The 67,304-nt window shown below is 42.4% G+C and overlaps 2 protein-coding genes across 3 annotated transcripts; one reads left to right on the top strand and one right to left on the bottom strand.

The window, feature by feature from the left end:
• Positions 1 to 1,874: 1,874 nt before the first annotated feature.
• On the top strand, positions 1,875 to 37,561 carry LOC111851508 (F-box-like/WD repeat-containing protein TBL1X). Its single transcript, XM_023826498.2, has 16 exons — positions 1,875 to 2,024; positions 2,766 to 3,131; positions 26,341 to 26,445; positions 27,940 to 28,085; positions 29,754 to 30,015; positions 30,122 to 30,254; positions 30,777 to 30,918; positions 31,172 to 31,235; positions 31,446 to 31,543; positions 32,830 to 32,890; positions 33,232 to 33,353; positions 33,539 to 33,613; positions 33,855 to 33,982; positions 34,541 to 34,706; positions 34,955 to 35,056; positions 35,208 to 37,561. Exons 3-16 carry the CDS (start codon positions 26,388 to 26,390, stop codon positions 35,232 to 35,234), a joined length of 1,584 nt encoding a protein of 527 aa, XP_023682266.1. The 5' UTR covers positions 1,875 to 2,024; positions 2,766 to 3,131; positions 26,341 to 26,387; the 3' UTR covers positions 35,235 to 37,561.
• A 121-nt stretch (positions 37,562 to 37,682) lies between these two features.
• LOC111851509 (G-protein coupled receptor 143-like) lies at positions 37,683 to 44,523 on the bottom strand. Of its 2 annotated transcripts, none has more exons than XM_023826501.2 (9): positions 44,195 to 44,523; positions 41,377 to 41,486; positions 40,951 to 41,045; positions 40,684 to 40,776; positions 40,374 to 40,483; positions 39,983 to 40,091; positions 39,491 to 39,608; positions 38,894 to 39,146; positions 37,683 to 38,582 (listed from the first exon to the last, which is right to left on the bottom strand). In XM_023826501.2, the coding sequence occupies exons 1-9, from the start codon at positions 44,448 to 44,450 to the stop codon at positions 38,479 to 38,481; spliced, it is 1,248 nt and encodes a 415-aa protein (XP_023682269.1). In that variant the 5' UTR covers positions 44,451 to 44,523; the 3' UTR covers positions 37,683 to 38,478. The 2 variants fall into 2 exon arrangements, with proteins under 2 accessions (XP_023682269.1, XP_072556435.1); XM_072700334.1 differs by having other exon boundaries at positions 41,377 to 43,302; positions 43,439 to 44,337.
• Between the last annotated feature and the right edge of the window lie 22,781 nt (positions 44,524 to 67,304).

The raw sequence follows: 67,304 nt of genomic DNA on the forward strand, positions 1-67,304 counted from the left end.
TCTTATCTTTGGTTCAAATCATGTGCAAGTTGATATTTAAAGAGTCCTCTTTACCCTTGACCAAAGTTAAAAACGACCACTATAAGAAAACATGACAGGTCAAAAAGTAATTTAAAAAATATCTGACAATGAACAACCTTATTAACAGAATGGTTGCTGTTGTATGATAATTGCATTTGCAAGGTGAAGAGTATTACGAAATTTTGTTTGTTGAGCATTGGGGTTTTATCATAAAAGAGACTTTCAGAGTATCTTAGAAAACATAGTCTCTAAGACACAAGGTAAGGTTTAACATACTCTTGTGAAACTTAGCAACCTGTGGGCAGTGGTGTCTTAATGGTTAGGGAAGCGCACTTGTAATTGAAAGAGTGGTGGTTCAAATCCCCGACCAGCAAGGCACCACTGAGGTACCCTGAGCAAGGTACTGCCCCCAAGCACTGCTCCCCGGGCGCTGAATTAGCTGCCCCCTGCTATGTCACATGTGGGTTAGATGCAGAAGACACATTTTGTCATGTGCTGTGGAATGTCAACAATGACCACTGATCACCAAATTCTAAAAATGTTGAATAAATGTGCACACAGAGCTCCGTCCCACACGTGTACAGTGAGCTCTCCTCAAGGCGGCACAATCTGAGATTCCCAGGCACAACAAGCAACAAGACACCATGTGACTTGCAACTGCCCCCCATAGTCATATATTACCATGCCAGTTCTTGGCTGTCTAGAAAGGTCACGTGACATCCCCCCCCCCCCCCCCCCCATCCCCCTTCAGGGGTGGGGGAGGGGAAACAGATTGAACCTGTTCTTTGTTAAGAGGTCAGATCCAGCTCACTGGCAGGAAGAGCAATAGTCACCCTCTCTCTAATAGTGGTGCCCATTGAAAATGCTGTAGACGCAGTCCATCTCAAATACAGAATTCTCTTATAAAGTGCACAGATGGACTATTTACAACAGAAGGGAGAAAGCCTGCTTATGATTTAAAATGGTGTGTTAGCAAATACATACATTTCCCATATTTCATATGTTGGTACTTAACACAGTTGCGTTGTGTGTATGTGGCATGTTCTCCCCATGTAGTTGCAGGGTTATTCCCTGCCCTGTGTCTGCTGCTTCTGGGAAACACACATACACACCAGGAAAACATGCAGGCTCCAAGCACCCAGACTGGTGGCAGGATTCAAACCCTCCAAGAGATGGGTGTCAATAGCATAATCCATTAGCCACTCTCCATCCTCTATTGAGAATACAATTATACACTAAAACATCCATATTACCTGACGTCAAGATTCCCTGGCCATAACATTCATGTCATTTGTACAAATAACATATTATTTGTACAAATACAATTTAAAAGCTAATGACAGAAAACCGTGGATTACTAGCATTAAGTTGGTTAGCATTGATCAGACAATTTTAGTCATTCATAAACCAAAAGTTGCATCTCATCATTAAAGCTATTCCAGTTAATTCAGAGAGATCAGATACTTTGAGGAAAAAAACACTCCAAACACTTGTTACTGATATAATTTTCTATGTGGAAACTGCTGCTGCACCATTAGGAAAGGTCCTTAACACCTTGATCGCTCTAGCAAAGTACCTGGGTCAACTTGAATGCCGTGGACAACGTTTTGGATCATTTCGAATCTGAGTTTTCACGTCAGTTCAACGAACAATATCAGAAATAACATTTGGGTTCTTGCATGGAAAACAGACAAAATCGACATTCGACACTTAAGTGATTGCGCTGCAAAAGCCAAACGGACATGTACCTAGTTCGGCATTTGTAGACCGTGCGAATGCGCGACTACTCGGGGGAGTACGGTAGTTGGTAAGGACGTGTCACACTAATGCAGAGCCGTAATGATGTCAACTTGTTATTTACTTTCCAAATCTGAATGACTGGGCAAGCCGAAGGGAGAATTAATCAGCCACAATGTGACCGCGCAGGCGAAAAAAAAAACACGGAGCTCTCAACGCGCAGGGGGTTCGTGGGGGAAGGGAAGTCGGCAGAGGCCAAATACAAGGTAACGTTGCATCATGCTTAGATTTAAGTTATAATGGCTTTTTATAAGCTCATGTAAATGTAAACCTGAATTAAAGGCTTGCTATGTAATGAATTATGGATAAATTATTTGAAAACCAATTAACAGTGTTGCATTTTCACGCTGGACTAGAAATGTAACTTACACGCTGTGATTATCAATTCATCGGTAAAACCTGATTTGTCATTTATTTTTGGTTATGTAATGGCTGATAATGGCATATCCAGACCAGTAAATCCCACCTCTTCAAATCGATTAAATGTCACATGTGGTTATTTGTTATCGCAGTTTGTCTGTGGGGACTATTCCTTTGAATTATGCGTCTGAACGCGTTGTTTAACGATAATATTGCGATGATATCAGCAATAGAAATCACCAGCGGCGGTGTATAGGGGTGGGATATATTTTACATAACTTCTGCAGTGTCCTCAGTAATTCTGGTTGTCAGTGGAGTTCAAGTGAGAAAGATGGGGCGCATTTCGCATTACACAAAACGTCAGCAAAGACAAAAGCCAACAGTGATCATTGTCATTAGGGAAACGCCGATTTAATTTCATTTGGTCGCTGCGACGTCTTATTCAAATGCTGTTAATGTTTAAAAGAAAACCTCACTGCCTTCTCGGGTGGAGATACATTTCAGTACAGAAATAGCAATTTTAAGGTCATTTGCTGATTTCCTTTTGTCCCCCCCTCCCCTCCCCTCCCCTCCCCTCCCAATTGTAGGTCACTGACTGTGCCTTCCGTCTCCCAAAAGTGTCAACTGCACGCTGCAATCGCCCGTAGCTCGAGCATCTGAAAGGAGAAAAAAAAACTCCAGCAATAAATAATAAAGAAACACCCTCCTATTTCCTCACTGACTGGTGTCTGCTACATCAACCGACATCAAAGCCCGGTACTTCCCTCCTTCTGTGCTCCCCCCTCCCCAGTGGATTACGGGCAGCCTGGATTACTCGGGAATCCAACACTGAGCCGCAGCAAGTGATCGGTATGGAAGGAAAGTCTGCACCGGCTTTCTGAAGTTGGGGAGCCGTTTCCTCTCGCAAGTGGAAGCAGAGGCGTTGGGAACCCGAGGCGCACTCTCTCGTTAAGGTAACTAACTTATAAACACCCACCCCCTCCTAAGTTTTCGACACCGTGTTTTTTTCCCATTTAGTCTCAAGACTTTTTGGTGTATTAAGGTTTTATATTATGCATTTTCATAAACGACAGATTTGCTTTCTCTATTCTAACTAAAATACCGTGTGTGTTTGCGCTTTGCAATATATTCAATGAGTATGTATTTTAATTATATAACCTTTAGTAAATGACTTGGCAGTTAACAAGCCAATAATTGCATGTAACTCCTTTACTTTTAATAGGCTTACAGTCTGCATTGGTTGAGTGTAAACACTGAAACGGCGGGTTTTAGTTTTAAGGTCGTAAATGTTTATTTTAGATCAGACAAGGTTTGTGCAAAGTTTCCTGACCATTTTAGATCTCTTGATGCGTTCTAGTTGCTTCCCTTCACGATTATCGTTTCTTTTTTTTTGCCAGTAGAAATATATTGACCCTACGCGTAGTTCAGAGTTTCGAGTGGGGGAGGGACTAGCTTTACTACAAGGGTCAAGCATTGGTCTGTTGGGGGGAGGGGAGGAGCAAAAAAAAAAACGCAAAAAATAACCAATACACAGGTTAACTGTCTTTGTCAGGTCGGTGTTTGGGAGATACCTGATCGTGACTTTGTTTCAATTTAGTTACCTGTTGATGAAGGGTGCGGTGGATCCCATATAATGTGGCTGGTTTAGGAGTGTCTCTGGCACATTAAGGGATCACCCTCCTTTGTAAACACCCTGCAATTAAGACATGAATGTGAAACACAAAACTGTTTATGATGGATGATCACATATTTGTTGTAGTGTTTGCCTTGACGCACATCTGCTAATTGAACGGAATTGTCACTTCACTGTCACTGGCTGCCGGATTATCTGTATGCACATGTTTTCCTCCAGAGATGAAGGTTAGGTGTCTTTCATAAGGGTCCTCTTAATGCTACCTGCATATCCTGCTTTATATCACATTTTTGTGACAGACCTGATTATGCATGTATCCTTGGGGGGTGGTGTGTGGCATGTGGCTCCTTGGGTTAGATGCAGTACCTGTGATCAGAATGTCACTGGTTCGAACCCCACGGCTGGCAGACTGATGTCACCATTGGACCCTTGAACAAGGCTCCTAAGTCCAAATTGCTCCAGTGACTGTCAAACCCTGCTTTGGATAAAGGTGTCTGCTAATTACTTGTGCTAATGTAAATGTGTTTTAAAGGAAACATTTTAAAGTTAAGTTGCATAAATGAAATGTAAGCTAAAGTATAGCTGGTTGATTATTGTGACCCGTGGTCAATTAAGCAACTGAGAAAGCCACAACCTTTCAATGACTGCTGGCTTAGTCTCCGTGGTCTGGAAGGGAAAAGGCGAAAATGGTCAGATGACACCTCTGCAGATGCCACTAAGATCACTGTCGTCTGCACCGTTCCACTGCCCACTCTTCAGATTCTTTACATAACATCACATTGAAACTATTGTACAGGTTTGGTCCATCAACCCAGAAACTCACACTGGCTTTGATACGGATACAGTAAGTGGGAGCCTGTGACCTGTGCTTCTTCAGCTTGGTCAATGAAATGCACAGCTGCTTAGATTGTTTTGTGTAAATGTAGGTATTGCTGAGTTATTACACCGATGTCACCAAACCAGAAGGGCCTGTTCAGTGACCTCAGTGACCCCGCAGCCGTCCAGCTGTGTGTTCAGTTCTCGCAGTGTCCTCCAGCTGCTGTCTTCACCCAGTTGTTTCAGATGTCTGCCTTCTGTGCCCTTTGCTTTAAGCAAAATGGCTATGAAACACTGGATGGGTTTGTTGTGTCTCTTTCATTGGTCGCCTGTTCAGTTTTGAGCTGGAAAGACTGTGAGAACCATCTACATTTTAATTATAATGACTGATTAAAAGATTAGCGACTAGCCATAACTGCATGAACGTGGCACTGATTTCTCTTTGGCTGCAATGAAATTAAGTCGACATGGTGGCTCAGTGCACAGCCCTGTCCCCTCACCGAGGCTTGTGGGCTTGAATCCCTCTTCTGCTCCATGTGTGTAGAGTCTGCATGCTTGCTCAGTGTTGATTTGGTTTTTGTGGCTCCTCTGCTTTCCTGCAGTAATCCAAAGACATGCAGTAAAGTTAAATGGCGTCAATAAATTGGCCAAATTGTATGATTCTGAGTGTCAGTGTACGTGCCCTGCAGTGGATGACCTGCCATTGAGGGTGTACTTCTGCCTCGTGCCCTTTGCACCCTGGGAAGGCTGCATGAAACCCCAAGGTGGGTCAGTGCTTCAAAGATGGATGGATGTGAAAATATTTACCAATTATTCTGGTCATATTTGTAGGAGCCATTGTTATAGAGTATAACATCAGGTACATGGATCAAGTCAGATTGAAGAAATCGATACATTCATAGCTGTTGAATGGACGTGGGTAGTTTTTATTTTATTTTTTTTAATTTTTTTTTTAGCAAGGATTGTAATACTACAGATATGTTTTTTCACTGTTAATTCTGGGTGATGCTGCCTTTTCTTGTCCTCCCTAGCCTATTTCATTTGTGGTAATTGTGGTAATTTTTATTCTTGGGGAATATCACTGCTAAAGCCTATAGAGTTATTGCACTTGTTTATTGTTTGATTTTGCTGACTTCATTAAGATTTTATATTCCCCCAGTGGAGCTGAATTTCAGGTGATTTTTTTTTAGCCTCTCTGAAGCTGAGAGGTGGGTTTGCTGCGCGGTTTCCTTTATTTAAATAATTAATGACTACATTCACCAAAGGAATTATTTTTCTGATTAAGGGATCTTGAGTGGAACAGTACCATGGTCCTGATTAATATTTCATAAGGCAAAACTCAGAAGTTTTGCTCTTGTTTCATTTGTTTTGTTGAACAGTCTGGGTGTCCAGTTGTACATTTTATTTTACCGGGAGTATCTTACTGAGATTATGGATTCCTTTTTTTCACGGAATGCCGGGTTAAGAAGGCAGGCAGATGTACATAAACGAAATGTCAGGGTTAACACCATTGACCTAAAGCATTTTACTATCTAGTAAAATATGATTTAAAACTTGAATTAACTTAAATACTGCAGCTAAAATCAGAAATTATTTGCAAATAAACCCAGTTTCTGAATATCTGACTTTCTTTGTATATTTACAGTATGTTGCAGACTAATGCAATTTACATTATATAGAACAATTCTGTATCACTACTAAACAGTAATTTACTGTACATTGGTATATTTCTACTGTATTATTATATTGTACTGTAATATCAGCCCCTTGCGGCAGGGATTCCCTCCCCAAGATGCAAAGGCAAACGAACCACATTTGTACTGTAGAACTATGAGAAAGCAAATTATATTTGATTCAGTGATTATATAGCCATAATACAGAAAGAGCAAAGGCGAGAAGGTGAAAGAAAATTGCAAAGTGGCTCAACAAAGTACAACAATAGATATCATCGTAATCATTATTTGCCATTACAGTCATTGTGCTACAGAACTGGAACTCCTGCCTCTGCTTCAAGCAAGTACGAATAAATAGCTTAAGTCAAAAGGCTAACATAAATACAATCAAACCCAACAGCCAACCTCTCTAACCTCAAATCACTCATTAACATTATAAACATGGGTTAAGGGTAAAAAATTAAAATAACTTTACATAGGGTTAAGAGCTAAGTGGAGCTAGACTACAGATCAGCCAATGAGACTACAAATTTACTTATTATTTTAGTATAAAATAATGTTAGGATTTTTTTTCACAAAAAATCTAAATTTTCAGTTGTACAACTGTACACCTTTTTAAGAGGTTAGCCACTTATATGTACACTAAATAATTAAATTTCATTTTAATTTAATTTAATTGATACTTTATTGATCCCCGTGGGGAAATTGTCTTCACGCCTCCCTCAACATGCTCTTTGTAGAGTAAGCTGTCTGTGAAGGGCAGCCACCTGTTGGGGCCCCCAGGGAGCTGGGGGTTAAGGGCCTTGCTCAAGGACCCGCAGACGTGCTGAGGCCGGGTTTGAATTGGCGACCAGGCTTAGTCCACTGAGCCGCATGCTACTAAAGTCGCAAGATTAGCTAGAAAATGACTGTATGGCAGGAGATTGCAATGCTAGCTGGCTATACGCCTGACACAATTATTACACAATCACCTGATCATGACTATATGAACCCGACTGCGATTATTTTTTGCATAATCGTTAGAATCCTCTCCATTCATCTGTATAAAAATAACTGGATGAGACAAAACTGGCATATTTCTCACTATTTCCATATCGTTTTGTACCATGTAATATTTGACTGGTGTTCAGTTAATGACATCATCTCCTTGCGCTTTTGAACTGACAAATACAACCTGCTGTATTTGTACCTCACACGTCTGTGCATGTGCAGCATTACGCTTCACGCAAATTTTACGGCGGTGCCCGATTTGTATCAGTTTCACAACACTTTCGTGACCCAGCCTGATTCCGTTAGTATTTCTTTTCACTACTTGAGGTTAATTTTACAGGCTGCTGGAGAACAATCCTCACCAGCCCAGCTGTATCTCCACTAGCCCAGAATATCAGCCAGATATTTTGATTTTGGATTCTTTGCGTTCTCTGTTTAATAAACAGCGTTTGTCATGAGAAAGAAGAAAGCCGATTCTACTAAAAATGCCAAGGCTAATGCTATCAAATCCACACAGTTTATTTTAATGCATTCCTAATGAAAATTTACTACATCAGCTACGGTCCGTCACACCACAACTCAGTACCTATGTGAACACGAGAGGCTAGAGCATACAGACTCCATGGAAGGAGTTATATGGGTCAGCAGTAAAACTTGCCAGGTCTGAGGCTGCATCGCTAATTCTGCACAGTCCTTAATGTGACAGTGCATTTTTATTATTGCTATTGAACCAGATGTTTTCTGCTAGCCAAGTTAGTTTACAGAATCCTAATGGATTTTAGTGTTGGTTGCTGGGAAAGGTGCTTTCGATAGTTTGCGAATGCTGCAGTTGTATTTCCCCTAGTGCCTGGAAGTATGTTGAGCTACACAAATGTTTCAGTACTTGGGGAACTCCTATGCATTTCCTGGGGCACTTTCCTGTGCCTTCTGTTCGCAGACAAATTCCTCTATAATTACAATGTTACAACTTAAGCGCTGGGCCTTGGAGCTGCTAACAATGCTGTGAAATGCAGAAAGGAATTCACTGGAGTGTTGTAGATCAGGAACACGCTAAATTTATTCCCTATGTTGTTAAAGAGAGTCTAGGTTAAAAATAAATGCTCTGGCACACTACAAGTTTGCTTCATTTGTGTAACTTTATCTCATATGTTGCTGGCATGGGGCTCTAGATGAATTTTATATGACCGAAATGGCACAAACTCGGCAAGCAAATAACGCTTTCATTGAGGATTTATGGAGCAGATACAAAGCCAGCATCATGTATGAGGTTTGTGCAAAGGGTTGGTTTTGCCATGGGCTGCATCATAGAGAACATACTTGAAGGGATAAATGCCTCCAATCAAACCATGATCTGCTGCTTATCAGAGGCTGAGTCATGAGGGCAGCAGTCTAAGCAGGGAGGCCCAGACCTCCCTCTCCCCAGCCACCTCCTCCAGCTCCTCCGGGGGAATACCAAGGTGTTCCCAGGCCAGCTGAGAGATACAATCTCTCCAGTGTGTCCTGGGTCTGCCCCGGGGCCTCCTCCCAGTTAGATATGTCGGAAGCACCTTCCCAGGGAGGTGTTTAGGAGACATCCTAGATAGATGCCTGAACCACCTCGACTGGCTCCATTCGATGCAGAGGAGTAGCAGCTCTGTTTTGAGCTCCTCCCAAATGTCTGTGCTCCTCACCCTGTCTCTAAGGGCTGATTTATACTTGATGCTCACAATGCATACGCACACACATCATGGCTGCCGCACTTTGCATTCATTCCACATGTCGTAGGTGCACCTATGCAAGGAGCTAAAGAGACGAGTACGTGAGATACAGTACCACCAAAGATTGGGGTGGCACTATGGTCACCCTTTATCACAGGACTATGTGTTTATATACACAGCAGTTAGTATTGGAGTAACATCTGATTTTTTTTGAGTGAATGGCTGGAAGAACTTTTCAGAGGCAAGAGAGAACATATTGCAAGCAATATTGTGTCCCTCTGTGTTCAGCATCTTCAAAATTTAATGGCAGTTTAAGTTTCTAAGAAAGCAGTATCATGTGTATGAAATACAGTGAAATTCCAACTTGAAATTCTGACTTGCCAACTTTCATAAGCAACTTTATTTTTCAATACAGGTCTGATATTTACAAATCTTGGTTATAAAATTCGCAGAGAGAGAATTTAAATCACTCATAAATAGGCGTGTTTGTGGGACATTTATTTATTTTGAAGTATTTTGCATACCAGAAATTTATATTTATTTTTGCAGAAATGTATACATACCATGCCAAATTCCACATGGGGTAGTAAAGTGATATGTGGCAGAGCGAAGTACAAAGATGGTTTTCTGACATTGCCCCCTGGTGGACATGACCTTTAACCCTCCATATAGATGTAAACTACATGTGCAAGTACAGTCTGTACGCCGCTTGAGTTGCCTACGCGTCACATTGTGTATGTATTACTTTACGTAAAGTAAATCGCAGCTGAGCCCAGACACGCTGCAAAGGAAACTCATTTCTGCTGCTTGTATCCACTCATTCTTTCAGTCGCTACCCATATCTCATGACCATAGGTGACGGTTGGAACTTAGATCAACAGTATTACTGCCAATGCTGGACTGATCCATCTGTCAGTCTCCTGCTCCCTTCTTCTCTCACTCAAGAACAAGACCCCAAGATACTTACTTAAACTTCTCCACTTGAGGCAGTAAATCATCAATGACCACGAGAGGGCGATCCACCGTTTTCCGGTTAAGAGCCATGGCCCCAGACTTGGAGGTGCTGATCCTCATTCCCACTGCATCACACTTGGCTACAAACTACCTCAGTTAAAGCTACAGGTCACAGCCCGATGACGCCAACAGCACCACATCATCTGCAAAATGCAGAGATCCAGAGGCCCTCAAACTGAACTCCCTCTGCTCCTTGGCTACGCCTAGAAATTCTGTCTGTGAAGGTTATGAACAGAATCGGTGACAAAGGGCAGCCTAGTGGAGTCCAACACCCAGTGGGAATGAGTCTGACTTACTGCTGGCAATGTGAACCAAACTCTTGCTCTGGTTATACAGGGACTCGATGGCCCACAGCAGTGGACCCCGTACCCCATATACCTGAAGCACCCCCAACAGGGCCCCCTGAAGGAAATGGTAGTATGCCTGTTACAAGTCCACAAAACACATGTAGACTGGTTGGGCAAACTCTTAGGACCCCTCCAGTATCCTTATGAGGGTGCAGAGCTGGTCCAGTGCTGTACAACCAGGATGGAATCTGCATTGTTCCCCTTGTATTTGAGGTTCTGAAGTCCACCAAGCCACCGTATGGTGCTGGAGGGTTTTCTGTGCCTCTGTGATCCTAGAAGCTATGTTCTTGGGGGCAATTGCCTTTGGTAGGGTCTCCCAAGGCAAAATGGTCCTAGGTGAGTGGCTGGACTAAGTGTGATTCAGAACACCTCCACAAGGATTACCATAAAGGAGATTTGATCCCGCCTGGATTGGGGAGACTGGGGTCCCACCCTGGAGCCAGGCCAGAGGGGTGGGAGCTTGCAGGTGAGTGCCTGGTGGCCGGGTGTCTTCTCACGGGTTCCGGCCAAGCGGGTGCCCTCCTGTTGCCCATCACCTGCAGGAGGAGCAGTGGGGGTTGGGTGCAGTGTAGATCAGGTAGCAGTTGAAGGCAGGGGCCTAGGAAAACCAATCATTGGCTACCAAATCTGGGATAAATCTCATTAAGAGATTTGTTGAAGAATTGATGTAATTATTGTATTTGAATTGCAGGCATTGAGGTTTGGGCATACAAAGAAATGAATGGCTAGACCAGGGTTCTTCAACTCTGGACCTCGATTCCAAATCCAGGCCGTGTTTTCAGTTCTCCCAGGTAGTTGTTTAATAATTACTGATTCTGATTGGTCAGAGGCTTCACACCTGACTGACAGGTAAAGGAAGGCTGGAAAACCAGCAGTGCTCAGACCTCGAGGACCGTGAGTTGAATAACCCTGGGCTAGACAATACCTCTGACAATGTTAAGGAGGGTCAGAGTCATGGCATCGTGTCCTGAACCCATTCTTAGTGTCACTTTTCCTGTGTCCTAATTTCAGTTTTCTCTGGTACAGATAAGACATACATGACAACTAAGGTCTTGGTTGAGACTTAGGGTCAGACAGTCTGGGGCAGTCTCAGCACACCGATGCAGAGGGTTTTGTAGATTCTGTCTGTTAAATGCAAATTTGTATCTGGCCTTTTAAAATGTATAAAACTTTAACTAGTCACCAAATTAATGTAGCCAATATCCTCTTCAGCGCTGTAATCCAAAATAAACTATTATAGTACCTTCCGGAATTGCTGTCACATTGACCGGCTGTGCAGTTACCTGTATTTTGGCCTTTAGAAAAGGGACTGTTGGAATGTTTATCTCTGACACCCTGCATTTTGAATGGACAACTGCTAAGTGAGACTTATCTCATACTTTTGTGGCAATGCATAGAATATCAAGATTGAACTTTACGCTTATTGACATGCAGTTCTGAATCTTCCTGGATGTCTGGTGCACTAATGATTGTGGAGGTGCTGCTAGGGTGGGCAATACGGTAAAAATATCACATCACAATTATTTTCAGGCAGGATCACAATCCACAATCTTATCGTGTGTGTTTGTTTGTGTGTGTGTGTGTGTGTGTGTATATATGTATGTGTGTATGTGTTTAAACTTTATATTACTATCTTTAAACTAGTAAATACAAATGAAAAAAACGTATGCCAAAAAAATCTAAGTAGGCTAGTAGAGAGATATAGAACGTACTGTTCACCTTGCTTGTACATCTTGTTTAAAGCATTTTTGGGGCCTCTGCAATGCTTAGCTGTAAACAACTTTGCGATAGCAGCCCCTCCTGTATCACAAGCTGCAGCGAGTGCACAAAACAGCCCAAGCTAGCGACTCCCAAATCATACATTGCTGGCTGAGCCCAGACTCCCTGCGAAGGAAACTCATTTCTGCTGCTTGTATTCTTACGGTCGCTACCCAAGACTTGTGACCATAGGTGAGAGTCAGAACACAGATCAACCGGTAAATCGAGAGCTTTGCCTTCTGGCTCAGCTCCCTCTTAACCACAACGGAACAGTACAGTGTCATCATTACTGCCGATGCTGCGTTGTCTCGCACAATTGTGTGCGCTTTGTTTAGTGGGATTTTCCACTAAAATGCTATTTCCACCTCTCAGAACTTTTTTACAGAGTGCAAATCGCCTTGATACCTGATAAATGCGTAAAATACTCCCAGATCTTCAACCTCTTTTCTGATGTTCTTACGCTTCTCCTGCTACAAAGAGTATGTGCATGACGTCACTGCGCTCCCACCCACTGAGTGGCAGCGTTAGCGTTCAGCTTGAATGCTGCAAAAACATTTAAAATAGGAAAGGATTGTCATGAGATTGATTATATAAATTGACTTAACAAGAATTATGAGCTATCTTTTTACAGACTGCTGAAAACTAAATAAGTTTCTAAGGAAGTATCGGCCGATACCCGATCCGTCTAATAGGGCTGGATCGGTGCCGATACAGATCCAATATTCGGATCAGTGCATCACACACACACACACACACACACACACACACACACACACACACACACACACACTCTCTCTGTTGCTCTGCTTAGTGATGATTCATCTATAATGCACCTCATCTGAGATTCTGTTACAACTGTGTGACATCTGATAATCAGAAATTTTTTCATTTAATTTCAGTTGATCTTCATTCTAGTTCTGGTATAACTCTTACACGCTCCTGCAATAATTATATTTGTATGAGAAGTTACCTGACATGTGCCTTTGGGGTCAATCTGACCCCAGGGTAGGCGTGAGATAATTAAACCTAGCCTGCACCAAAAATTACACCCAATAACTTATACGATCGTTTCTGCATTCTTGTACTTTTTTAATGTATTAGTTTATAGCTTGATTCTTAATTGTACATCAGCAGATTTGGCATGGTACAAGTTTGGTGTGCTGCAGTCTTTGCCTGTTATGTAATGAGGGGTAATCTATGTAGTGGTCAGGATCACAACTAAAGGAATTCATATTATAAGTTTATATACAACTTGTACACTTATATGCTCATACACACAGCATTTATTCAGACACATTAAGTTAAGGTTTTTATCATCTTTTCCCTAAGTAAATGACCTAGCTACCCAGTAGTGTTACTGCAGTGTCCCTGCAGCAATTTACATTTAAAGACACAGACACTTGGTGTGATTCCTCAGTGGCAATAAGAATTTCACTCTGATTCCCTTGTAGCAGTGAGGTGTACCTGCAGAAGCTCCAAGCAGCACATTTTATTACCTTTTGTGAACTGGAAGCACAGTAAATAATGCACAGCAGAATTCACTCCAGGTTCCAGAAGGTCATAAATTCAGTTTCTGCTTAAAGGACTACTGAACTTGGGGGGGTTGGGGGGGGGGTAGTGATGTTTTCATTCCAGTTTGCCAGATATTGACCACAGCTGTACTGTAGGTGTATTATAGGTAGGCAGCTTGCTGGAGGTGAAGGGTCTGTAAATGTGTAAATGTGTTCAGGTCTGTTTGTCTTTAACCACAGAGTATGTTCACTGTCTGCCAAGCCATGAATGAAAGCTATCCTGGTTTATCTAGGTCAAAGCTGCTTCTGCTTCATGCCTCCGCATTTCTTCCAAAGTGTTGACTTAATCTGACGCCAATGCTCGCGAATCTCACCCGCAGGTCATCTCTCTCATCCATTCTTATTCCAAGTGGGCCCATCCTGTTCTGAACTGAGGGATTACCTTTGATCTTGCGGTGTACTGTTCCTCAGTGCTTTCATTACATCCATTTTGGTTCAGCTGAGGTTATAGCCTCCCTCAATACAATCGCAGGGATCAAAGTGGGTGATAGAAATGGTATCTCTGAATGAAAACTGAAATCATTATTCTTGCAGGTGAGTCAAACATTTGCCTGATCATGTTAATGTAGTGCACAAATTAGGGAGAATTGCTTGCATCTTTGTTGACCTGCTCCGTGGTCTCCAGGAAACGATCTGTAAATAAGTGGACCACTGTATTGTTGCCTGACCGACCATAAAACGGCAGCCAGTGGAAGTCAGCCTGGTTCTGCGCCTTCTGAATTAAACTGTAATGCATATAAATAAGGCTGAGATTTATAATTAGCATGCAGAAAGGGCAATTACTGTGCAGCAAGCAGCAAATCTGCAGCTTGTCCTTTGCTGACCTGTAGATTTCTTCACAGGAGCAGTGTATTGAGGTGTATGCCATAGTGCTGATTTTGAAAGACAAGGCTTCTTGCATATGAGGTAATTAGCCTTGAAGTACTCTGGTCAAAACCAGAGAATAGTCCCGAGCTGAATTAAGGGTTGTTTGCGGCAGTGTGATTGCTATTATGCAAACTACATTGTGCTTGGCTGTGATTTGTACTTTAGTCTACTTGGGTTAGGGGTGCCATGATGTACTGGTATTGACATATGATGATATTTTAGAAAGAGGAAATATCAATGTCATTTTAATAATACACCTATGTAATATTGTAAATAATCCTGTGTCAGTAAGTACCTGATTTATTCTCCATTATAGTAGGTGGCGGTATTGCTCCTTAATGCTGGTTTCTACCAGTGCTTAATTTGTGGACTGTTAGATAAGATATCTTCATTGTCACGGTATGAGTACAATGAGATGATGTTTGGATCCTCCTACAGAAGCCTCAGTAAAGAAAGTGGATGAAATAAGTAATATATAGCAATACAGTACACAATGTAAAAGTATAGGGGAAATATTGCACGAGATAAATAAATAAATATATTGCACTGAGAAAAATTGCACTTGGGAAAACCACAGCTGAGAGTGCAGGAGATGATCAAACAGCAATATAGCACCGTATAATGGATTACATGGTATACGCTTGTGGTGCCGGAATCATAAAGATACCAGCTGTGCCCACTGTAGTATGAGGAGGTGGAGTGACTTTGAGTGACGTCACACACACAATGATGCACTATTAATTACTTAAAGACATAACTGCTGTATTTATATCTGTACCTCAACTGAAAGTCAGACTTACCCAGTTAGATGAGTTTAAGGGTCCAGAGGGAAACTTCATCTATGTTTGTGGCCAAAAGTGGATTTTTCTGGGCTAAGCCTCTGTGTCTGTGAGCTGAAATTTGCAGGTTCATGCCCAGCCTCGGCATGTCTGCAGGTCCTTAAGCGAGGCCCTTAACCGCCAGCTCTCTGGGTCCTGCTGTGGGCGGCTGCCCTTAACCGCCAGCTCTCTGGGTCCTGCTGTGGGCGGCTGCCCTTAACTGCCAGCTCTCTGGGTCCTGCTGTGGGCGGCTGCCCTTCACAGCCAAGCTTGCTGGTACCTACAGAGAGCAAGTTGGGAGAGGTGAAAAAAATAATTCTCCATAGGGATCAATAAAGTATGAGTTGTTATTACAAATATTTAAATTTACATTAAATCAAGTTATATGTATTTTGGAATTATTTTATTTTATTTAGCATTTCATAATTCACTTCTCATATAAATGTACATTTGCAGTGAAGTCTCTTTTTCTAAATGTAATCAGGGCATTCGACTGCACTGACATTGTGATAAGGGCACCTCAAATCAAATCAAAGTTTTTATTTATCAAATACACAACAGTATAGCATATAGCAGTAGATACAGACAATGAAATGACTGCTAATTAAGCAACATTTGTTAATCGAAAACCATTTCATTTTATTAATGCCCAAGTAATCCGTGATGCCATTATCACATTGACATGATTTATTCCTTTTCAGTTTCATGTACCACATCAGTATCTCCCGACTGCTCTGGCACAACACTACATAAAAGGGCATGTTTTATTACAGATACCACATGCATGTTTAAGTTTGAGGACGAAGACGTGTGTTTGTCCCCAACAGTTAGTCACACTGGTCCCCGGTTGAGAAAGTAATTTCTTTCTCTCTATCTTCAGAGCTCTCTATCTTCTGATTATACTGTCCAGCTTTGTGTGTGATGATACTGTCCGGCCCGCAGTGTCTCAGGTTATATGCTGAGTATTTATGCCTAAGCAGAGAGTGTGTTGGGTGCTGTGACTCCCTGAGGATGCGCTGGGCTTTGTGTCTGATGTGCCAGTTACAGGTGGCGTTAGGAACTCCAAGGTCTGTCAGTGAGAAAGTCCAAGGTCCAGTTACAGATGGCGTTAGGAACTGCAAGGTCTGTCAGTTTCCCAATCAGCTTTGCCAGTCAGATGGTATTGAAAGCCGAATTGTAGTCTGGGAAGAGCATCCTTCCATATGTTTTGTTGCAGTCGAGGTGTTTAAGTGTATAGTGCAGAGTCGTGGCCACCACGTCATCTACTGATCTCTTAGGGCGGTAGGCAAACTGTAGGGGGTCGGCAGTGTCTGGGATCAGGGAGTTGATAAGTGTAAGTACCAATTTCTCCAGGCACTTCATAGCAACTGATGTGAGTGCCACTGGTCTGAAGTTCTCCAGGGTAGATGTGTCTGGTTTCTTAGGGACTAATGTAATGATTAAGGACTTGAAATGCATAAAAAAACTGCTTGTGTGAGAGACAGGTTAAAGATGTCTGTATACACATCTGCCAGTGGTTCAACATAGGACTCCTGGTGATACGCCATCGGGTCCCGCTGCCTTGTAGGGGTTTACCTACTTCAGAGTCTTCAGGACTCATGCAGGTGTCACCTGGAGTGCAGTGTCCTCTGGATTGCAGTGGAATTTAGATGGGATGTCTGTGTTCAGTTTGCCGAATTTGGCAAAGAAACTGTTTAGGTTGTCTGGCAGGGTGGTGTCTTAGGTCTTAGTCCTGTTTCTGTTCTTTCTGCAGTTAGTGATGGACTGAATTCCCTGCCACAAGGCGTGTGTGTTGTTTTGCAGGTAGAAGCCTTCAAGTTTTTGGGAGTATCCCCTTTTTGTGGTTCTGATGGACTTCTGTAGCTCGTACCGGGCCTGCTTATACTCTCCTCTGTTCCTTGATTGGAAAGCTTCCTGTGTTTTCTTGATCTTCATATGAATATCTGGATTAAAGCAGGGCATTTGCTTTGGAAAAATACGGACAGTTCTAGAGGGGACACAGATGGAGGTGCAGCAGTTGATGTAGTCACTGACGGTCTCCGTGTATCCCTTTTAAAAATGTTCATGTCTGTGGCCCCTAGGCATCCCTGCAGGCTTGCCAGAACACTATCAGTCCATGTTGTAACAGTTCTGATTGTGACTGGGTTAGCCTTTAGCCGCTTGGTATAGGAGGGCCTTAGCAGGATTGCCAGATGATTGGATTTTCCAAAATGGGGTCTTGACAAAGTTGAATATGCATTTCTAATATTGCTGTAACAATGGTCCAAGATGTTGTTTCCGTTGGTAGGAAAAGTCACAAACTGGTATTGTTTGTGGTAAATTTTAGAATGTCTTTCCAGAGATTGCTATGATTAAGAACCAAGAACTCCAATCATTTCTTGCCACCCCACATCCTGTTGATCTCGATCTCCAGATCTTTCTATTTACCCAGCTTTTCAGCTTCTACGAGAATAATGTTGTTATCTGGGATCACCATGGTGATCACCAGACTTTATTTCTCCTTTTTGAAGTGGGCCACTAAATCCAGATTTGCTGAAATGGTTCAGTCAGTCTATACTGCCATGTCCCACGTGACGGTTGTGTCAGTGATGTTGACGACAGTTTCAAGCACGTGTTAGTAACATTGCTGAGGCACATGCCCACCTAACCCGCTGCAGATCAACCAATGTGGATATAGCTGGCTATCTTTTTGTGTACACAAAGTTGGCCTATACTAAGAAAAAAATGGAAGGAAAGTCAAAAACTGGTCAGAGGAGGAAAATATTATATTTCTGGAGGAATACAATAAAAGAAATTGCATACTAAAAAGTACATTTTGCAAATAACAGTCCTCTGTAGATTTTCACCTATCATGTGTGGGGGTTTGAGATCTGTCATGCACTGTTGCTTATAGTACATGGTGTTTCATACTATTTCAAGGGGGATGGTGGGGGTCACATCTTTGTGTGTGTGTGTGTGTGTGTGTGTGTGTGTGTGTGTGTTTGTGGGGGGGTGTTCACACATCCATATTTTGTGGTTTGTCCTTCACAGATATGTGCATATTAAGTATGACAGTTGCTGGTGATGAAACTTGCCGAGCTTAATGGCATAGATTAGCAAAATGACTTGACATTGATTTTATTTTGTGAAAGAACGAAAGATTGATCTGCCGGCTATATTTAATGATGAATTATAAACATGTCACAGGCCGGTACTTTGTGACCTCAAAATGGTGAATGAGCCAACAAAATCTTTCATCCTCCACTGCAGGAAATTGACTGTTCATCCAATTCAATCATTTCCATTATTGTAATTTGTAGTAGTTATATCTTTAGCTCTGGTGGTGCTAACTTTGAATACTGATAAAGATTAAATATCTGGCAATACTGACACAATGGATTGATGCCAATATGAACAAAATGCTTTTATTATTGTTTTCATTTCAGTAATTTGTTAAAGATAATAACCTTAATGCAAAAAATGCCAGAAGCGTTGTCATGCAAGAAAGATCGCATAAGTGATAAAATGTGATAAAAACCTGTTATTTTGACATTGTGAGGACCATTTTTTAAATCCCCATAAGGGGAAATTGAATTTTATAAAAATATCTGATTGCGATCACAAAACTAGAAATGTCAAATTGTTGTATTTTGGTTGGTTACTTGTGGTTAAGGTTTGGGCTAGATAGGGGTTAAGGTTGTCATTGTTGTGATTAGGGTTTTCCCCATTGAAATGAATGGACAGTACAAACGTGTGTGTGTACATGTGTGTGTGTTTCTGCTGGAAATAAAGGTCCTTTCCCCCTGACATCTGCCGCTGCTGAATGAGTCATCCAGTGGCGGGAGACGAGGGCAGAGGCAGAAACGTCTGTGGCGGTGTTCTGCGACCCGTTTCGCAGTGGATCCGGTTGCTCTCCCTTCCCCCATCCCCCTCTTGGCTTCCCAATACCTTCTCCGTCTGTCTGATGTCTTCAAAGCCAAAGCCGTTCAAGAGAAAATGGGTGGCCCTTTCCTGAGCCTTGTTAGCATATCTGTGATGAGGCGACTGTCCATGAGAAAATGGGATCCTAGGCACAGTAGGGCAGAATTTGTTGTCCCTCTGTGTTTTTAAGCTACATTTTACAGTTTTTCATTATGAATTATGTGTCAAAGGCATTAAAGCACAGAACTGAACGTGTCTATTTTTGTTTCCCTTCACCCGCAATATTAATTTACGGTGCTCGATCTGCAGGCATGCTAATTCTGTTTTTAAATGATTCTCGCCTATAGGCACATTCTCTCACTGACCCCAAGTTTGCTTTTTTTTAAGCTGCAGAACTGCCAGTTAAACAACATACATTTCTAAGGAAGCTTTTGCCCTCTTAAATTTGAACTTGAAAGCTTTGAAAACAAAGGTCTTGCCCCCATCTCAACACAAACACAATTATTGTGCAGATTTTTCTTCATCTCAGATGTTCACGAGTCACAAAATTAGAGTTTGGGTCAAGTCCCAAGTCTCCATCATGATTCCAGTTTGAGCTCATTCTTTGTTGATATCGCCTGACATCACGCTTCTCCAGCTCCATTCCTATTCTCTGCATATTGTGATGTGTTTGACGCCTTTAGGGTTTAGGGAGTGTTGAACGCTCAATGCTTCGCATGTGTAGAAATTTCAACAGAGCCATAAAGACACTTATTGTTCACGAGTCACTATCAAGGAGCAGGGAGTCGAGTCGGAAGTCAATTTAACAGTGACTCGAGTGCGACTTGAGTGCAAGTCCACATAAAGATGGGCAAATGATGTAGTGCAGCTTTTGAATATTTGTGATGGTGCACAGAAGATCAAGTACTTGACCTATGGCCCTGTTTACAGTTTGCTTTGAAATGTGTTTTGGGTAATCAGATCACAAGTGGACAGCACTAAATACACGTGTAAATGACCATCAAGACACATTGTGATCTGATCATTCAAACCACTTGCCGAGGTGATGTGGGATGCATTTGACCACATATCTAAAGTATGTAGTGTAAACGCTAATGCATGTGTCCCCGATAACGACATCACAATGTGATTATTATGCTAAATAATGAATATTATGCTGTATCGCAATTGGCAATGACGATCTCGTCTTGTCTAATGTTATTAATCCAGTGTACCCCTTTCCAGCCCCTTCTTGTTTCTTAGTTGAATTATATCTAGAGTTCAAGGAAATCAATTCCCATATGGGGGCATACATAGGATTAAAATATAATTTGCTGTATTTTTTTTACTATATTGTGGGCTTATCTTAAAATCATGTTAAGCGCACTTTCAGAAATTTCCAGGATTCTGTTTTTAGAGCCAGTTGCCAAATGGGCTTTAGATTTTAAATTGATCACACGGTTGAAATTAAATATTGTGTAGATGGTCCTGTTGAGTACCTGAGATTATATCTACATGTGCACACCTATATGTCTTGTGACAATGCCTTTTTGAAATCATTGAAATTCAGCTGGTATTTGCTTGCAACTAGTGTTTTTATTAAGGAATAATCTATACATCACAAGTTTAAGTTAAACAATTAAGCATATATTAAAATATGGGTCATTCTGACAAACGAGAATACAAAAAAAAGTTACACTGAAATACAGTATTTTTTTGTGTAGTGGGATTGACACCTACCTTTTTAGGTATATTAAAATGATTTGTTAAAATCATGTGTTGCTCTGATTTCTCTAAATAGGTAGCCAAAAATTGAAGACCACAAAACTAGATAAAGTGTTTTTAAGTCTTTCAACTTTAATTCATGTAACCCACAATAAACCATTAATTTGCATTAATTTGGTTAGCTTTGTCGTTTGTTTTCTTGTCGCCATAACTCTTGTGTTCGATTTCATTAAATACTCTGTCAGGCTATGGATCTGTGCCAGCAATTGGAAGGTTGCTGGTTTGAATCCCATGAATGCCAGGAGTGATCCTACTCCATTGGGCGCTTGAGCAAGGCTCTTAAGCTGCAATTGCTTCATCCTGGGTATGGATACCATCGTGGGGTGTATGTGTGTGTATCTACACTTGTGGGACCATTTAGTCTTATGTTGATGTTAATCTGATGGATGGATTGTTATTGGAGGAGGGGTCGACAATCCTCTTGGGCTCCATGCTAATTATATTTCGGTTTGTTTGCCGTTAAAGGGCGGTGCTTGCATATGCAACTGCTTGCAGTGATATTACTCAAGAAGAACCACGAGAGCCTTGTCATTTGCTAATTAACCACAAGGGCATAGTGGCATTGAGACTTCCATGCATTTTGCCCAGAGACCTCAAAAGCAGCTTTGAAGAGTAAGAATGTGAGTTCTTCATCAACATGGAAAGTTTTATTCCAATGCACAAGTAACCAACCACATGCAGAAAATAACAGGCAAAGGAAGAAAATTACCCTGCTGTCCTTGCTAAAGTTCAGTCTGTCAGAGAAAGGAATGTGGCTGCACTTGCATCTGGGCTAGTAGAAAACGTAGTTCAGTTGCAGTATCATAAATATTTTAACCATTAATCATGCTTTTCTGTAGCAAAATAATTAGTTGTTTCTGTATTCAGTTTATTCTACTGAAAATGTCCTTGCATACCAGTAAAAGATATATATATCGTGAACTGGTGTATTAGTCGTTACTTGCTCTTTGGGATCTAGACATACATCAGTTACTTGATGTCTAGTATGAAATGTGTGTTGTTCGGGGATATTGACATTTTCATGTTTTGAATGTTTAAGGTTCCCACTGAGTGATGCCCTCAATGTGTATGTTCTTTCAAAGAAACCCTTCATTTTGTGGATTACTTGTTTGTCTGAAGCCTGCTGAAGTGAAAATATTCATTAGAAACAATGAAAATATTTTTGAGGCATTTACAGGTACATTTGATTCTTAGTTTATCTGCCTCAACACAGAAATTAAACTTCCTTAAAACTAGGGATGGGTATCAAGAACTGGTACTGGATTCGTACCGGTTCCGGATGGGGCGATACCGATACTATCGATAAACTCCTGGAAAACGAGCCCACTATTGGTATTTTTTCCATTAATTCATTCTAAGGGCGCTTTTCCACCGAACCAAGTACCGTACTTTTGGTACTTATAGAATATGTTGATTTTCCACTGGCGTAAAAACTGGTATCGGTGCTGAATAACATGAAAAGGCAGGGCAGCGTATTACGTACTGAATTAGAAAAAAGGCTAAAGCATATTAAACGGCTGGACGGTGTGAGATATTAATACCAACATCGCATGTTATGCACATGCAGTTCTTACATTGTTAGCCAGCTAGATTAAGATCAAGCTTTTCTTTAAATTCTGTACAGCAGCGGTCATTAACAGGCGGTCCGGGTCCGAACCCAGAAGCTGTCCCATACGGACCCGGACCGACAGCCAAAACATTTAGTTATTATTTAAAACCTGACGGGGCGCTTTTATTTTAACCTGCGCAGCGTTTGTAGTCTTTTCGGTAGTGGTTTAGCAGTAGAACCGCCGTTTCCCACGCCAATGAACATCAAACGCCTTTGACCGCCAAGCAAGACGTATAGTTCGGCGTATGCAGCCCTTTGTCTGCGGTAATGTGCCTTTCGTGTTAATAGCAGCAGCGAAGCTAACACCCGCAAACAAAAAGCATAATGTTCCTAACAGAGTGGCTGCGCTCTCCTTTAGTCGTAAAGCTGAAAAGTTTTCAAATACAATATGTATTATATAACATGTTGGATAAAAAGACGTAGTTTATTGTTGATTTCATGTTCGTTGAAGTTTCTGCATTTTAACATATGTATAAAGTAATGTTATCTGTTATATAAATAAACTCATGTGAAACAAAAAATGTACGTTTTCAGGGTTGCCAAATCTCAAGCATCTGGCATGACACTCACGCTTTCAGACTCATACTGGAAATATTATGGCAAATCTATATTATTCCATTATAAAACCTAAAATTAGCTACGTCAAAAGTGTATTTACACGGTTAGATACAAAAGCAGACTATTTACAAGGTAAGAACTGTTACATATGTGCAGACATCTCGAATTGAAAGTCTCACTCCAGTCAGCTGGCCGAAGTTCTATGTCACGTGACAATAAATAATGTCAAAACGTTTTTGAATTGTACTGAATTAATTTGATTTGACAATCAGGTACTGATTACATACAATGTTGATGCAACTAATAGGCTACTTAAATATATATCACACTATTCAATAGTTAGACATTATGATCTTCCGGACCTTTGTTTCAAGACTACTTCTCTAACTGGACCTCTTTAAATTTTAGTTGAATACCCCTGCTGTACAGACATTATAGCATAGGGAGTTTGTTTCGTTAAAACATGTTTACATTTTCATAGGAAAAAACTTAGCTAGCTTTGCAATTTTAATTATTATTCCTTTTATTGATTATCTAATATAGGTTTAAAAATCAGTTTAAAGTTTACCTCCGCTGCTTTTGCATGAACGCTGCACGTGTTCTCCGAGACAATCATAATCATTTTCATCCTTGCTGTTTAAATCACTCCTAGATGGGTTTGTGAGAAATTTATTCTGAAACCCTTTTTGCTCAATAAATACCCCAATAATTATTACAATAAAATATTACCGTGCTGCCCTAGTATATTATACGAAATACTTTATTTCTTGTCCCTGCAACCCTGATCTTGTTGTATCTGTTCTTCCAACTACACTGAGATTAAACCTTGATTCCATCCATCCATTATTATTACTTTAATAATAATTTATCCTTATTCTCTGAATTTGCAGTTTTTTTTTTTCCAAGATGGCGGTTGGATCATGTTTCAGAGGCAGACTATTTGCATAACCAAATGACAAAGAATTTCAAGTCCCCCAAAGTACCAAGAAGGCACCCCAGTTTGGAACTGTCGATACTGGAACTTTTGGTACTGGTACGCGACCAGTCCATGGAAGTCAATGGAAAAGGGAGAGAACCAAAAGTACCGTATCAAAAATACCGTACCCGTTGCATTGGAAAAGCGCCCTAACATAGCAGTGTTTTTAAATTAACTGTCCCCTAATGATGACGACACTGCAGGCATCATGCGATCACATTTCAGTCGTGTAGGTGCGTATTTATGTACTGTCCTCTCCAGTCATCATGACAGGTACTGATAGGGTAAAGCATTCAAAAGTGTGGGCTCACTTTAGGCAATGTAATGCTTATGGAATTAAATTAATGACAAAAGTCGTTGATGTAAAAAAGCATGTTGAATTACATTAATTGTATAAAAACACATTACATTTAATAATACTTAAATAAAAATGCATTGCATTCAGTAATGCCTGAATATTTTTAGGGGCTGTAATTTAATTTGACTTTTAAACATTGAATATTTCAGTTGAAAATATTTCAGTTGTAATTGCATTGGTAAAATAATCAATACAAAAGTGGCTTCCACAATTCAGTACCAAAATATACAGTTTATAAAGTTCATTATTATAATTAATTCACCTGAATTCAGCTCATATACTTTCACCTCAAAATGAATTTCAAGACAACAAATTCAGTTGGAAACATTCAATGTGTTTTAATGGAATCTTCATAATTGAAGAGACAATATTCAGTCCTTTTGTTTTCTGTTTACAAATATGCTGCTAAAACTTAAAATATGGTACGAAATTCAACCTTCTACATCCGGGACTAGCAGGATAGTGAAGCAGCACTACAGGAAACTAACTTATTTTTGCAAAAAAGTTATAGTAAAATAAATTCTCTTCACCTTGTGTCTATTTTTTGCACCACATTATGGAGAGTAGTATTGATAAGAGTATCTATAAGTACTGGCATTGATATGCACGGTACCCATCCCTACTAAAAACCCTTAACTCACCTTTACAAATGATAAAGTACTTAATATATTGCATTACATTGTGTATGAATTTTAAATGTGATTATTTTAATTACTCATTCAAACAGTCCAGTAGTTGCTTACCTTTGTAAGAATATAAATGTTCATGATGTGGAGATTGGTGATGATTTCCCTGCAGTCCAGCATGTTTGAGATACCACTATGTGCATCTGAAGTACTGCCCACAAATGCTATCATGTAGAAAAACAAACACTCTAAATCCAATGATTACGGTGAAGTGGAGTGCTGCACTTTGAGTGGGACTTTTTAAGTATCATGCACAATATCAGCAAATCCCCCCCCCCAAAAAAACATCATGACTGGAACCTAAAATAATCAGAAAATTATATGATGGATGTGCTTGTGACTGAACAGAGCTAAAACACCCTTGTCAGTTGCTTTCCTCATGGGTCCACAACCTTCACTTGAAGCATCAAGGGTACGATCTCATGGAGCAACAAAGCAAAGGACACCGGAAAAAGGCGGCAGTGAATTATTCATGCCAAGTAACATGCCCAGTCCCTCTGGCTGTGAGCCTGCTCAAAATTGGGACAAGCGCTTCTTGTATTTTTCGCTGCATATCGCTTGTTGCTACGTTACCAAAAGTGGAAAGTGTTTAGTGTAGCACGAGCTCTGAAAACACGTGGGATGAAAGCAGGGCGACATGAAATGGAAAAACGTCCCCCCTTCCCTGGCTTTCTGTCAGTGAGGCCTCTGGAGCTCTGCTGTGGGGGAGCGTGTTCGCTCCTTTGAAGGACCCCTGCTTCTCTGGGCGTGTGGCTGTCTGCTGTCCTTCCCTCCAATCCCAAGGCCGATGTAGCCCTCAGTTTCCCCAGCTCTGATGATCAACTCTCTGGGCATCTGCATTGTTCTCGCACACATGTAATTGAAGGCGACGGGATGCTAGTGCAGCAGTCTGTGGCCTGGAGGTGTTTTTTTTTTTTGCCTGAGATAGATATATATATATAATGTATGTATGTATGTATGTCCTTCACTTTATAGTGTACTACAAAATCGGCGTGAGGCTTCACCAAAATGTAGTGTACAGGTGTGGCACCGAATGCCTAGTGAGAGTGCACTCTGTGATTCTCAGGATAGCCAGACTGGTGTGCAGAACTGCTGGTCTAAATCTCTCTGTCTTCCTGTCCGTCTAGAGTGTGCCAGGCCATCAAACAGACCTCTTACACTGAGGCAGGCTAAGATGAGTATAACCAGTGATGAGGTGAACTTCTTGGTTTACAGATACCTCCAGGAATCAGGTAAGACCCCATGCAGACCTTACACACACCATGTGCCTGCATTTTAGCTTCGTGTTGCCTCCTCAAGCTGGCCTTTTGTGTTAGTGATGTGGACCATGAGATGCTGTTCCTGAAAGGAGAACATGAGCCACAGATTTTCTTCGTATTGCTCTGTAGTCTAAAAAGATAGGTGTGTTGCGTTGTAGGATTCCAAACAGACTTCAAGATCTTTTGGATCTTTCATTTGGTTATAATGCAGTCTCTCTTGTACCCACTGTACGGCTCTTCTGCTAGAGTCCCTGGTTTTACTGTGAACTGATTGTCCAGCTACTAGCCTGGCACACACACACACACACACACACACACACACACACACACACACATGCACGCACATGTTGGGTAAACATATATTTATGGGGACCGCTCATTAATTTCTATTGGAAAAATGCTAATGCTAACTATGGCAACCTTAACCCCTACCCTGCCCTAACCATAACCATAAGTAACCATTCATCACGTTGTAGGTACATTGTGTGCTCATAAGGTAAGGTATACCCGCTTGTGCGCACACACACACACACACACACGCACACACACACACACACACACACACACACACACACACTCACTCCGCCATCTGCTGGTGTTTTGTTTGTGTGTGTTACCTGGAGGTCAGAAATGCATGTGATTTTTCAGGCAAAATACTCCAGTGCCGTAATTAATCTGCTTTTTTAGGTACGTTAAGCTATATGTGTCAAAATTATTACTCAGAACTAAAGATCCATTCAAGTCTTAAATATTTACCCTAACTCTGGAGAGTTAAAGTGGAAACATCTTGTTTTGTCATCTGTTACTTATTGAATCATCTGTTACTTATTTCTTGAGCTGTAATCAGTCTGACCAATTTAATATTATCTTAATCTCTTCTGCCACGAATCGTTGGAAGGATTTTCCTATGTAAAGTAAGAAGAGAAATGTAAAATTGTGTTTGTGGTTCTTTATGCTAAATTTTGCCTTGCTTAGGCTGATTGAAACCCTGTCAGCTAACTTTTAATTCAGCATGATGGTTCAGTCAAGGGAACCACCACCCCCATCCCCAAAAAGTGATGGAGTTAAAGCAATTGTCATATGAATCAGCAGCAATGTGAAAGATTACATACATAAAAATATACATCATGAAAGTGCTTTTTTAAATAGACAGCAGTTACTTCTGCATGGATTTAGGAATAATAGATTTGGAATTTATATGCGTTATACATAGGAACATATAATACATTATGCCTATCAGAATGATGGAATATTTAGAAGTGGTATACCTTTGCAATATACATTTTTTTGGATAATATCCAATGAAATAGTATCTGTTTGTTTTCGGTAGTTGTATTTGTGTGTGTCAGTGTTATACTCTGTTGTTATTCACTGGAGATTCCAGTGTGTATTTTGCTGTGTTAATTACCCGCTGATGTTCTTAGGCAGTTTGTTTGAAATCTGCCGTTCCTGCATTCTGTGTTCCAGGTTTCTCACATTCCGCGTTCACCTTTGGGATTGAGAGTCACATCAGCCAGTCAAACATCAATGGAACACTAGTGCCCCCTGCTGCCCTCATCTCAATCCTGCAGAAGGGCCTTCAGTATGTGGAAGCTGAGATCAGCATTAATGAGGCAAGTGTTCATTCTGCCTCACAACAAATTATGCTGTATTAGGGGGCATTTAACTTGAACACCTTTAAGACATAGGCCCCTGAACCAGGTTTGAAATGCGAGGGGCACCGTATGGCTCAGCTGCCCCTGTGATTGGACGGTTGTTCAGACCCCAGGGGTCTGATGTCACCATTGGGCAAAGCCCCTAACCCTATTGCTACAGGGTCTGTCTGAGCCTGCTTTCTTCAGTAATACATTAATACATATTTTAACAGCATCTTTCAAGACAAGTCACCTAACAGAAAAAAAGTAACACGGTAAAGCAGATAAAAAGAACAATGTAAAACTGTAATGCAAGGCCACAGGTTTAGACAAAAAAAGGTGGTGAATAAAGGTCAGGGCTGCGAGAAAGCTTGCTGAAAGTGAGGAGATGCTGTTTAAAAAGTGCAGTGGAATTCAGTTGACGGATATGAAGAGTGAGGGATTTGCATAATTTAGGGGCCGCTCAACTGAAGGCTCTGGCACCCACTGTGGTGGGGCAGACTGAGGAACAGAATAGGGATAGGGTTAGTCCTGAGTAGGAGTGTCGTGGGAGAGCGAAGAGACCGGGAGGGACGCCGAGTAGGAGTGTCGTGGGACAGCGAAGAGACCGGGAGGGACGGCGAGTAGGAGTGTCGTGGGAGAGCGAAGAGACCGGGAGGGACGCCGAGTAGGAGTGTGGTGGGAGAGCGAAGAGACCGGGAGGGACGGCGAGTAGGAGTGTCGTGGGAGAGCGAAGAGACCGGGAGGGACGGCGAGTAGGAGTGTCGTGGGAGAGCGAAGAGACCGGGAGGGACTGCGAGTAGGAGTGTCGTGGGAGAGCGAAGAGACCGGGAGGGACGGCGAGTAGGAGTGTCGTGGGAGAGCGAAGAGACCGGGAGGGACGCCGAGTAGGAGTGTAGTGGGAGAGCGAAGAGACCGGGAGGGACGCCGAGTAGGAGTGTGGTGGGAGAGCGAAGAGACCGGGAGGGACGCCGAGTAGGAGTGTCGTGGGAGAGCGAAGAGACCGGGAGGGACGCCGAGTAGGAGTGTAGTAGGAGAGCGAAGAGACCGGGAGGGACGCCGAGTAGGAGTGTCGTAGGAGAGCGAAGAGACCGGGAGGGACGGCGAGTAGGAGTGTCGTGGGAGAGCGAAGAGACCGGGAGGGACGCCGAGTAGGAGTGTCGTGGGAGAGCGAAGAGACCGGGAGGGACGGCGAGTAGGAGTGTCGTGGGAGAGCGAAGAGACCGGGAGGGACGCCGAGTAGGAGTGTCGTGGGAGAGCGAAGAGACCGGGAGGGACGCCGAGTAGGAGTGTCGTGGGAGAGCGAAGAGACCGGGAGGGACGCCGAGTAGGAGTGTCGTGGGAGAGCGAAGAGACCGGGAGGGACGCCGAGTAGGAGTGTCGTGGGAGAGTGAAGAGACCGGGAGGGACGCCGAGTAGGAGTGTCGTGGGAGAGCGAAGAGACCGGGAGGGACGCCGAGTAGGAGTGTCGTGAGAGAGATACTGAACATCGCTTTGGATAAAAGCACCATAAAATGAATAAAATTTAAATGTAAAACATAGATAAAACCTTATAAAACCATACAATTGGACTAGTTATATAATTAAATATAATTATATTGACTGATAAGGAGAAATCTGGCTGACCTGGGACTTTGCTCCTTGAAGGATGGCACGGTGTTTGATGGGCGGCCGATCGAGTCCCTGTCACTCATTGATGCCGTGATGCCAGACGTGGTGCAGATGCGCCAGCAGGCCTTCCACGAGAAGCTGGCCCAGCAGCAGCAGCAAGCGGTGGCGATGGGTGCCATGGTGACAGCCCCCATGCCAACGGCCCCTATGGCGACAGCCCCAGCCACCAACCAGCTGAACACGGCAAAGAATGGGGAGACCGCCATGAATGGGGATGAGAACAGCAGCCATATCATGAGTAAGCAGATGCCCAAAGTCGACAGGGATGAGTCACATGATGGGACAGGGTCACATGACAGAGCTGTCTCACAGACAGTAGACAGTCATTGGATATGCCGTTGTAGATAACCACATGGAATCAATGGAGGTCGATGGGGACGTCGAGATCCCGGCCAGCAAAGCCACGGTCCTGAGAGGACATGAATCGGAAGTATTCATCTGTGCCTGGAACCCTGTCAGTGACCTGCTTGCCTCTGGGTGAGTTTTATAGACGCATGTGTGTGTGTGACTGTGGGACAAAGGTTGGGGGGTGGGGTGGAGGGAGTGGTATGTTCCATTGTGTCTTAGGTGTGAGATGAGGGCCAGAGGATTGGGGGTGTGGGGAGTGGTACAGTCCATCATGTTTTGGGTGTGAGATGAAGGCTGGGGGTGTCGGGGTGCAGGGAGTGGTACATACCGTCATGTTTTGGGTGTGAGACTAGGGTCAGGGGGGTGGGGGGAGAGTGGTGCATTCCATTGTGTCTTGGGTGTGAGACTATGGCCGGGAGGAGGGGCGGACGGAGTGGTATGTACCATCGTGTCTTAGGTGTGAGATGAGGGCCAGAGGAGTGGGGGTGTGGGGAGTGGTACAGTCCATCATGTTTTGGGTGTGAGACGAGGGCCGGGGGGGTGGGGGGAGAGTGGTACAGTCCATCATGTTTTGGGTGTGAGACGAGGGCCGGGGGGGTGGTACATCCTGTCATGTCTTGGCTACACTCAGGCCATGTCATCCCCCTCCAGCTCAGGCGACTCCACAGCCCGCATCTGGAACCTGAACGAGAGCTGCATCAGCACCTCCACACAACTGGTGCTCAGGCACTGTATCCGGGAGGGGGGCCAGGATGTGCCCAGCAACAAGGACGTCACTTCCCTGGACTGGAATGTAAGCATTCACAGTGAATTACTGGATTCCATCCATCCATCCATTTTCCAACCCGCTTATCCTACTGGGTCGCGGGGGGTCCGGAGCCTATCCCGGAAGCAATGGGCACAGGGCAGGGAACAACCCTGGATGGGGGGGCCAGCCCATCGCAGTACGATGCATTCATAGTCTTAATCTCCATGTCTTACGAACATGTGTTAAAGTATACTGCCTTTTAAATAGTCCAGACTTCTGTAACATTTTCTTTTAACAGAGTGATGGGACCCTTTTAGCGACCGGATCATATGATGGTTTTGCAAGAATATGGACAAAGGATGGTATGCATGAATTTTGCTAATATTTTTTAACTGATATTGCCTGCGAAACCATTTTTTTTGTTCTTGCAAAAGGACCCTGTTGTGTTTATGTGATTTTCCCACATGCTGGTGATGTAACTGCCTCCTAACAAGGAAAGAATGACACAATGCATTAGAGCAATTCTAAGTAAAATGATAGTGTCCATGACATGTGGTTGTAATTATCTGCAGGTAATCTGGCTGGCACTCTAGGGCAGCACAAAGGTCCAATATTCGCACTGAAGTGGAACAAGAAAGGAAACTGCATTCTCAGTGCTGGAGTAGACAAGGTTTGTCACATCAAAGATTTAGGATAGTGGGGAGGGGGGCCTGGATTCCAGGCAGCTTTGGGCACAAGCCAGAGGAACAACCTGGACAGGAGGCTGATGCTAGGCACACAAGCTCTGGGCCATTTAGAGATGCCAGTTCTGAGCACATGTTTTCATACTGCGGGGGGAAACGGGAATCCAGAACGAACCAATGCAAGTCCATGAAAAAGAGAATGGAGGCAGGAATCGGAGAGTGGAGGCAGGAATCGGAGAGTGGAGGCAGGATGCGGAGAGTGGAGGCAGGATTGAAAGCTCCAGCCCTGGAGGTGTGAGGCAGCTGTGCATCAGGCTGTGCTAACATTCTGTCCAAGATAGTTCGGTCCGGTCTTGTCCGGTTCAGTCTAATCTAGTCCAGTCCAATCCAATCCAATCCAATCCAATCCAATTCAATTCAATTGTAAATTTATTTTGCATGAGTATTCTGAGGAACTGAGATTCCACCTCAGTGAAGATCAGTGTGGTATCAGTATCCGTGTCTTTAAAATAGAATTAATATTTATCTGCACTTTAGAAACAACTTGAATAATCATCTAAAAAACATATGCTTGGGCAAATATAAACAGTAATAAACTCATATACCATATGAGAGTCACGTCAGGTTAGATGCATTGGATGCTTAATTATCATTTTCATTTTACTACTTAGCATGTTTGTGTGTAAATATGTATACACTTTACCAGTATGTGATCATAACATTTAATACACAGTTAAGTCTGAATGATAGATTATATATGTATTGCAAATGCAGATAGGAATAAAATACAGTGTTAATCATCTAACCATATATGACTTGGAGGTCAACATGACATTTCTAGAAATTACTTATCCAAAATCGGTTGAGTGCTGCTGATGATATGAAAATCTGAACAATAGGTAAACATGTCCTATTTAAATGCTTGGCAGAAATGCATTTTTTTAAATAAAAAAGATCATCAGATTGGATATGCAGTGGAGCCATCTCTGACCCTTTATAACTGAAGTCAGTTCTGCCTTGGGATCCTCAAGAGCCTCAGATTTACCAGGAAAGGCCAAAAGTTTGAAGGGATACTGTAAATTATGACGTGATTCATCTGGAATTTTCCAGTGATATGTAATTCTTGCCCTTTACTCTTTCTTGTGGGTTGTGTAATCTTCTGCCTTTTTTGGGTCGTGCGATCACTTCATTTTTAATGGAACAGCTGAATAGTGTCTTAAGACTGAATCTTGTGGATTATATAACGTGCAACACGTAATGCGTCTCTTATCAGACGACAATCATCTGGGATGCACACACTGGAGAGGCCAAGCAGCAGTTCCCCTTTCACTCAGGTACGCAAGCTGGCTGACGGCAGGGGGAATCGAATGGTTAAAAACAAATTAGAAATATGTTTAGTACCTCCTCTAATTCTTGCACAGTACCAATTCAGAGAACTGGTGAATACCAATTCAGTCAAAGCCCTTTGTAATTTTATGCTGGTTTTTAATTTATGGTACTCATATATGATATTTGAAGGCACGTAGGCTGTGGTATGCATATTATTTTGCAGGATCTATTTGGCACATTAGAACTGATAGCTGATTGTCAAAACTGTTAGCTATTTGTCTTTGACTGTCTGGAAAGGTAAAGTTCACCTCTCTAAAGGTCTGCATGGTTTGCTTGTGCCCCAAAGCTCCCGCCCTGGATGTTGACTGGCAGAACAACACCACCTTCGCTTCATGCAGCACAGATATGTGCATCCATGTGTGTCGTCTCGGCAATGACCGGCCCCTTAAAACCTTCCAGGGTCATACGGTACGAGGCACTCCGGCGCAGAGGAAGAAAACAGCATCATTCTCTGATGATTCAGTGTTTGCTTTTACTTTTTGTCAGTAGCAGGCCATCAGGTATAAGAAATAGCAGTTTTTTTCCCAAGAGCACATACTGGTCTTTCTTATTCTGTAGCTGTGCTCCAACTCCACCAATCCTTTCTCATCCAGAATGAAGTGAACGCCATCAAATGGGATCCGTCTGGCTTGCTGCTGGCATCTTGCTCGGATGACATGACCCTGAAGGTGAGGCGACCATGGGATCTTCTGAGCCTTGTCTTTCTGTATTAGTGTAAGCCCAGCCAGTCCCAAAGGCGGATACTCTTTTTCCTCCATTGCCAATTTGTTTGTTGGTCTAGTGATACATATTATTTTGTAAGACTTCTCTAAACAATTATACCAGGGTTAGGGTCTCATGGCTATTCTGTTACTCATCTGTTAGCAGCCATGTGTGCTTCCTTTTGCTTTAATGACCCTTTTTGCTCAGATATGGAGTATGAAGCAGGAGTCATGTGTGCATGACCTACAAGCCCACAGTAAAGAGATCTACACCATTAAGTGGAGTCCCACTGGGCCTGGCACCAGCAATCCCAACTCTAACATCATGCTCGCCAGGTGGGGACAGAACCAGTGGGTAGATGGCAGTGACTGGAGATACACAGCTGGGTTTCGGTGATTGAGGCTGGCAGCATATCGTACTGTCATACAGCAAAGTATGCCCTTGTTTCTGGTAAATCTCTGTAGCAGATGTGAAAATAACAATCTTCTGTACTTTCCCATGCCACCAGAAACATTATAAGCCAGATTGAGTTGGTCAGGAATGGCAAAGAGGCATTGGGTCTACTAATAGTACCGTCCTGGTTAAAATGTTTGTGATTCATTTTCATTAGATTCCAAATCTCCATGTTTTAAAAAAAAGTGTTGACAGATGGGCTCATATTTTATACCCAGTGCGTGATATTTTCAAAATAGAACTGAAATGTTTTATGGTTTGCGTTCAGTTGAAAACAGTCACATGGTTTTAATAAATGTGCTGTCCTTGAAAAAACCCAAACACAGATCTCACCACTGAGGCGATCGAATGTTAGCTGACAGTAGACGGCTTGTGAGTCGGACGCAGCTGTCTGAGTGAGACCAAGCGAGCCATCACTTGTGATGTTGCCGTCCCTGCAGTGCGTCCTTTGACTCAACTGTGCGTCTGTGGGATGTGGAGCGTGGCATCTGCATCCACACCCTCACCAAGCACCAAGAACCTGTCTACAGTGTGGCCTTCAGCCCCGATGGACGCTTTCTGGCCAGTGGCTCTTTTGACAAGTGTGTCCACATCTGGAGTACATTGGTGAGCAATTGGGTCCTTAGCAGAGCATCCAAACTCCATGGCAGTTGAGCTGGAGTAGCTTAGTTGATAGTACCAACATCTCACCCTTCAGCAGAACCAAGTGAGGGCTTTGTGAAGAAAACCCTGTCTATTTCACATTGTGGAAAGGTTCTGTATACATACATCAACGTCGTGGGAAGGGTCATGTGGAGAAGCAATCATCTTGGCTGCCTGTTCCTCCCATGGGTTCCTGTTCTTTGTGTCACCAGAGCGGAGATTTGGTTCACAGCTATAGAGGGACAGGGGGCATCTTTGAAGTTTGCTGGAACAGCACAGGGGACAAAGTTGGAGCTAGTGCATCCGATGGATCGGTGAGTAGGATCGGTGCAGATACGGCATCTCTATCATCATAATGTATGTTATGAAGGTTACCCATAAGTTGCTTATCTAGTACAATCAATAGAAATAAATTGAACAACAACAACTTAAATGAAATAAATTGTTTAACTTTTCTTTCATCAGGTTTGTGTTCTGAATCTTTGGAAATAGCATCTGTGCATTGACTTTGAAGATGGATCATGGTTGGTGTCTTACAATGTCTCCTGGAAGTCTTGGTGATTTCAGATGTTGAAACGGTGGAACTTTCAACAATGGTCCGAAAGAGCCTTTTCCTCAGCAGAGCAGGCTACACTATGGGATGGGTGGCCCTGCTGGGATGGAAGCTGAAGAACAGGATTGAATTCAAAATGGCTGTGCCAAATAATAATAATAATAATCTGAAATCAAATCCATGAAACCAAAACAGAGCGAGCTCCCCTCTGAAGACCAGATGTGCAGCAGCCTGTCATCTGGATGCTACAGTACGAGTGAGCGAGTGAGCCATACCAACACACGAGCAGTCTGATGGGGTCGTCCCTGCTGGAGAAGAATGATTGACCAAAGTGAAGCGTGGTCTTCACACGAGACTGCAGCAGGCCCCATCTGCCCAGTTCAGTTCTTGCAAGAGGTTACCCAAAAAGGGGAAGGTGCTTTGTTCTGTTGTCATTGTTTTTTTGGTGGACCCCCTGCTGGTGCTTACGCGCCTCATTTTTTAAAAGCCCAGCAGCATCTTCATATCACCCTTTTCAGGACTTTTTTGAGGAATTCTTAAAATGCTTCTTTCTCTTTTTTCCTCCATTTACGTTTTAAACTCCTGGACTTGTGTTAGCCGCAAAAGGCACAAATCTGAGGTGTATTTTTTTTTTTGGGGGGGGGGGATTATTCTGCATCTTAATTTTCTCACAAACAGAATGGCAAAGACTAACTCAAATGTTATGCGCTAATAGTAATAATAAATATTAAAAAAAACTTTTATGGACATCTGCATTGACAGAGTGGTTCGCATATACTCTCTATGGATGTATATTTTAATGAATGTAAAGATTTGTAAATTAGGTAAAAGCTCATTTATATACTGTGTATATGTGGTTATATGCAGTACAAATACTCGTCTCCACCTGGGCCTTGGGATCCACATATGTTGTCCAACCTGCCTTTGCACATGACAATGCTAAAATTTTTCAAATTGATTCTGGTTTTCTGTAAATTCTATTTTTACTCCTCAGTGGATTTTTATTGAGGTGGTGAACAGCCCAGAGCTGATTATCTTGGGAGTGCAGGGCAGGTGTCCCGCCCTGGTCTTATTAAAACACATGCTGACCAATCCTGAAGGTACCCACATCCTCGCCTTTTGGTTTTTATTCCATCTCGGCTCTTAATTTAAACTGAAATCTTTTTTTTTTTCTTCCCCAAACATATAATGTCAGTGAAAGGAAAATGTAAAGTCTTCTTTCCCAGCCTTCTAATAACTTTATTGTCTATCACTGTACAAGCCTACTGACTCATTTTAGAACTTTAAGAGTTTGTGTAGCATTTTCACTGCATAGTTCTTGTTTACCTTGTGACCCTGCACTGGCTGGATGGATGTTTCTGTTTGCTGAGGTGGCACTGGAGTCTGGCCAGTAGCTCCAGCCAGTGACTTGGAGACCTGGCTGTGATCTCTAATGCTTCAGTGCTTTCAGGAAACTCCCTTAGTACTTTCCTATTTGTGAATTTTCCACTGACAGCTGTGTTCAGGGGAAGCATGTTTAGTTTGCAGTCCTTTTATCCAGTAAACCCTACACAGAGGCCTATCTGGGCACATAGGCAGTACAAAGGCATATTACATCCCATTTATTTATTTGAAATAATTTTTTTATAGCAGTGGTTCTGGAACCAGGTAGGTCTGTGGGGGTCATTTTGTGTGGTAGTTTTTTCCAACCTATTTTTTTTTAATTTGAAAACGATTAAGCTGTCTATTGTAATAATTATTGAGCGCTGAACATCCTGCTTTTTTTTCTTTTCTTGAATGAAAATTCTGGCGGTCCTTGAGAATTACCTTAATATCAAGCAATTGGACAGTTATTTAATTAAGTTTAATAAATTTGGGCTATTGTTTGGGGAGTACAAACTGACCACAGTTAGTTCAGCCTGGGCAATCCTTATATATATATATATATATTTTATATGATTAGAAGAATCCAGCACACTCCATTCTCCCCCAGGTCTCTGTTCAAGAAGCGCTGGTTTAGATCAATGCATAAGCCCTTTGTCAAACATTAGCTTATGTTTTTTTCTGCTGGCAAAGAGCAATAATTCTTTGGCAGTATTTGCTGACTCTCATGCCCAGATATTGGGCCACAGCTTCTGCTGTGATACTTTGTGTCTGATTGAGGTTCGTTCTCTAAGAATTCTATGTTGAGCAGGTGCTACACTGGTTTTTCTCTCCTCAATACAAGGTTGCGGCGTAAGTCAATTTCACTGTCTCTAATAAAATGCTCTATTTTGATATTAGAAAAGGTGTCAGTCTCTTTAGTTGTTTTTCTATATTTGCAGTTGCATCTTTGTGGGGGTGTCACTTTCTTATGGCATCTGTGGCGGTTTCTTAAGTATGTTGAACAGAATACAAATATCTCTTAGTTCAATACAAAAACATTTCATTTTGGCTCGTTTTTTACATTGTATAGAAAATACAAGTTCTCTTAAACTCCTAAGTTTTTGCTTCCATCCAAATGTGATTTTTGCAGTATTGTAAGTACATTTTTAATACGGAGAACTGATTTATGTTATTGAAAAGGTATGAAATCACCAGCACCCTTAAACTGAATTTGATTTACTCCATCTTTATTATATAAAAAACACATTAACCATCATTTTAGGTGTTTGCGGGAAACATGTTAAATTTATTACTTGAATGTGGTGGTTTCATTTAGAGAAGATTAAACATAAAATGAGCTTTATGTCAGTTAAAAGACAAATCAGATTCTGTATCTTTCCACTGATGATTTGGATAAGTTAACTGTTAATTTTGCCTGTGGTGAGGTAGTTCAGAAGTCAAAAATGGATATTGTAAAGTTTGGTGTTACTTGGTAATATAATGTTGCTGATTTTATATTTTATTCATGGGTTTTAAACGTTCTGGCCTTAAAAGGTAGATATAGAGAACTGATCTTACCAATGAAATGGAAAATCCCAAAAGGGATGATCAGCTGTCCCGCTTAGTTAGTTTAACTAAGTCCAGTCTATGCTGAGCATGATGGATTTGAGTGACAGTGTCGTATAGCAGTAGCAATGTGTGAGGGCAAAGCAGAGCCTGCTTTATTAGATATGGCATTAAAGGCTGCAGTGGCTCAGAGTTTGATGGTAGTGGCTCAGAATGAGGCCCAGTTTCTTGCTAAGGAGTTAGCATCTGGAAGCTATGCTGCTGCTTTTCCAGCTAGTGCCTTACGGAACCTTCCAGTGACTCTCCTTCTGCATCTCTCCCCTCATAGTCTCGCAGCTCACTGGAAACGTGGACTTCAGTAGTACTAGAATCTGAACCTAAAAAGGCAAAAAAGACAACTTAATTACTGTGTTCATTTGTAAAATCACTGTACACTTTTTTTCTCTTTAGCATTTTCTGACATATAGAAGGACAGGAAGATGCTAGCTTCCACAAAGATTTCGCCTCCAGCAATTTTTAGTAATGACATTCATGGATAGCCAAAGAAGCTTCTCAGGGAATCCCAGATAAACATTTTTCAGAAGGCTTTTTTATAGAAAAGATGTGTTCAAAATGTGTCATTCTGGGAATGGATATTCCAAGTGTTCCTAAACAGGCTGGAATCGATCGTCTGATAAACCCCCTCTACCTTCTGAAAGTATAGTAACTGCATCCGAATGCTGCTGCCCACTGATGATGATCTTCTTGTTCTCCTGCACGTGACTCTCGTAGTGCATGGTGGAGCCCCGCACAGCATTGTATGCCCCTGCACCGGGTACTGAGGTGGAGGTCGAGTCCCAGGAGACCTCTGCAGCCCGCTGTATCCTCAGGTCAACATCACAGCCAGTCCATCCATGGAAGGCCAGAGTATTGAGGAAGCTCTGCATGGGGTTTAGGATACCCTAAAAATATGGAGAAATATCTACATTCACAGAAGAGCTAGAACCACATTTTCTCTATAGCCATACACAATAAGTCATTGGAAATGGCATCATTAGACTCATTTACCACACAAATATACATTAGAATTTCATCAAGTATTACACTGACATGGGTGTAATTTAAGCCTTAAAAGCCTCAAAATATGACTGATCTACACCTGTTCATGCAGGCTTGACAAGAAGTATAAAAACAAATGTAGCTCCGAAACCTAATTTCTACTCCAATATTTGAGATTGGTCTTTTGTTCTCAAAGGAAGCTGTCAGGGTAAATGACAGGGAGGAAGGTTCAGGAATCTGGTGTCACCATGATGAACCACGTGATGAGGGCAGCATTCCGCACATTCTTCAGATGCCCAGCTTTAATATCGTCCTGCATCTCCAAGTAAAAGAGCAGACCCTCATTTACGACGTTAGGCAGCCAGCTGCAGAACAGGGGGAATGAGTTTCAATTCTGTTTTTTATTCAAACATCATTGCAGTGAACTGATACTGAAAATTTAAAGTAATTAGCAATTTTCCCAAAAGTCTGGAGGGTGTCTGTTCTGCATTGAATAATCGTTTCATTTTCCATTTTCCAAATGAACCTTGTAGTGTTTCCAAACAACACAGGCAAACATTAACATGATTACTATATGTGTAGTTATACAGTTAATTATTATGGGTATGTTTGTCACCAAGAACACCTTCACTACAATAACCAGGCATCCCTTCACTGTTTGTAAGTTGTTTTTACATGTAATGCAACAGCATGCATTATAAACTGAATCAGAAAATAAATATTGACTCTATCGACTCACCACACGCTGAAAACCAACATGATTTTGAAAAATCGTATTTTGATCTCCATTCCTAGGCGCCTCTCATTTTCGGTATAGATTCCTTGACGGCTCTTTAGTAATGATGTAACTAAATTGGCAAAAAAATAAATAAAATCAGTCCTTACAGTACTTTAAAATGCCTAGCAATGAGGGATGGGAAGTTAACAGGTCTGACTAATTGCATATCTTCTGAAACTTGCTAATGTTTGGAACCTAGCTATCTTGGAAAGTTCAGTTAAAAAGCAGGCCAGGTTAAGATATATAATACATTCTGAAAAGCAGCTATTGAATGGTAATGTGAGAGATGGTTGCTGTAGAGAAAGAGAAAAGAATTGTCCTGTTAATCCAGTGCATGGTGGTTAGTACTCACCAGTTGATACGGTCCTGGTGAAAAGGACGGGATTGACTAAGAGGACCAACAGCAGAGGTGCATAGGTGGTGATGTAATGAGGGATGGCATGCTGTAGGCCATTCTCACAGCTGTAAGGAGGATTGTCACACTGTAACCAGCACAAACGGACCGTGGGATGTTCTAAAATGAAGGCCCAAGACTGATATATCAAATGTTGTCCGATGCAAGGCTTCAGTATAGATCACAAGTGCAGTTCAAAGCAAAGGCAGATATTAAAATGTTCTGTGAATTGCAGGAGGAGAATGGGTTGTGGGTGTAAAACACCTACTTATAAATGGAGGGATAGTAAAGCATAGCCACTCCTTCCACACACAGCATCACGGCCAGGCCCCAAGTAATCATGTGGTACAAGACAATGGTGCTGCAGGAGGTGGAACAGCAGTAATGCATTGTGACAAAAACACCATCAATTATGGGAAAAATTACCTACATTTGCATTAAAAAGTACAAAACATACATTTGCATAGTGTTTTAAAGTGTCTTTCCTTGAATGGCACCTAATAAAATTCTAACATTGGAAAGGACAGGACTGTACCTAATTCCAGCAGATCTTTTCACCACTAGATAAACATCCACCGCGTAGCAGAAAGTCCACCAGAAGGAGGCGCTAAAAAACAGCTGGATCCACATCTGCAAATGTGAAGCAAGCCAAAGGTGCCCCCAGAACTGTTAGTTTGCAGTAAGTGACACAAACTGATGTATCAAAATGTGAGTGAAATGGGCAGAAATGAAACCTGGCACATACTGTCCTCCTCAATGAGTATTGTAGTTTCATATAATATGTCTTTTTTGTCCATCGGAACAATGTGGACATTAATTAAAGTATTTCAATTCAAGCAAATGAAATATAGTAAGTGTAAATTCTTTATGCAAATGCATGGCAATTTTTTTTCCACAATGACTTTTTCCCCATTTATGCAACTATGTGCAAGCGATGACCGAGAGGTGGTCAGATACTCACAGCACTGCCCACACAGAACGCCTCTGGCCAGACACCAGAGCCTGGGGTGACAGAGATTTGGCTCACAAGGTCGGGGAGGCCCAACCATATGGACGACCTGAAAATGACACCTGAGGAACAGGCATGGTGAGCTATCATCTCTATACTGGGCCATCACTGTCCCACCCCAGAGGCAACCGAGTCTGGGAATCTGCCTTGATTTCACTCATCCATCCATACAATCACCAGCACAGGGTCACACTCACACACGTAAATGAGTCAGTCATATAGTAAATGCATATTTACCTCATGGTCCTCTCGTTCATGTACTGTGACCAGGACACATTATAAAAACAAAAGATTTTTTTCTTTCAATTGCTTGACATTATGGGCCATTTTTCTTTATCAATTCCAGTTTTTCTGAAATAATGCATAGATTTACCTAAGACATAGTACGGCATGGACCTGTTTGGACATTTGCTTAGTGAAAATCTCTGTGAGATATACTTAAAGTGCCAGAGCTCAATTAGAAGGAGGGAAAAGAAGGGAAAATAGCAAATAAAAAAAAGATGGTAATGATTAAAAGGGAATTCCCACACCATCATTTTTGCTTTGTGCTGAAGTATGAAATGTTTCGCTTAACCTTGTTTACTGGAAATTCCGTAATGGAAATATTAAATGGCCATCTATAAAACTTTTTATATAGTGGTTCCCCTTGTTTAATATGGCTTATATCCGCCCAGTCTTCCTCACCCAATGAGTTCTGATGCTTGGAAAGAGAATATCAGGCTACCTAGAATATCTTCCAGTCGTGACTTCACACGAGATACGTCTGTTACCCCCTTGGGCTATAGAACCAGCTATGCAGCTATGCAGCCTTAATATATTTTCCCCTTTAATGATTGGACTAGTTAAGCAATGGAAAAGTAGTGAATGTAAATTCCATGACCAAATTGTATATTTCCTTCATGAACCTCATCTGCTTGTAAAAATTATATATATATAGTAGTAGAGAAAATTTCTTCAGTCTCAGAAAAAATCCAATACTGTTTAGCTTTAAATTGGAAGGATTCTGCTTTATTTACATATTTCTTTTTAATTTATGTAAATTTAGTACATTTTAATGCAGACCAGTCAGTTAGCCAGTCACATATGAGACTGAAGAACATGTATGTTTAGAGTGAGTTTTTCCCTTCAGTTGGGAAATTGCCAGACCTCCAGGCTTGTGTCCTTAACCCAGAGCTAACATAATGTTTTATGGACACAACTGGGTCACCTCACATGATCTTTACCTTTAACATGACCTGACTCCTTTCTATATTTCTAGAATGTTCTTAATGTTGCACTTCTGGTCCTTGAATGGTCTTATTAGGTTCTTCCTTTGTTAGAAGCTTTTGGTTTTTGGTTGTGTAGCTGTTGTGTAGCTCCTGCTCCAATACAGCTTACACGTGTATCTGGGCTTTCATTAGAGGCTCAGCCTAGCTGCACTTATGCTCGGTTGACTCCTTGACAGCATGTATGTTAGTAATCTGCCATTTGTCTCACTTGTATGTCGTTTTGGGCAGATGTGCCTGCAAAAAAAAGTACAGCAGAGCCCCAGTATCTCCGGGTGATTCGTTTCAAGACCAATGGTGGATGACAAACTGCGAGTAAAAGCGAACCATCCATGCGAACCATATATAACGTCATTTTTATGTACTTACGTAAGGTGAAGGTTATTTGATAAATTGCGCCCGATAATATATTACCAACAATAAAGTAGAATTTGCATTACTATACAGTACTGCGCTGTACTTACTCACTCTCTCTCTCGTTCTCTCTCTCTCGAAAGAGATTCTGATATTTTAGCCTTATTCTCAAGAGACAATAAAACAAAGAAAAAAATCTGTATCAAGGGATGATGGATCAATGAAAATCATGCTTTTTATTCATTTTCAAAACATAGGCCTACATTATGATAATGCAGCAACAGAACATAGGCCTACATTATGATAATGCAGCAACAGAACATAGGCCCACATTATGACAATGCAGCAACAAGACATAGGCCTACATTATGATAATGCAGCAATAAAACATTGGCCTACATTATGATAATGCAGCAACAAGACATAGGCCTACATTATGATAATGCAGTAACAAATGCAATCAGTGAACTGCAAGAGGCAGACTAAATGAGACTTTTGCAAATAAGCGTGGGTGTCAGGACAAAGGCAGAGGAATAATTTACTGGGCACGACTGGACTGGTGGATTTCACCATGTTACAGCCTGTACTTGCTTGGCGTGGTAGTCTGTGGATAACTGAAACTGCGGTTACTGAAACCCTAGATATGAGGGTCCCACTGTAAATGTAAAGGAGGACATCTTTATAATCAATCAACAACTGCGCACCTCCATAAGCATCCAAATCTTGGATGATTAGATGCTGATTAGATGCTGTCAGACAAAGTGGTTTGAAAATCTGAGGATAGTTTTCGCATAAACATTCATACAACTCATGAAATAAGGAAAGACAAATACTACATCTTCAATGGCCATAGGACTGGGTATGCTGAAGAAATGAATGATTTAATGCTACATATGACAGATTGGTGCATACTCATTGATAAAAGTTTATTGTGTAATTATAACCTAATGCCACTTATTTATTAAATTATGCATTTACATCTGAGGTCACATCTACCACATTTTTGTTTGCTTGATTTCAGCAGACTTTGAGCCTATGTACAAACTCTAACTCTAACCCTATTGTCCTAACTCTAACTCTAACCCTATGTCATAGTGTCATTTAAAGGGGAGGGAAATCCAGGTAACGTCAAAAAATTGTTCATGCCTCACCTGCACATCCCAGAATATCACACAGGCTGATAATGAGCAGTATTCTTGGTGAGGATGCAGGCTTGGAGAGCGGATGCTGTCCCAGGTGCCTGTAGCCCTTCCTTTTTGGCAAAATCTGCAGGACGGAAAAAATGAGGCTGACGCTGCCACTGCCAATGCAAATCGCGCTGAAAAAATGATCCTGGAAGCTGACGATGAAGTCGGTGGATGTGTCTCTGTTAGAGCAGCAGAAGGTTTCAAGCCTTGGAGATGCCATCACGCCACGAGACAGAGGGAAGCCAGAGTCATGGGGGAAATGGCAAGAAGAATGTCAGCCGCTGAGCAAGTGACCAGAGTTCCCAGTGAAATCACAAGACAGATCATCATGTGCTTCCATTTAATCCTTTAAGGCAGAGCTGAACAGTCCAACCAGAAGTTCCCCTAAGCCAGGAGTCAAACAATTAGTGACATTTAAAGCTAAAGGTATCATTTATCTTCCAGTGCAACAAATATTAAAAAGTTAAACAACTTGTCAATTACTTTTGCTTTCTGGTGAATGTATTTGTAAATGTAAAACCTAATAGAATTCTATAAATTTTCCATTAAATATAGTGTTGTTTTCCCCAGGGACACAGGGTGGCTGCAGGGGTAACCCTCTCCCAAATCTAAAAGCCACATACTGCGTGGCTTGTGGCTGCGTCTTCTGCCTTCTCTGCTGTGTCGCCCTGCCACTTGTCCCCTGCCGCTTGTCCCCTGGGCAGCACCTTGTACCGTCACCCCCACCCGCCCTTCCATGGCATTCTGGTGACACTCCTTTCCAGCCGCGTCCCCCAGTGAAACTCTTGGGCCTGGCTGACACATTACATTATATTTACATTACATTTACATAATTAGTAGATCCTACTAAACACACATCGCAAGCATTCATGGTGTTAAGGAGCATACAGGCAAAAGTGCAGCTTGGCTGAGCTTCCAGTGAATGTCCAGGTACGAGAGTAAGCAGCACTGGAGCAGCACTGGAGCAGGAGCTACACAGCTTCTAACAAAGCAAGAACCTAATAAGACTATTCAAGGACCAGAAGTGAAACCTAAGAACATTCAAGGAAGATAAGTGGCATCGGGTTAGAGTTGCATTTCCTAAAGGTGAAGAGGGAACCTGATGATCGGATTTGGTTCAGTAGCATCATCATCCAACACTGATTATATGAAAGTAAAAGTCACGTCATGCTGCTAGTTATTTCTTCAGAATTACTTCTCTCACAATGATCATAATTGTTTTATTATAGTATCGAGACTCGAGAGAGAAAAAAGATGCTTGAACGATTTAGCAAACAAAAAAAATTTAAAAGCAAAAACAATGCTAGTAATCACTTACAGTCATGTACTGCCATCTAGTAGCAGTACTGAAATACTACAGTTGATCCAACCAACGTCTTTACTTTTTATTGTCTCTATTCTGTTTTTTAAGCTGTAAAGAATATCTCTTCCTCTTTTAATAAAAAGATGCTATGATACCTAAAATAAATTTAGCACAGTTTATGTTCTGTAATGTAATAATGAAATAAGTTAATTCCCAGTCGCAAAGGGAAAACAAATCCCGTATATAAATAATGAGATTATCAGTCATTTGATCAGCAGTATTTCTGATACATGTTTAAAGTATGTATTTTAAATACCAACTTTTGTTTTGTAATTTGTTTTTGACTTCATAAAAATGTTATGTAATTTTGATGTTCAGCATCTTTGTGTTTTGAAAATACAAGAAATTCTCTTTCCATAATGTATGAGTAATGATGTCATATTTGCACAACGCTTGTGCATACACAAGAAGTAAGTTTAGCTTTTTCAGAAATTTACAAGGTTTCAGATCATTTTACTGAAAACAAGCAGAATGTGTGAGTTCTTCAACACATGAATTCAGAATCACTGAGCTATGCTAAAGTTAAGCTTGTTTTCCTTATGGTAGTGTAGTTCACTAAGGAGTATTCAAAGATGACATAAACCTTATACTGGAAAATTTATTCCCGGTCATCTGGGATGCCCATGAGGTCTTCAGATGCCAGATATCACAGTTCAGTGAGCTGGGAAAGTTAATGCAAGTCTGGGAGAGAACACTTCTGTTCGGAACCCAGATACCTGACATCCATGCCAGGTATTCCATGTTACTGACTGTATTAAGCGGTTAGTTCTATTTGGGACCCGAACGCCTGACATCCATGCCAGGTATTCCATGTTACTGACTGTATTAAGCGGTTAGTTCTATTTGGGACCCGAACGCCTGACATCCATGCCAGGTATTCCATGTTACTGACTGTATTAAGCGGTTAGTTCTATTTGGGACCCGAACGCCTGGCATCCATGCCAGGTATTCCATGTTACTGACTGTATTAAGTGGTTAGTTCTATTTGGGACCCGAACGCCTGGCATCCATGCCATCTATTCCATGTTACTGACTGTATTAAGTGGTTAGTTCTATTTGGGACCCGAACGCCTGACATCCATGCCAGGTATTCCATGTTATTGACTGTATTAAGTAGTTAGTTCTATTTGGGACCCGAACGCGAGTTTTAGACCCGCCTCCTGTAGCCACAATAGTACTGCCCGAAGATTTTTTACATGTTTGTCTAGCGTAGGTGAAACCATGATGTCCTGGTAGACTGCACAGATCTTGTGTACCAGCTCCGCTAAGACAGACTGCATCAGCCACTGAAAAGTCACCGGTGCATTACAGAGACCGAAAGGTAGAACCCATAATTGGTATAGCCCGCAATGTGAGGCAAAAGCAGTCTTAGGACAAGATTCATTGGCCACTGCTACCTGTCAGTAGCCCTGCGACAATTCCAGGGTTTCTGGCCTCAGTGCGCTGAGCTTGAAGCTGTATAGGCAAGTCCATCAGCAAATTAACTGAGTCGTCTAAACAACCATGTAGCATGTCTACCTGTACTTGTATGTCCACAGTTGGGTAAAGAGTCCTCGGCGAGCCCCAACGTCCACTGCAGGGGCAGTAAGTCTGTCCATGGTGGGCGTAGGAAATGTCTGTCGCCACCAGATAGCTAGGTAAAACAAAGAGTGGCTAGGGAAAAGCAAAGGTAAGCTGCTCAGTGAGAATGACATCAGTGTCCCTATCAGTAAGCCTGAGCAAATCCATTCAGCAAAAAGAAAAGAAAACAGTGATGACAGTGCGCTTTTCAATACAGGTTCCTGCGTACCAGTGTTTCCCCCTTTTATGAGACCAAACGCAGCCCAGACTGAAGAAGACAAAAAGTAAAGGAAAAAAGGAGAAATATCAAGATATATCACCAGGCCATGTCAGTCCATCCAGAAACCGCGCGAGCCCCCTGCTGCACAAATATCTGCAGTAAACTGTGAATTCATCGCAGTGCTGGAGAGGGACCCCCGGTCAAAAGACCATGCGCTTCACCAGGTGTGCAAGCAAACAAAACAAAAAAGCAAGACAACAACAAAAAATATCCACCAAGCTGATCTCTTCGTTTGCGGTGCGACAAGACTCACAAAAAAAAAAGATTGTCCACTGGCTGTTTTTTTCTTACCATGGGCGTAACGGAAGCTACCATGCAGGCATCAGGCTTCCCTCGTCTGCAATGTTGATCCTCCAGACAGGCCATTGCCCTTGGTCCCTGTTTGGGCGCCACTGTGATTATTACCTTCTGACTGGACAAGGGAGATTTATCACCACACTCCCGCCTTCCGAAGGCTTGTCACCTGGGTGCTGGGTGTGTGAAAGAACAACGACCACCACCCCGATTTGTCGCAGGGTTGAGGGCTTGTTTATTGGACCAAACAGCCGAAGTAACAGCTCCGCCATTCCATCTGCACTTCCCCCTCATGCGGGCCGGTCCTCCCTGCACGATGTCTCCCATGTTTTCTCGCACTAAGCGGCAACACACAGGGCGTGTGCAGCTACGTCACTTGTCACCATCCATGCCAGGTATTCCGCGTCACTGACTGAATGGTTATGTCTATACAGGATCCAGAATGACAGTACTGCTTGTTTAATTACAGATCGTCTTCTACAAGGGCAGAAACTTTGGTTGTTGCTCTTATGAATGCAGCAGCAGGTGCAGTAAGCTCATGCTGTATGTGCTGTTACTTGTAGGAGGAGGAGCGAGTAACCCAACTGCAGGATGCTGCTGCATGATCCCCATGGTAAGCTGTGTAACATTGTTACTGTTAAAGTTTTACACATGGATGGTAAATAGAGACTATATAACTACATATTGTAGTAACCAGCAGACGCAGGCATGGCAGCCGTAGGAAGCAGACAAAACAGCTTTATATAAAAGGGAGCGCTCTTTATTTGCATTAACAGAACCGAACACAAACACCAAGCATCAGCTGCTCCTAACACACACTGCTCACTGTGCTGACCGTCCTGGTCACTCCAACAACACACAGTGGGTACAGACACACAGAGCACTGTTTACAACAATAAACATTAACACTACACATGACATTACATACAACACAATAGCACCACAATACATGACTAAAAGAGGGAACTGTTTACATTATTTTCAGAGCTGGCACTAGTCCAACATACCATGCTGCCCGAAGAATAAAAAAATAAATTCATAAATATGCTGATTAAGTTCATCATTATATTGCTCTCACAATTTGAAATGTAGTGAATTAAATGTTCTTTAAACTGTGCAGAGGATCGTGTAGGATAAGGATCTAGAAGAGAGAGAACATTGAGAGTCAGATGATGGAGATGATAGATGACTGCATTACCGCTGGACCAGCTGCACGTCCTGCCAAGTCATGGACGCAACTGGCTCCTATACGAGCAGCCCCACTACCGGTGCGGGGTGATGTGCTTCAGGCCTGGGGAGTACAGGCCCCTCAGTGGCATGAGGTTCACGTCCATCATGGATTCCTGGTATAGAAGCATATTTCATCGTTGAAAATCACCGTCGAGTTTTGCAACTATATATCTAGTGTATATTCATGTCATAATATGAGAAACATTAAAAGAGGATATGACGTGCTGGCAGCCCAGGAATCCACCGTGCACCAGCAGGACATTTTGGAGAAGATTCTAGTTAAATTAAATGAACAGGAAGTATGAGCAGTTGGTCCTTTACCTTCTACTCCGCTGGGAGGCCAGCAGTTCCATATAACTCCGTTCAATGTTATCCACCCACTGCAGAAGGTCACCATTCTGCCTGTGGTACTGGTACCACTGGGGAGAGATTGCTAATGTCGTTTTCCTCAAAGATGTCTTGTCCTGGGAGCACTATGGATAAGTTTGCGTCAGTAAAAAATGTGTAATGATAGTCACAACATGCACCCAGAACACACTGGTCACATACCAACTTATACCCAGTGTTTATTTTGTCAACGAAAATTTTGATGATAATTATTTGACAACCTTTTATTTCATGACTAAATTGAAATGATGTAAATGAAAAAATGTTTGACAACAAAAATTACAGTGAAATATCTGTTTGTTGTGCTCTGACGAGTAAAGACTAGATGAAATTGCTGGCTCTGTTTGGGCAGACAACCTAGATCACAGTGGTCATAGTGATACACTGGTTGTTATGCTTTTAACCAGTCCTTTACATACGCATAAACCTGCAAGTGAACGTAACAGTTCTCACTGTCTCCATGCATCCCTCTCATTGGATTTGTTTTTCCCGCTTGGTGCATGTCTGTGCAAAGGCCAGCTTAGTTAATGCTACATGGTTTTAGCCCCGATTTTTTGTTGCGTTTTTAGAAATTGCCAGCAAAAACCTCAGATAGGAGATAAATCGTGTGCGATTGGCGCTGGCAAATCAGTGCTCAATTGCTGTGTGTGAACTGTTTACAACGTGACCCGACGGAGTCGCTGATGTGCCACAGGCACCCGTCAGATAACTAGCAGGCAAAATATCTGGACCTGTGGGTGACGCCAAATTCTGTTGGTGTGAAATGTGCAACTGGCAAAGAGTGCAGTGCTGAGCCACAGCCAGTGAGAGCGCGAGACACCGGGTGAGGCAAAACCAAAGGGAGGAGTTTAAAAAGGTGCAAAAAGTTCAATTTGTTTATGAACTGTCTTTAGTGTTCAGGGAAACACACACGCACACACACACACACACATATGTGTGCAAGGGTCATCTTGGAGAGAAGTGCCTTCCTGAAACTAAACCCAGATAAGTAAGCTGTATCTAGTAAACAGGTGGAAAGACACCTAAGATTAATGCTTAGCCCTAAATGCCACACTAATGTCCCTTTTTGTTGTTTCAGCAGTTTTACTGTATTCTGTACTTCCTGTTTTTGAAGAAGGCTTATTGTAAATTGTGAAGACAGGTTTTGCACACAGTTAAATGGATGTTCGATAGATGTTTTGATGCTTTAATAAAGTTAAATTATTACAGTATAAAATGGCCATACAGTTAAACGTGACGGGTGTTTCAATGCCCTAATAGCAAAAATGACACAGGGAAAAATATAAGTATGTGTTGTTGATGTATGCAGAAAATAAATATGACCTGTGAAAGAAATATGATTATTTTGCACTTTTCTAACAAACTTTGGGCATTCATTTTTATATATGAAACAAGTATGGCAAGTCAGTAACACATTCCCAACCTAAATGATTAAGCATATAAGTATGGTTATGTATAAGGTATACATATGTATAAGCTGTGCTTATGTATAAGGTATGCGTATGTATAAGATGTGCTTATTTATAATGTATGGTTATGCATAAGGTATGCATATGTATAAGCTGTGCTTATGTATAAGGTATGCGTATGTATAAGGTATGCGTATGTATAAGCTGTGCTTATGTATAAGGTATGCGTATGTATAAGGTATGCGTATGTATAAGCTGTGCATATGTATAAGGTATGCGTATGTATAAGGTATGCGTATGTATAAGCTGTGCGTATGTATAAGGTATGCGTATGTATAAGGTATGCGTATGTATAAGCTGTGCGTATGTATAAGGTATGCGTATGTATAAGGTATGCGTATGTATAAGCTGTGCGTATGTATAAGGTATGCGTATGTATAAGGTATGCGTATGTATAAGCTGTGCGTATGTATAAGGTATGCGTATGTATAAGGTATGCGTATGTATAAGCTGTGCGTATGTATAAGGTGTGCGTATGTATAAGCTGTGCGTATGTATAAGGTATGCGTATGTATAAGGTATGCATATGTATAAGGTATGCGTATGTATAAGCTGTGCTTATGTATAAGGTATGCGTATGTATAAGGTATGCGTATGTATAAGCTGTGCGTATGTATAAGGTATGCGTATGTATAAGGTATGCGTATGTATAAGGTATGCGTATGTATAAGCTGTGCTTATGTATAAGGTATGCGTATGTATAAGGTATGCGTATGTATAAGCTGTGCGTATGTATAAGGTATGCGTATGTATAAGGTATGCGTATGTATAAGCTGTGCGTATGTATAAGGTATGCGTATCTATAAGGTATGCGTATGTATAAGCTGTGCTTATGTATAAGGTATGCGTATGTATAAGGTATGCGTATGTATAAGGTATGCGTATGTATAAGGTATGTGTATGTATAAGGTATGCGTATGTATAAGCTGTGCGTATGTATAAGGTATGCGTATGTATAAGGTATGCGTATGTATAAGCTGTGCGTATGTATAAGGTATGCGTATGTATAAGGTATGTGTATGTATAAGGTATGCATATGTATTAGGTATGTTTGCTTCTCAAGGGAATTTATACAGCCAGAAGAAATTTCCTTCAGCAAAATCCATTTCAGTATCATTAACCTGTCTGAGAAAATTATGACTAAAAAATCAACTAAAATTAGACTGAAATTAAACCTGAGTTCCACTGACTAAATCTTAACTAAAACAAAAACAAAAGACTAAAATGTGACTTTAATCCAACTACTTAATTTTCATTAACTAAGACTTAAACTACATTAAAAATTCTTGCCAAAATGAACACGGCTTATACCCGTATTTGTGGGAATGACAGTAAGAGCAGAGCACAGGGCCCATGCACAGCACATTCTCCAACAACGGCCAGGCCGCTAAGCGCTAAGCGCTAAGCGCTAAAGCACCTGCTCCACAGGCCCCATAAACAGCACATTCTCCAACAACGGCCAGGCCGCTAAGCGCTAAAGCACCTGCCCCACAGGCCCCATAAACAGCACGCTGTGTCTGTTCATTGTGCTTCTTAAATTATTGATGACTAATGTTTTTTGCACCACGCAAATGATTCCATCATTATGTTTTTAGTACTTTACTTTCTGTCCTGTCATGAATGTTGCACTGTGGGTTCGACAGGAACGTCATTCCGTTTCATTGTGCATTTCACAGGCCTGAGATGTCAGTAAAGCTTTATTTGACTACTTGACCTAATGTACACTCACCAGCAGCAAGCGGAGCCATTCCCTGAAGTGGGACATCACAGTTTTCCAGTTGCATGTCAGCAAAAAGACCCTGTCTTCCACAGCACAGTTTTTTCCATAAAGCAGGACCTTCAGGTCGGCAGCGATGACCAGCGCACCAAGAAGCTGCTTCTGCCGGTTTTCTGTCTCCCTTTGTATGACCTGAGAGGTGAGAAAGCCGCCATTCACAACTGAGACGGACTGATCTGACTGTCATGGCTATGTGTGAGGCCCTCCTACCTTAGCCCATGCCAGTTCTGAATCTAGATTGCTGGGCATGAAATTCACATTGCATCTGTGTGTTAGTTCAGCGTCGGTGGTGGCCAGCCATTCTGTGAGACTGGCCACTTCTTCCTGGAGTTTTTCTGACAATGCCATATAATGCTCCAGCTCCTTCTTCTCAGCTGTCACCTGTAAACAGATGACCAGGAGGTTAAAACCTGTTGGTAGGTAACCAGTCGTTAACTGAACACAGGCATCTGGTCCACCACAGTGTCAATGTGACGTTGATGTCTGGTCAGGATGCAGTGTCAGAGTCGCCTGCTCGCACGCCTCTCTCTGTGTTCCTCAACTGCACTTGTTAACTGTCGTCTCGCTCCCATAGCTCAACCAGTAGAGCAATGGAATTGCTCATCTCCAGTTAATAGATAAACCCTATTTCAAAAAAGTATCATGCAATTATATAGCAATGTGTGCTTTATAGAAAGAAATCTCCCTTACTTTCTTTGAAGTAATATATTAAATATTTTCCCCATATTAACTATTGTATTTGGTTATTTATTTTCTATTTTGTAAATCACTGTAAGCACTTTGTCACCACTTGAACTAGCCGAATGAACTGGACTCAGAAATGAGTGCCGAGCGAGGGCAGGAGAATGCAGGGTGCTGATTAGCTGACCTGTGCTCCCAGCTCATTGTACAGCAGCTTGAGTGCAGTGAGTCGGCTCTGCAGATCTTTGGGATTCTCCGCAGTCTGCCGTCCCAACATCAGCACGTTCTTCACCTCCGCCTTTACCTCACTCAAAATCTGATAACAGTTCTTTAGGGAAATGACACTAATTGTAAGCAAATGCATTTCAACCTCAGCAGTACGGTAATATGAAATTTATTCATCCTCTCGTAGTCTGGTGTTTCCAGACCCTCTTTCAGGCTTGTGGTCTAATGCTGGCTTTATGTCATACAGGGCTATGAATTGCTTAGGCTTGATTGTGCATCACGCAATGCAAATCACAGAATACGTTACCTGAGGACTTGCCAGACCTGTTAAACCTATTCCCTTTATCTGACAATTTGGGAAACTTCAAAATAATATTTATTCTTTCACTTAATTATTCTTTTAGTTAATGATTTTATGACTACAGAGAGGTATTAAGTTTTTGATAATCATGAAATTATGACTGCTTGGTGAATTTCATGGTCAGCACCCCCCCACCCTCACCCCAAATTTAATCAGGGCCAGAGTATCTGCCTCAGGATCTGTTCTCAGGACAGCCGGAGCCACACTCTTAGCACCATCAGAAAAGCAAAGCACCACTTTGCACACAAGATCCAGAAGCACTTTTACAATGCCAAAGATACATGCAGTTTATGGAAGGGCATCCAGGCTGTCACTTAATACAAGCTTGCACCAAGCAGCAGTGACAGGGACACCACACTTCCTGAATGGCTGAACGAGATCTATGCACGGTTTGATGCACTATTGAAAGAGCCTGCGAGGAAAACCGCCTCTCCCACCACCAACTAGGTCATCTGACTACAGCTGACGTGAGCAGCACCTTAACCAAGGTCAATCCACGAAAAGCTGCTGGAGCAGACATAATTCTCGGCTGTGTGTTCAGAGAATGTGCTGATCAAGTGGCTGACGTCTTCACAGACATCTTCAACACATCACTGAACCAGATGATCATCCCAACATGCTTTAAATCCACCATCATCATCTCAGTGCCAAAGAAATCTTCAGTATCCTGCCTGAATGACTACCACCCTGTTGCACTAACCCCAGTTATAATGAAGTGGTTTGAGAGATTCATCATGGCACACATTAATGATCTTCTACAGTTTGCATAGCGCTTAAACAGGTCGACCACGAATGCTGGTGTAGGATTCTTGCAGTAGAAGCTATGTAGTGAATTGCGGTACTCTGAAATTAAGTGATACGTGTATTAGAATCGTGATGTGTCATCTTCCTTTGTTTTAGGTTCACCCCAGGCATTTTTATGAACTGTAATGTAATATCAGACAGTGTGTGATGAATTTCTGAAGGCATTTTAAATGTGACCATTTCGTGGAAACGTCTCAACAAAGTGTACACTACGTAGTGTGCACTACGAAGTGTACACTACGTAGTGTGCACTACGAAGTGTACACTACGTAGTGTGCACTACGAAGTGTACACTACGTAGTGTGCACTACGAAGTGTACACTACGAAGTGTGCACTATGAAGTGTGCACTTTGTAGTGCACACTACATCTAGTGCACGCAACTGGAAAGGACTGAGTATGCCCTTTCCAGTGCGCACTTCGTAGTGTACACTTCATAGTGCACACTTCTTAGTGCACACTTCGTAGTGCACACTTCGTAGTGTACACTTCATAGTGCACACTTCTTAGTGCACACTACTTCGTAGTGTACACTTTGTAGTGCACACTGGAAAGGGCATACTCAGTCCTTTCCAGTTGTGTGCACTAGATGTAGTGCACACTACAAAGTGCACACTGCGCAGTGCACACTTCGTAGTGCGCACTTCGTAGTGCGCACTTTAGGTCATAAATCTTTTTGAAAGAAGCGGCATTCTCCATCTCTCTCATGTATATAGCTGAGATAACAATAAAGTTTACTTTGACATTTGACATTACGGTGCTGATGGAATTTGGCCCTCAGGGAACAATAATTGGGGTACCCTGGACTACACCCTCATTTCTATCCCATTAGCATTACCCACCATGCACTGCTTCAGCTGTGCCTCAACTATATCCTGCTTCACACTGCAGAGACCACAAGCCTGCATTTCCAGCTGCACCTCTGCCAGGGTCCTCTCACATTCTTGCAGGCGCTGTTCAAAGCTGCCTGGTTTCTGAAGGAGCTGGAACTTCATAAGGACCTCCTGAAACAGCCTCTGAAGAAAAGAAAGGAGACTTTATGGAACCATGGCACAGTCCTTACCATCTCCTGGTCTGTTTTTATTTTGTGTGTTTGATTGTTTTAGGGACTTTTGCTTTGCCTGTTTGAAGCATACCAGCATGTATTACCTGTGTGATGTCAATCTGGAAATGCACTCTCCGTGACAGATCTTCATTTTTTTGCATCTCCACAAGGTTTATCTCATGTTCTTGCAGCTCTGCCTTGATGGTCTGTGAAAATGTGAGACAGTCATCCTATGTGATCGTGACACATTCGTGACACAGAAAAATATGACTGGGGTAACTGTGAGGAGCCACTTAATTTTATGGGGGGGGGGGGGGGGCATCAGGGGCCAGTTATATTTGTGGGGGGGGGCAGTTATGTTTATGGGGATGTCCATCAGGGGCCAGTTATATTTATGGGGGGAAACCAGGGGGTAGTTATATTTATGGGGTCAGTTATGTTTAGGGGGGGGGGGGCATCAGGGGCCAGTTATATTTATGGGGGCAATCAGGGGCCAGTTATATTTATGGGGGTGTGGTTATGTTTAAAGGGGGCAATCAGGGGCCAGTTATATTTATGGGGGTTCAGTTATGTTTATGGGGGCAATCAGGGGCCAGTTATATTTATGGGGGTGTGGTTATGTTTAAAGGGGGCAATCAGGGGCCAGTTATATTTATGGGGGGCAATCAGGGGCTAGTTATATTTATGGGGGTGCAGTTATGTTTATAGGGGGCAATCAGGGGCCAGTTATACTTATGGGGCAATCAGGGGCCATTTTTATTTTTGGGGGTAATCAGGGGCCAGTTATATTTGTATTTGTAATTAAATTATAGTCTAAGTCTTTCAGCATTGTACCTTAGCTACTCATGTTTGTTAAAAACGCAAACCTAACAGCTCATCACAGAGTCAGCTAACAAGTTGAAATGAATGAATGAATGAGACAGCTAACAAACCTTTGTTATAACCATTTGTTATAACAAACCTTTGTTATAACCATTTGAAACCATGAAAATGTTGCATCTCTAAAATCCAGTTGCAGCATACAGGAAACTACTGCACATCTAGGCTATATACTACACCAGTGGAGGGTGTATTTTACTCACGACTGGGGTAAGAATCTCTCGTTCAGTCATGACACTCACTCACCAGCTCGGTCCATTGCTTCAGGTCTCTTATTCCATCATGACCAAGAGGTAGCCTGTCTGAATCTCACTCACTCACTCACTCACTCACTCAATCAAGTCATTGAGGTAAGGACTCTTGTTCACAGTTCTCATTCATTCGTTCACTGTAGGGGTATATGTTCAGTCCCAGGTTTAGTTTCCAGCCAATCATATGCTTGCTTATGGCGCACCCTTACGTACTGTATCTCACTGGCTCTCACTGGCCATAGTCAAGGAGGTAAGCAGCATTCATGTCATATTTCTGAAGACAAGCGGGAGAAAAACAAATCTTTGCAGGGAAGTGAATGTGGGAAGATAATTCCTGTCAGATACTAGTTCTCTGTGAATAAATCGTTCGCAAACATCATACCATTATTATTCACATAGCTAGCGAGTAACTTCTGGAGCACAAGAATGCAGTGATGAACAATCATGAAAAAAATAACCCAAAAATAATTTAATGGAAACCGATAAAACTTTATAAATAAAAGCATGAATTACATTACTGTAGGGATAATGATTACTCATTGAGTGCTTCCATTTGGAATCTACCACCTGTGCCCACCTGTAGCTCGGGGGGTGTCAGCATGATGCGGCCACTAATGCAGGCAGACAGCTGGCTGTCGGTGCTGAGCAGCGATTCCTGGATGAGACACAGGAGCTTCTCCCTTTCCTGAGCTTCCCACACACACCTCTCCAGCTCCATCTGCCGCCGTACTGCCTACAACAGGCACACACATCGTTGCTGCACATTGTGTAGTACACATACAGACACAGTCACAGAATGCATTACAGCATCGCATCCAAGCACTCACAGTCATGCATAGTCAGGCAGACAAGCCGCCATGAATACTGCCACCCAAAGGTGGAACACTGTAACTGCATATTTGATCAAAATTGTGCTATGACCGAAGTCGTTTTTATCTTGTAAAATCTCGGGTTATCTCGATTTTGAAGAAAACACTATTATATTCCTACCTACTACACATCTGGATGGACAGTCAAAAACCTTTGAAGCCCATTTCCTTAGTTTCAGTACTAGTGTAATTAGTGTGTAGGGGAGAGTAGCTGGTCACACACACAGCATGTACATTCTCATATTGGCATGTAAAGGACATGTGCACAATGTGACACCGCTTATCTCACTGCTAAAGTCTCATGCCGTCACAATCCTGGCACTGAGAGTTCCAGACTAACGTTAATCCATCAGATGATCCAGTCTTAATATTCCATCCATCTGTCCATCCATCCATCCGTCCATCCATCCTCCAAGTGCTTATCCTTGAATACATACTGGATGAGATGAAAGTCCATCTTATCACAGAGAAAATCGTACGTAATAATCTTACAGCTTATTTAGAAATGCCAGTTATGCGCACTGTGTGTGACTGTGGATGGAGACCCACATGACACTGTGGTGAGAATAATATGCAGGAATATCAGTAGCACCAGTGACACAGGTCTGTCTCTTCTGCACCAGGGGTGTATCTATAAATTCTGGACCCCCTGATAAAATGTCACCTTGGGCCCCCGTGCACAATTTTACATATTATCATACATATTCAAGGGCCCCTGCCACGTGCTGGGCCCACTGAATTTGCCAGGGTATCCATGCCCCTCCAACAACCCTGTTCACTGCTGTTCATTTCACTACTCTTTTCCATCAGGAGTACATAACTACTGTGTTAATGTAAAGTTTAGGTCTTACACACAAATGACACATAGCCACGCCAACACAGATCTCAGGAATATCTGCCTGTCACAGTGCAGTCACAGATACTCACAAACACGCGGGTGCCGCCTGAAAGCTCCAGCATCTCCTCCCCTTTGAATATGAGCACAGAGCCCAGCGGAGAGCAGCCCTCTCTCATCTCCTGCTTTCCCTCGGAGGAGCTCCTGACCCCAATGAGAGCAGCAGCAGGACACTAGGAAGGAAGCTTATGAGCTGTCTGCTAATCTGTCCTTTTGTCCCTGACCAATCTAATACAGCAGAGCCTGATAAGGAACCAAAGTCAGTCTGTGTGTTTACAGTTCCATGCCAGTGTTTCCATGCCTTAGGTCAGGGTTTAAGAGTACAGTCTTATTTTCTTCTATAACTACAATTTCCACAGCCAGGTGTTACTTGGGTGTCCCCTCGGCCTGGTCCAGCTGCTTAGGTCCTCCGCAATGAGGATTCTGAGAGTCAGGTCACCCTCAGGGAAATGCGCCACATGGCTGTAGTGCCATAACTGACGCTCCCTCACAATGCAGGTAATGTGCCTCATTCGGGACCCCACTAGCAACCGCTCGTTTGACACAAAGTCAAACCAGCAGTAACCAAAGATTCTCCAAAGAGACACAATACCAAAGGAGTCCCGTCTTCATCTCAGGTCACTGGATAGCATACATGTCTCACAGCCATACAACAAGACAGGAAGCACCAGGACTCCCAAAGACTTGGACCTTCATCCTTTTGCAAAGATATTGAGAGCGCCACACACCCCTTTCCAGCAGCCTCATGACCCCCCATACTCTCCCAATCCTTCTGCTGACTTCATAGGAAGAATCACCAGAGACATGAATGTCACTGCTGAGGTAAGAAAATCTCTCAAGAACAAGGTTGACATTCTCCCTGCAGATATACACACTACTGATGGCTGTGCCTAAGAAGTCATTAAATGCCTGGTTCTTGGTCTTTATCCAGGACACCCGCAATCCCAGACTCTCAGACTCCTCGCTCAGTCTCTCTAGAGCCCTGATCCGTTAAGACTCCGCTAAGATCACAGTATCATCGGCAAAGTCAAGATCAGTAAATCTTTCTTCACCAACGGACGTCCCACAGCTGCCGGACCCCATGACCCTGTCCAACACCCAGTCCTTACAAGCATTGAACAGAAAAGGAGCAAGAGCACACCCCTGGCGAACCCCAGAATCAGCTGGTTCTCCCTCCACTCTGCACAGCACTCAAAGTATCAGTGTACAGGCCGACCATTACATCCAGCAACTTCAGGGGGAACCTGCAAAGTCAGGGCAACTCAATCAACTGAGCGAAACACTTTATGAAAATCGACAAAGGCTGCGAAGAATCTCTGCTGGTATTTGCACCTGTGCTGCACCCTCAGTGCCAGGATACGGTCGATGGTAGAATTCTTAGACGTAAAACCAGACTGCTCCAGTCACTAACAGGTGAGCAAGTGATCACAGATCCAGTTAAGGATGACCCTAGCAAGGACGTTATCTGGCACTGAAAGCACTGTTTTCCCCCTGTAGTTGCCGCAATCCAGGCGATCACCCTTCCCTTTCCAGATAGGGACTATAAGTTTTCCAGTCAGTTGGGATGATGCCTGACTCCCAAATGGAAACAAAGATTGCCTGCAATGCCAGGAGGAGAGCCTTACCACCAGCCAGCAGACGTTAACCCCGAATACAACAGATCCTAGCGGCCTTCCCTACCCCCAGCTGATTCACCACCTGTGCAATCTCTGTGAGATTGGGTGGTTGACAGATGATTGGAGGATCAGCCTCGAAAAGTGTGGACCCAGAGATGTCCAACGTCCTAGCTGGAGGGTCAGCTTTAAACAACTGCTCAAAGTAGCCAGCCCAGTGGGTTGCACCTACAGTGTCATCCATAAGGACCATTCCATCACCTGCCCTGACTGCAAGTTTCTCAGGAACAGATTCAGATGTGCATAATGCTTTGATTCCTCTGTAAGCAGGACTTGGGTCACTAGACCACAGATGGTGTCACCTGCTCACAGATTCATCTAACACCTCCTTATCTGCCCTCAGAGCCCTCACAGTTGTCCTCCTCAGTTCTGGGTACAGACTGGAGTTGCCACCAAGTCATGCGCTGCAACTCTTCTCGATAATATCCAGGGTGCCCTGCAAGACGAAATACCTCCTTCTGGGAACACTGGCAACACCAACACAACCCTTGGCAACCTTCAGGGTCTTATTACAGAAGGTCTCCCACATCACATTAGAGTCAGCAGTCGCACCCAAGTCTGCAAGTTCCTCACACAAACTGCCTGCAAACTCATCAGAAACTGCTTGATCTTGGAGCCTGGCCATATCCAGCCTCATTCTCCTAGTAGGTGGTAGCTTACTAGATCTAAGCTGAATCTTCAGAGTAGCAACCACAAGTCTGTGGTCACAATTCACAAACACTTCTGTAGACCCTGCAGTTCTGTGGGAGCCTCCAGCATCTGCCCATGAGGGCAGATGCCATCAGTCTCCTTTGCCGCACCACCAGTTTTGGAGTACCAAGTCCAACAATGCAGCTCAGGGCGTTGGAATCAAGATCCAGCAACCTGCAGCCCCTGACCTTTCGCAAAGTCAAGGAACATGGCGCCACTCTCACCCATGGGGACCAACACAATCCTCATAGCCAGCCCTGTCAGTACCAGTGGTCACATTGAAGTCACCCATTACCAGAGGAGCGTCACCTCGTGGGCACCCATCAACCACTGACCGAAGTTGCAAGTAAAATGTCTCCCTCTGTGAGACATCACTCACCGCAGTCCAAGCACACACGGAGACAACAGACAAGACACAGAAGGAGTGGCTTGGCCTGAGTCTCATAATATGCTTGTTGAAAGGAGTGACATCAGACACTATCGGGAGGAACCGATCCGCCACAGCAACAGCTACTCCCTGACTATAGCAGCCATCAGACTGACCAGACCAAAAGTAGGTATACCCACCTACAGACATCTAACCATTCCCCGGTCTGCATACTCCCGGACTGAGGTCACTGAAATAGTCAAAAATCTTTTCTGTGGTAAGGCTCTGGGGATGGATGAGTTCTTAATAGCTCTTGATGTTGTTGGGCTGTCTTGGCTGACATGCCCCTTCAACATTGCATGGATGAGGGGGTCCAAACTTGGGGCCTCAGGATCGCATCCTTGCTTTTTGTGGATGACGTGGTCCTGTTGGTGTCATCAGCTGGTGAACTGCAGCATGCACTGCGGCAGTTTGCAGCTAAGTGTGAGGTGACCAGGATGCGGATCAGCACCTCCAAATCTGACGTTAAGGTTCTCCACTGGAAAAAGGTGGATTGCCCTCTCCTCTTGGTGGATGAGTTACTGCCCTAAGTGGAGGAGTTTAAGTATCTTGTGGTCTTGTTCACGAGTGAGGGAAGAAGGGAGTGGGAGATCGACAGACAGATTGGTGCAGAGTTGGCAGTAATGCAGACACTGTATCATTCTGTCATGGCGAAGAGGGAGTTGAGCTGGAAGGCAAAACTTTTGATGTACTAGTCGATCTAAGTTCCTACCGTCACCTATGGTCATAAGCTCTGGGTTGTGATCGAAAGAATGAAATCGTGGATACAAGCAGCAGAAATGAGTTTCCTCTCTGGGGTGTCTGGGCTCAGCCTTAGAGATAGGGTGAGGAGATTGGACATGCTCTTTTGCATCAAAAGGAGCCAGTTGAGGTGGTTTGGGCATCTATCTAGGCTGCCTCCTGGACAGATCCCTGGTGAGGTATTTTGGGCATGTCTGACCAGTAGGTAGCCCCGGGGCAGACCCAGGACAAATTTTTTTTTAAAGTTGCATTGTCCTTTGTGTTTATGGTAGTACTACAATTTTCGCCTGGTTTGAATTGCCTTGGATCTTATAGCCTAGAAATTAAAGGGAAAAATCGGTATGTTTTTTCCAATAAAAATTCATATAAGAGGTTAAAAATTAATTGTCCTGTATGTTTAAGGTAGTACTACAATTTACACATGGTTTTGGGTCACAAGATCCCATGGTCTAGAATCCAATGAAAATTCATATAAAAAACAAAGGGTTAAAAATTTATAAAAGTTGCTGTGTCCTGTGTATTTTAGATATATAAAATGCCATGTCGTTATAACAATTGCGTTTTGATTACAATGTCCATCTGAATTTGCCATGGTGTTGATCCCTATTAATTGTCACCCCATGTCCATCATGTCTGTCACGCCTCCCTTTTTTCCTCCCTGGTGTGGCCTTAACAAGCCATACCTGGTGCTCATTATCTCATTATCATTATCTCTTGTTCCTGTCCTCCTGTTAATCACATTCAGCTGCCTCTTGTTTGCTCCTTTGTAGATATTGTATTTAAGCGCTCCCCAGTTGTGTGGTATCCAGGTCCTTTACTGACATTGTTGTAGTGTGTGGTCCACGCTGTGCCTTTCTCTATTACCCTCTGTGGATTTTTCCACAATCCTGTTTGTTTTCTGTTTCCTTATTAGCCTAATAAACCCCCTTAGTTTTGAAACCTCATTTGCTCCCTCTCCCTCCATTCCCACAGTTTGTGAAATTAATGTGTATTTCTGTCGGCAATGAGCTGTACTTTTTGCTTGGCTCTCTGGTGTGTGTGCACCACATGTACTGCTTTTCTGTAGATATCACCCTACTTTCCTCGCTCAGATGTGGGCTGGAGTCTTTTTACATAATCCCAGTCGACAATACAGGAAATATTTTGGCCAGGATAAATACTTATTTAAAATGTTTTTTTTTTTTTGCTTTTGTCATAGCCTATTGTTGCAAATATCAGACTTACTCCCTTGCCTGTTTGTGAATGTGTCCCATGCACCAAAGGAGTTGGGAATGGAGGTGAACATCGTTCATGTTACTACTTCTGCAATCCAAATACTTTCTCAAAACACTTAAATCAATTTTAAGCTTTTCAAAATGACATTCAATGTGGAGGGAAAAGAGTAATTTTGTATACCTAATTGTAATCAATTAATGTAGGAGTTAATTAATCCAAATCTTGCTGATATTCTAAAGCAAGTGGTTGTCTAGTGATGATTTCAAGGTTCACTTTGCCTGGGGTGGGGACCCAGAAAACCTCCTTGATTTTCAAAGCCCAATGTTGACAGGCCTGGATTTTGGTAAATTGACAGCAAAACCGTTTAGCACCTGTTTAGCTAAACCATTGCTTCTTCTTACAGGGCCATTAGATTCATACATGTTAAACCCTAAAAGAAATGTTCAACTGAACTCAGGTTAAACTATAGCAAATGAATTTTCAGGCTGTTCTTATTCAAATTAGCTGTGGTGAGATTTGTTTTGTTTTTTGGGATTTTGTCAGCGTAATATGAATAATATTGCAGATATGAAACCAGTCAGATAAAAGTAGGACACAAGGTCCACGTGGGTCCTAGCTACTACTTCTTGCTGCGGTATTTCAATTATGTTTTTGTCTGAGAACATCACATCCGTCCATGATCACAAGGGGTCAGTATAACTCTTATTATGCCACAAAATAACCAAATGAGATGTTGCACTGTCTAGACTGGTATGCTTTACAATATCCCCTGTGTTTTAGAGTGATGATTCTCTGCCACCATTCAGGTGTGTTACCCGATCCCTCTTCTAACTGCTGGGCCACACACTATGGGCAATGTAGAGGTGCTGCTTTGCAGTACTTTTGAGTATGAGAAGAAAACAGAGCATCTACACAAAAACCTATATAACACAAGAAACACAATAACAATAAACACTGGAGGTGTGACACAACGGTACCAGCCACTGTACTGCTCTGGGAAGGTATCAACAGGTACATATTTGTTGGGTATATAAGCTGTAGTTACATACATACAGTGGCGATCAAAATTAGAGAACAACAGACTTTGTTGTAATATACAAAGTCACAGAATTCAAAGTTATTCTAACATGAGCAGAAAAGATGTATTTTATATTTCATCGATGAAAGCTATGCCACATCACAAAATAAATGGTTTAAACAAGAAATCTGAAGAAGGCATGCAATCAAAATTAGAGAACAATTTCTTATATTTGACAGTTTTTGGATCTAATCTGAAATATCTAAAAATATCTGCGACCCCAATGCATTTGGCAACATTAGTAGGCATTTTGCAAGATGGTGGACATCTCCAAGGTGACTGAAACCTTGTGACATCAGCTTGTTTAGACGAAGACTGATGGCATGATCTTCTTCGCTACTGAAAAAGAAGTTAATCATCCCAAGAGCTTCATTTCTCAAATATTGAACCTGTACAATAAAAAAGTAATTCAAGTCCAGAAAAATACTTTTTGCAGACATATGATGAGTATGCAAGTGAACATGATGACAGGGGGATTGGTTCAACAGTTGGAATTGCTCACCAAATCAGTTCTGGGCAGGACAAGAACTTGTCTTGACAGGGTCTCATTGTCTCAATATGGACTGAAAGCCCACTCTGCGTTGATCAAGCCAGTCAGCAGCAAGAAGAATGAGAAGGTTAGACTAACCCTTTGCTGAGGAGCTTGTTGTATGGACAGAAGAGAACTGGTCCAAAATTAATTCCAGCGATGAAAGCAAATATAATTTCATTTGTTTCTGATGGGAAACAGTATTTTCTGGTATTGAATTGAGGAAAGACTTCACCAAAAGTCTGTGAAGAAGTCAGAAAAGTTGGGAGGGGTGTCATGGTTTGGGGTATGTTCTCTGCTGCTGGAGTCAGGCCTCTCATATGGCTACATGATAAGGAGAATGCTAATGAGTATCAGAACAACACTGCAAATCCAGTGAAGAAATTCTCAAAGCTGAGATCATCAAGGTGATGAAATGGCCAGCCCAGAGGCCTGAGTCTTGCATTTTGATTGGTTACTTATGGTTAAGGTTGGGGTAGGGGTTAAGGTTGTCATAAATTAGTCAATTTCAGCAAAATTCAATATTGATATTTTACAGTAACTGCTTTGTTGAATCCAACATTTATTTTGTATCTGCTTCCTTTGGGATATATTATATTAATATAATATGGTTGTATTTGCCCTTACGGAGCTGTTGCTCACTTTCTGAGAAAGGTTTCCTTCTCTTCTGTGAATGTCATTTGCATCATTTCCTTACCCTCAGATGAGATTTACTCACAGGTGAGGTCTGCAGTTGGACCCGTTTGCATTTTCTAGCTAGCATCGAGGGCGAACCATGTAGCTGAATACAAGTAAATGGTAATGAAAACATGAATAGTATGGAGGCTAATGAATGTATGTTGATGTGTGATGCTCTTTATGGTAGACTCTTAGTTACATACTGTACATACCATAAGCATATTTCTAGAAGGAACACATTTTCATTTGATTCAGGGCTTCTAGATTGAGGCCGGAAAACAAGGGGCCAATTGTTACAATTAATATCTGACTGTGGGGCCCTTGCTTTCCCGTTGGGAGGAAGGGAGCCATCAGCTTTGATTCTGATTCAGACTGAAAGTCCTCCACAGGCTCCTAGCCATCTCAGCTGGGGGACGAGGCATTTCGAAACACACTGCAGGTCCCTGCGCACATCATGGAGGGAAAAAAAGTATCATAAAGTCAGTAAGTGATGCAATTCTGTTTTTGCTGGACAGCAAAGCCAGCTGCTGAAATTGCACAACAGTCAAATGTGATGTTTACTAATCAGGAATACTTGTATTATTTCTAGAAATACTTCTATTTAACATGGCAAAGGCATGTTACTGGAATTACACTTCAACACCAAAACTACCATAGACAATATCACATTAAAACCACCTGCCTAATATTGTGTCCCCTTCATGCTAACAAAACTTTGACCTTTCGAAGCATGGACTCCACAAGACCTCTGAAGGTGTCTTCTGGTATCTGCACCCTGACGTTAGCAGCTGATCCTCTGAGTCTTGTTGTGAGGTGTGCCCTCCATGGATCAGACTTGTTTGTCCAGCACATCCAACAGATGCTCCATTGGATTGAGATCTGGGGAATTTGGAGGCTAAGTCAACACCTTGAACTCTTTTTCATGTTCCTCAAACCAGTCTTGAACAATTTTTCAGTGTGTCAGGGTGCAATACTCTGCCGAATGAGGCCACTGCCATTGGGGAATACCGTTGCCATGAAGGGGTGTACTTGGTCTGCAACAATGTTTAGGTAGGGAGTGTGTGTCAAAGTAACATTCATATCATGCCAGGAAGCAGGGTTTCCCAGCAGAACTTTACCCAGAGCATCACACTGCCTCTGCTAGCTTGCCTTCTTCCTATAGTGCACCCTGGTACCATCTCTTCCTTTGGTAAATAATGCACATGCACCCAGCCATCCAGATGATGTAACAGAAAATGTGATTAATCAGACCAAGCCACCTTCTTCCATTGATCCATGGTTCAGTTCTGACTCTCAAATGCCCATTGTAAGCACTTTTGGCAGTGGACAGGGGTCAGCATGGGCACTCTGACCGGTCTGCGGCTACGCAGCCCCATACACAGCAAGCTGCAATGCACTGTGTGTTTTCTGGAGCCTTTCCATTATAGCCAGCATTAACTTTTTAAGCAATTTGTGCTACAGTAGCTCTCCTGTGGAATCAGAACAGACAGGCTAGCCTTCATTCCCCATGAGAATCAATGAGCCTTGGGCTTCACCTGTCAATGGCTTTTCTGTCAATGTTATGGCTGATCAGTGTTGAAGGAACCAATAGAAAGTTATAAAGCACTTTATATTCTAAACACCTACAGACACCAACTACCCAGAAAGTACGCAAAGAATAATTAAAACGTTTTT

This window comes from Paramormyrops kingsleyae, chromosome 16 (assembly GCF_048594095.1).
Source record: "Paramormyrops kingsleyae isolate MSU_618 chromosome 16, PKINGS_0.4, whole genome shotgun sequence".
In the NCBI taxonomy this organism is placed as follows: Eukaryota; Metazoa; Chordata; class Actinopteri; order Osteoglossiformes; family Mormyridae; genus Paramormyrops; species Paramormyrops kingsleyae.

Excerpts from the sequence above, each read along its gene's own strand:
- LOC111851508 (XM_023826498.2), top strand. The coding sequence starts at position 26,388 with ATGAGTATAACCAGTGATGAGGTGAACTTCTTGGTTTACAGATACCTC. Across the intron at positions 30,255-30,776 it reads AGTGACCTGCTTGCCTCTGG|CTCAGGCGACTCCACAGCCC; the intron begins GTGAGTTTTATA and ends ATCCCCCTCCAG. Across the intron at positions 34,707-34,954 it reads TCCACATCTGGAGTACATTG|AGCGGAGATTTGGTTCACAG; the intron begins GTGAGCAATTGG and ends TTGTGTCACCAG.
- LOC111851509 (XM_023826501.2), bottom strand. The coding sequence starts at position 44,450 with ATGGCATCTCCAAGGCTTGAAACCTTCTGCTGCTCTAACAGAGACACA. Across the intron at positions 41,487-44,194 it reads TGATATTCTGGGATGTGCAG|GTGTCATTTTCAGGTCGTCC; the intron begins GTGAGGCATGAA and ends CCTGTTCCTCAG. Across the intron at positions 40,484-40,683 it reads TACTATCCCTCCATTTATAA|CTGTGAGAATGGCCTACAGC; the intron begins GTAGGTGTTTTA and ends TCCTCCTTACAG.